The sequence below is a fragment of the Leuciscus leuciscus genome, assembly GCF_965113295.1.
Source record: "Leuciscus leuciscus genome assembly, chromosome: 18".
NCBI lineage: Eukaryota > Metazoa > Chordata > Actinopteri > Cypriniformes > Leuciscidae > Leuciscus > Leuciscus leuciscus.
The window spans coordinates 11,906,718-11,966,163 of NC_138742.1; the positions used below are offsets into that span (position 1 = coordinate 11,906,718).

Here is a 59,446-nt window from a genome sequence, read left to right on the forward strand (position 1 = left end):
CAAACAGGCCTTTAATGGGGTCTCAGAAAGTGAGGACTGGCCAAAATGTCCCTTTACTATCTTTGTCCTCACTCTGATGGTCTAAAACTCAAACCGGTCCTCACAAAGATAGTTGTACAAGTACACACACACACACACAAACAGTATATAAAATAATATTTTTTTAAATGTAAAAATTTGTTATAGTCTCACCCTTTTCAAAGGTCCGTATTTGGTGTCCTGCATTGTCAGTGTGGATTTGAACGGAGTGGGTGTGCGAGGAGAGCACTCCATGATAGAACGCCTCAGGTTGGGGGTCCGGAACCTGAAACAGAACGGCCATATGTACATTATGAATTATTCAGGGTTTTATTAGAATCACATAAATCTCATTAAGTCTCATTCATTTAATTCACCCTGTGATTATGCTTTATATCTTGCATGGGAAACTTCTTTAAGAATCACATAAAGAACCATTACAAATACAAAAAGAACTTACAGCTCGTTTTCCTTCTGAGGCCGAAGAGCAAGGTCTTGCTGCAGTGCTTTCTGGGAGCAGACAGGTGAGGGCGTGACCGGTACATTTTGACTGTCTGAGTCCGGGCTCACTGATGCATTAAAGAACTACAAAAGAGAGGAAGAAAGGAAGGCAACAATCAGATACTAATCTGAAAACCACTTATTTAACATTCAGAGGTGTAGGAGGACCTCTAAAAGGGGTCAAAATCAGCATAAACCTCAAAAGATTCATCATGCACAATAAACAACTGTCACTAGGCTAAAAGAGCAACTCTAGCATGTAATGAAGAACAAATATTTGTAATGAACAAATATGCAAATATTTGCTAAGCATAAAATTGTCAAGTATAAAATAAATCTGTCAGAGGAAATTGAAAGTGATTGCATGCATTGTTCACTAGAATTTCCGTTCAATTTGCCCCTGGCAGTCAAGAAAACAATGCAGCATTTCTTCACGTACAAATTAAAATGTTTAAAGTTGAACTCAAATGATTTCTGGGTAATTTATTTTAATGTGTCACTGTTACACGTTACATGTATTTACTATAGTAATATCTATACATTAGGCAGAATTACATTCAACTAAACCTAAACCAAACCCTAATCCTACCCTAGTAGTTCATTAATATAACTCAGTACTTAAATGTATAATTACACTGTAACAGGGACACATTAAAATAAAGTGTAATCAATTTCTGATATTAAAGTGAAATGCTGTCTTGGTTATGTAGTGGTTGACATCACTTGGAAACTAATTCCCTAAAAACAACCAAGCACTGATTACACAGTCATTCCGAAGATGTAAAAAGTGTAGCACTAAGAGCTGATGTAATACAATCTAATATATTTTCCTCAGCACACACATTATGACACCAAAAAAACCCTCATGGGTGTTATTAATGCATGTTATGTATGGTGACATGACCTTTAGATGAATCCTACGCATATAGACTAATGCAGACTGATATGTGTTAGTGTGAAGAGACTGATTCATGGTGCTCAGATAATAAGTGATACTCATGATTGCGTTATTGGGTGACTGATTGATTTATGCGGAGAGGTTTCAGGCTACCTGAGAGGGAGAAAAGGGCAGGTGTCTGACGGCTGAATGTTTGGGCGTAGAGCAAAGAAATGTGAGGGCACTGCTGTCATCGTTGTGGGTGGGCGAACCCTGATTGGACTTAGCTTCAGTTTTAGGCAACCTCCTATCAGAGTGTAAGTTGGCCCAGATAGATGGGGCCTGAGAAGACGAGATCATGTGAGGACACCGAGGTTGACAGGTAACTAAACGGTGGCTATCAGCTGACCTTTTACAGGGTCACCGTTCCTTTTAGATCTAATATAGGATGCTATTATGGTCTCTTACCGAATCAATAGCATCAATAAACTCTGGTAAACTGGAGCTGGAGTCATTGTTTGGGCTGTTTGTGTTGCCATGGGCGCTTTCTTCTGGAAGGCATCCCTGGTCTAGGGATGGAGCCGGGACTGAAACAAACACGCCAACCGAGCTGTCCGTCAAAGAGCCTCTGTTCCACCCACTGTAGCCGTTCATGGAAATCTGCGAGAGAGGGAGGGGAAAAAGAAGTTGTGTATGGGAGTGAGCGGCAGAAATTAAGCAAAATAAAGAGAGGGATGCATGCAGGAAGAACAGTCAGAGAGAAAGGGAACTTGTTGAGTTGAATGATGTGAAGTGTTGGGAGGGGGTTCGGAGTTGCACAAGGAGTTAAACAGAGCTTGTGGTGTGATAAGGCACAATTGCATAATTTAGCCAAGCAGTTAGAATGTGAAATAGACCCCCAGATGCTTCCTCCAATTAATCACACACACACATAGACACTTACACAAAAACACAGACACACACACTTACTGGTAGTGCCTGCTGTCCCTTCAGCTCATTTTCTGTTGACATCAAGAGCATCTCGATCTCCTTCACCCTCTTTTCTTTCTCGGGGTCCTCTTCGCTGTAGTGTCTCTGTATCACAGGAATCAAAATGGAGCAAAATGAACAAAACTCAATGTTTTAATATGTCCGAGTTGTGAGTTTGAACTGAATGCGATCATATGACAAAAAACTAGGAGCGTCGAAATAATATGAAAACAATAGAGAGAAAACACGTCGGATTGGTCGCACAAAAAACAAATGCACTGTGATGGTAAAGCTGAATTTTTAGCAGCCATTACTCCAGATTTCAGTGTCACGTGATCCTTCAGAAATCATTCAAATATGCTGAAAAATGTCTTATTATTATCAAAGTTGAAACGGTAGTATTGCTTAATTTATTTCAGGATTCTTTGATGAATAGAAAGCTCAAAGAACAGTATTTATTTGAAATAGAAACATTATATTACATTATATTACTGTCACTCTTGATCAGTTTAATGCATCCCTGCTTAATATATAGAACAGTTTAATTGACTCATTGGTTACCTGGATAGGAGCAGTGCCATGTTGAGGAATGTTCAAGATGTTCAATTGAAGAGCAAGTGGAAATGGCACCTGAACACAAGGGGAATAAAAGATCAATTACTAACTGAAGAATTCAGTATCGTAATTTTACTCTATGGCCAACAATACCATTATTTAAACAGGTAAACGTATGAGAGAGAAGTTTTCTCGTACCCGTTGTGAGTCAGGCACGTAGTACGGATACTGGTTGCTCATGGAAGAGGCAGGCATGGATGTGTTGGTCGGTGTGTGATTGTAGTTCAGGAGGTGAGGTTTAGCGTAGCCGTTGCTTAGTGGAGTGGGGCTGACTTTAGCGGCGTGCTGAAGGTAGCCCTCTTGCTCGACCTTCCGCCTCATAGTGGAGTTCCAGTGGTTCTTTATGGCATTATCGGTTCTGATGACAAGAAAATAACATAAGTTTGTCCTTATCACTTACAAATACGTAGAATATAAGCGTTTAAGTAGCATTTCCTTACCTGCCCGGGAGTAGCTTGGCAATCTCAGCCCATCGGTTTCCAAGTTTCTCATGTGCCTGATAGATGATCTGATCTTCTTCCTCAGTCCAGGAAGTCTTCTTCACCTCAGGGTTCAGGTGGTTGTGCCAGCGTTCTCTACATTGCTTACCGATCCGCCCCTTTAAGTGCTTTGCGATCACAGACCAACGTTTGGGGCCGTACTTCTGAACCAACTCAATCACCTGAGACAGAGAAAATAAAATTGTGGTGAGCAAGTGATTGAGGAAAAGGAGGTGTATGCAGAAAGAGGGGGTGTACTGGAGGCCAGCACAAACCCAGAGAGAAAGGGAACTAACATTGCATAAGTGTTTTAAGATTGCACACAGATACAGATAGTGGTATTACGATGAATATCTGCGAAATACACCTGCTAATGACTTCTGCTGGGTCATAAAAATGACGATAAATGGAGAAACACCTGGTCTCGCCAGTTAATCATTACAACACAACACCCGCTCAATGGATCTTTACTTTACTCCTCAACTGCATGTGGATTATTTGGTTGTGTAATTGCAATCCTGTGGCTGTAGTTTGGTTATATGAGGTAACATATTGGTTGTGGTATGGTTATTTTGTGTCAGGTTGTAGATGTCTTACCCGTTGGTCTTCTTCTTTCGTCCACGGCCCTTTAATAAGTTCAGGGTTGAGAACTTTCTGCCAACGATGCTGACACTGAACATCTGTGCGATTCTGTGAAACACACACACACAATACAGTGAGAATGGAAACTAATTTTGGATTGTCAATGTGGTGTGTAACTTGAATTAAAGTAATTTTTGTGTTTAATATGAGTTCAGTGGGCTTGAGATCCCAGGTGTTTCGGAAACCCCACAGAGTGAATCAGAAATGAAACAGCTTTAGTTTCTAATTCTTGTTCATGTGTTGAGATTGACGTGTGGCAATCTCTATCTAGATATAGCCTAGATGCTTTTTTTCCCCTGCATTAAGCTTAGCATCTGTATGTGTGTGCACTGTATGTGTTTGTGCCTGAGAAATTTGTATGTGAACATATGCTTCTACCTGAGTGCACATTTGTGTGTGTGTGTGTGTGTGTGAGTGAGTGTGTGTGTTTGTACATCCGTGTGTGCTTGCAGGTGCACAGTGGATTCTGAAACCTTGCCATATCCCCCCCATTTGACTCTGTTCCAAACTAGGCCAACCAATGAGGAATACCCAATTATGCAAAATCCTCCAAAACGTGCACACACTTCTACAGTACCTGATCCTTTGGCTATTCACATGCAAATGCACATATATAAAACACCACACCTAACATAACCTAACCTAACCCCCTAAAGCTTAAATACACAAGCCACATACATACAAACATTTAAACAATCATAGACACAAACACACAAACTCACAGGTAGAAAGCTGGCAATGACTTTCCAGTCTTCTGAACCATGATGCTCTACCAGCCTCTTCAACTTCTCATCCTGTAAAAACAGTCAACATTATACATTGAATACATAATCAAATAATGCATTGTTAAACAAACAATAAATAAATGATATTCCATTAAATAAACACCTCACAAAAGCTACTTGAAGAATAAAGTTATCAGTTAAACTAAACTAAGTTTTAACGAATACATAGGATACAATATAAAACAAAGCAGCCAAAAACACTACTCTAAAACATTTGAATGTCAAAAGCTGCAAAAATCTAAAACTTAGTGTGTGCAAGACCATAAAACAATGAAAGCTTTTTTTGCTTTGAATTATATATCAGAAGAATATCTGTGTTAAAACTATATAATTAAAAACTGCATAAATACACACACACACTATATATATCTATAGACACACATTTGTACATGTGACTTTATATATATGTATATATAATATTTAAAATATTAATTTAGCATTATTTGTAATTATATTGAAAAAAAATTCAAAACAATAAATATTTTTAAAGCTTATTTCTTTCTTTTTTTAAAGTGTTATACTAAAAAATAACACTCAAACAAAGCCAGACAATAGTTTTGCATACCTCCTCACGGGTCCAGCGTGTCTTGCCGAGGTGGCGTTTTCCTGTCTTGGCATGAGGACCATCGTAGTCATGATCATAAATCTCCACATCATCATCATCTTCGTCGCTACTGTAAACACTGGAGGGAAGGGTAAATGAAAGATTGTGAGATAAGGAGAGAATGGTAATAACCAGAGAAGGGAGGGAGGGAGGAGGGGGGGAATAGTGAAACAGCAGAAGAGCAAACATGAAGGATGAGGAAAAACGAGCAGATCCTCATGAAAATGTTAGACGCGGTTGTTGACATACATAAAAAAATAAAAAACACCCTTTCACCCCCATAAGTCTATCACGCATTCTAGTAAAATTAAGCGCTAACACAGTCAACACAAAACCAGAGTGGATGAACCAGTACAGCCGGCAGGTTAGGGTGCAGGGGGGACACGCTCAGAGAAACCTGTTCTGATGTTTTTGGTTTCCACAGAAACAGTGAACGTGTGTGTGGACTGGCACTGTTTCATGATGGAAGCGTGTTCAGACCTGCACAGGTACTGTCAAAACCATCTCACCTGGCCAGCTCTTGGCCAATCACGATAGAGCACAAGCAGACGTGGAGAACAATGTTCTCCTGCTCTTTGTGCCACAGGTGTATGTGTATACGTACTTTTAAACCTACGTTTATCCTTACTGCCGGTGCTTAAAGCGAAAGATGAAGATGATAGCTCACTTCTTTGACTACAAGTACTTGGAAACTTGGGAACTGGAAATGTAAAACTCAAAACGCAGCTAGCTCACTGAATAAAAAAAATATATATAGTCAAATAGATACGGTTTCATCTTAGTGCGCAATGTTGACTAATTGTACATGTGAGTTTAGATATGTCAAAATAGACTCACTGTGGCTGACACCTTATTCAAAGGAATTTTCAAAAACATCAGTCTGAGTCTTAAGTAGTTTATCGTGATCTTATGTGACAATACAACATCAAATGCCTGTACTCTGAGCTTTTAAAATGTCTCTAATGCAAAAGCACATGCATATGAACTGCATGATGGCTTTGAAATTTTAAACACAAACTGAAAGGGACAGTGCATGCAAAAATGAAAATTCTGTCATCAATTATTCACCCTCATGCTAAACCTGCATTACTTATTTTCTTCTAAAATCCTTGATATTTCTTCAAAAGGAAATATTAGGCAGGATGACAGCCAGTCACCATTCACTTTCATTGTATGGATGGAAAAAAAGATGCAGTCAAAGTGAATAGAGACTGTCAGACCCTCACATTCTGCCTAATATATATCTATCTATATATATAATATATATATATACACACAAATATACATATATATATTTTTTTTTTTTTTAAAGAAATTCAAAGAAAAAGAAATTCAAAAGAAAGAAATTCATGCATGAGGGTGAGTAAATGATGTCAGAATTTCATTTTTTTTTTGGGTGAACTATCCCTTTAAGACTATAATACTAGTTGTTCCAAATCCCGACAATTGTAAGGCGGATTTAGACAATTTAGTGGACATAATCCATCCGGCTCACATATAATCTCAAAATTAATCCAAACGTTATTAAAACGTCATTTTTTAAAAACCACGCGAACATGCCGAGAGGTTTCTGCAATCGCCCGCTATTTTTCTACCACACTACGTTGCCGCTGAAATTGTGCCTCTCGTCAATTGTTTCTGAATCAAAATGAGTGTGTGATTTTTTGGGGAAGTACCGAATCTCGCCGTAACCTGTCCAGCGGATTCACACGCTCTACCTGCGCGCACGGTGGATGAATGAAAATGTAAATGAACACGAGCGCGAGACCACTGCGCGGGCGCGAGCGCGAGCGGGGAGCGCACATGCCATCCACCTGTTCAGCGCGGCGCAGCCCAACCAGAAGATATAACCATTCCGCGGAGAGATGCGTGCGTTTGGAAAAATGCAACCAAATATAAGCGCTACATTTCTGAGCACGCATTTCATAAACGTAATGGTATCAGCACGAACTGTCTATAGCCTTGCGTCTAAATGCCCGCATGTGACTATGGAGCGCAGTCTCATAATATAAGGAAATACATGCGCGAAAGTTCATCAAAATGCATAAAACTTAAATCTCACCTGTGTCTGTGCCGCCTCGCCATCCCGCTGTTTAAGAAGAGGGTAGAGAGGTGATGATGAGTGCGCTCGCCTCAAGTGTGCTGAAGTTGAGTGCTGTCAGCTCCTCTTCGAGGAGGAAGTGCTGATATTAAGCTCTCTAGCGGAGTGTGCGATATTGTAAACAGATCCATCAGACAAAGCTAGGGCTGTCTCTCTCCCTCCCGCTAAATTTGGCGCCTCGGGTCTTGCGCATGCGCACAACCTCTCTACTATTCACTCATCAGAGCGCCTTTCGTTCCGCGCTAATCGTCCACTGTTGTTCTTTTAGAACAATTATATTGTGTTTTTCGAGGTAAAAAGGCAGGGAGGGGTGGCAGTGCGTTTCTTAGAGGACAATGTGGACTCTGAGTGGGAGTGAAAGTTTGGAAAACAGGGGGAAACAGAGCGTGAGGGGTCCGGGCATCATCTCTCAAGCTTAGCGCTGTTTCTGCGGTACTGAGGCTGTACTGTAGTAAGTGACGGAATCGTAAAGGATGGTTCCGATCGCGATTCCTCTTAACGAGTCCGGTTCGAGATTAATTTGTATTTATTTTTTTAATTATGATTATTTTAAAAAGTGTTCTTATTTCATTTGCCAAGTGACGATCGTTTCATATTTTAACATAACATATATTACTAATGCAAATCAGAAATAAATATAATACAATTCTAAAACGTGTTTTCCTGCAAAACCCAGATTTGTGTGACTTCTGACAGATCTTTTAGAGGCAGCATAAATGCACATTTTAAATACAAATACTAAACAAACATGTGGTAACAATTTATTCATTTTTAACTCATAATGTGTATCTTTAATACGTTATATGAACAAACAACCATATGAACAAGTCTCACGAGCCTTACAATTCTAGTAGGACATGGGGAGATTAACTGATTCAGAGTTTTTGATTCACTAAAAAGAACCGGCTCTTAAGAGTCATTTGTTCGAGAATTGAACTGCGCTGGTCTCCGTATGTATCATAACGTGGATTCAACAGTAAGCGCTTAAATTCAGAGCACAAAACACACAGTCAGGGTACTTTAAAAACGTCACAATGAACGAATAGCTTACACGTTTCAGAACCGTTGACATCATTCGATACTTTTTCGAATTCGTACAAAGTTCAGGTGTTCAGTTATGGCACCAATTACCCTGAAATCTACTTAAAATTATATTCGTTCGAAATCTGCTGTTTTGTTATTTCCCAGGAATTCTTTTAAATCAACTACTTTATTTCACTTCTCTCACTTTCATCAGGTTGCCACTTGCCACAGTTTCGCTTTTCCTTTTCCAGAAATGTAGCTGCCACCTCTGGTTTGCTGATATTTTCTCTTTGTTTCAGTACCAAAGTTACACAATGCACTGCACATTTTGTTACTCAAAGTCACGATCAGGTTATTTGTCTGGAACTGAAAAGTAGTGCAGCTTGTTTAAGTTCTCCGACATGTCCAACCTGTTGCCATGTGATAGTCTGCGTAATTGCATAATCATCAAGGATAATCATCTCTCTTTTTCACACACCCTTGAGGGTTTTTGTGGTCTATATGTTTTGTTGTATAGGTTGCCTCTGCGCCTACTTGGTTGGCACATTGTGACCGTCACTTAACATCGATCAGCGCGAGCCATTGTTTCTGACCGCTGACGCTCACGTGCTCAGCAGAGCTAGCAGCTCGTGAACGCGCCTCTGTTGTGTCTGCGCGCCGATGACTGAGAGCGCTCATCCATCCATTGCAGAACAAGGAGGGGTTGATAGGGTGCTTCATTAAAAGATAGAAGAAAAAGAAAAAAACACTTAGTCGCCATTTTATTTCAGTAGTTTACTTCCCTATGAGGGCATGTGATTTATGACCCACTCATAGATTACTCAACATCTCAACTAATTCATATTTGCTGTGGTGCCATTCAACAACAACTTAAAAAGTGTTTGAATTTCATCCCATAAATAACAGAATATCAAACTGAGTAGAATCTAAAAACATATTAGACTGTTTCTCATTGCTAACGTCACAATGTTTTGATTCATATTGGTAAAATGATAGGTCCAGACCAGTTATTTGAATGAAGAATGACACTGACCAATCAAAATGTGGAAGGCCTATTCCAGAAAGTAGTGTAATAAATTCCAACAATTAAAGAATATTAATAATTCTATTGCAGTTATTTAAATAATGCAACATTAATAAAGAGCATTGCTCAACTGAAAAGCCATGACATCACTTATGTTTATAAGTAAAATATAGTAGGCCTAACTCATTTGATGATAAATCAGACTGTACAACTCTCTCCAGCCCTGTTGCCCCCCATTCATGTCTGAAGCTTCTAAAATGCGTCTAACATCAAATGTAGGCTACAAGAAAAATCACTTAACGTGAGCACATGTGTGATGATGTTAAAGTGCAGAGTTTTCCATTGACCTCAAAATATTTGTGAGTCATTCTGGAAACAGACGCCACAAACAGACAGACTTAGTGATGTGAGAGACTAAGACTGAGACTGACCACTGTTCAATGCCTAATTAAAACGTTGAATTTGATCTCTACTCTGTCCCCCCAACCATGATTCCCGGGCCCAGCCACCGAGACAACCTGTGGGTAACACTTTTTAGAAAGTTGCAGTGAATGAAACATCCCCCACCGCACACTCATACCACACCCAAGGTTAATCCAGGGTCAGTCAAATGTTCATCACCTATCTCCTTCATCTCATCTCTCCTCATTACTGTTTGCCATGACATCAAAAGTGACAATTCTTATTTTGTATGGATTATTACAGTATTTATAATAAATTGATCTGTGCACATCATAACATGTTTTTTTTTATTTATTAATGTGCTCTCGTAATCTTTAATAAAAATAACTTCCCCTCCCTCTTGCATCACCATCATATTTTCTCTTCTCTGATGACATGTTTACTAGTGTGAGGGCGGGCCAACCTGTCACTCACATCACATGACATCACAGCAATAGCAAACCACAATGATTCTGTCAATTCTCAATGAAATCAAGTCCCGCACTTCATTTTTCCTTGTTCGAGAATCCGTTTCACTCGGATATACGTCACAATAGCAAAGAAAAGACTATTGCAACTTTCATTTCATGCGGACTATGAAGTAAGACATCTGAAATAAAAGCAAGAAAACACTAATTAATTATGCATATTTGTGCCATTCATTCAAACTCCTTCTCCAATACACTCTCATGGCAATTCATAACTATTTTATGTTTTTGCGAATTGGTGGATAATTCATATGAATTCGCACATTTTTGTATGATCTGCTTACGCCCCACTGATGGTTAGGTTTAGGGGTGGATCTTTCATGCTTGCAGGTTTTTTTTCTTCTTCAAAAATGTTCAATTTTCATACAAATAACATTGTACAAATTCATACAAAATTGCATCGGGATGCTTTCTCTGTACATGGAAAGAACCCCTCCCACCTGTGTCTCTGCAACCTACTCTGTAGACTTGATATAACTGGGTCAGTCTAAGAAAGCATGAAGCAGTGAAGCAACTATATCTGCAGTGCTGAGTGTGTTTTAAGTTAAATTTAGACATGTTCTCAAAGTTTAAATGTCATGCAGATGTGAATGAAACCATATTTAGCACAAACAGTATCAGATTAGTGACTGTGGTAAATCTCTCTTCTTATCTGCCTGCTGTACAGAACAACTTATACTTTACCTCACTATTCTTGACTTATAAGACATTACAATGTAAATGGCAATCAAACTGATTCAACATTCACCCAAAAATCCTATCATATCTCCTAAGTGATTCATCCATCGATTTATTGAAAGTACTGAAACCGAAAGATCAAGATCCTAAAAAATCTGATATAGCAGAGAGTAGGAGAGAGATTGAAGGTGGTTTCCAGGAGTAGGTTTCGCAGCTGCAGAGTCTTGTGTTCCAAGGAGAGATAAACCTTACAGGGGATTTTTTTTATCCACTTGGGCTGCTATAAAGATGTCAAAAGATCAATTAAACACATGACAATGAGTGAAAAATATACACATTATAGATAAGCTAGTTGGAAACCCCATTGTCAGCGGTTCCCCAACTGTCACGCAGCTGTATTAATCTAATTAATCTCATCATTAATAATTTAGTTAGACATAAGCTAAATGTTGTGTCAGTGTCAATTCATGTTTGATTTATATACACTTTGCATTGTAGAATAAAAAGTCTCTATTACACTTGTTAACTAGGCCTATATTATTTTACTGTAGAGTTAACACAGACATAGCTTATTATAACCTAGGCCCAAATGTGTCTAAATATTTTCTGAAAGTGTATGTTTATCCTTTACAAAACTTACCGTGTTACCTATAATCTCCGCACAGATTCCAGTTTAGACTAAAAACATCATTGTTTAATCTGGCTTTTAGAATCTTTATAGTTTTAGAGGCTTTCAGAATCAACTCTGTGTATTTTCTCACTGCGCATGCGCGTCCCTCCTGTTTCTGATGGCCGGCGTCAACATGGCGGCTTTGGAGTGAGACGCATGTCTAAACTTTGCTCTGACAATTGATATTTTGCCTCGCGTACATTGTTTACGTGAAAGAAAGCCGTCGAACAAAAAATGTCCCGCCACAGGAATGTCCGAGGTTATAACTACGACGAAGGTATATACGGGAAATATGATATTTAGCCGCTTTTATCTAAAGAGGCCTGTATGATTGCTAGTTAGCTGGTTTATTTATACAGAGTCCAGTGCTAGAGATGATGACAGACTGCTGTCGTGTCACTGTATCAGATGGTAACAGCTGGACTGTGCACCTGGTAACCAGTTCTGTGCTTTTAAACTCAAATATTTGCATTTAATTGAAATCACATAGGTGATCACAGATCATCCGTCTAGTATACAAATAAGACAAAAGTAACAGCTGGATTCTTTCTCTTGTTAAGACTCATAAATTCACTCTATTTCTACTCAGTATTAGTGACTTTTGACGTTCACTTTTGTTAATAACTGTCCCATCTATGCTTTTCTGTTTGTTGATGCAGTGGAATTGCTTTAACTGTAACTTTCTTTTGTGGTTTGGAGTAAAACAGAATTGTCTCAATTTCTTCCTTTTTTATAGACTTTGATGATGATGACTTGTACGGGCAGTCAGTGGAGGATGACTACTGCATCTCTCCTGCCACTGGTTTGTGTTTTCATTAAAGTTCCATGTGATTTAAAATAATTGTGTAAATTCCTTATTTTTAGTATTTCCGGTCATTTTGATCAGTCATAAATCACAACTGCAAAATGTTCCTAATGTTATTTATGTTTTTTATTTGACGATTGTATATTTATTATCATTTGCATTTAATGTTTTGCCTTATATTGGATCAAATGGAAAAAAAGATTGTGATTTGGTTCTACTCTTATGTGACCCAGTGCAGTGCCATTTATAAAAGTACATCTTTTCCCCACCAGAAAAATTCCCCATACTTGCATGCATTCACATGTTGAATCATGGGATAGTTCACCCAAAAATAAGTATTCTGTCATCAATTACTTGTGTTGTTCAAAACCCACAAGACTTTTGTTCATCTTCAAAATCAAATGAAGATATTTTAATGAAATCTGGGAGATTTAGATCCATTGAAAGTCATTTCACCCAAAAGGTTGAAAACATTAATAAAAAGATCGAAAACAAATCCGTATGGATCAAGCAGTTTAATCCTAGTCTTCTGAAGAGACACGATTGCTTTACGTATATGATGAACAGATTTAATTTAGGATTTTACTCACATATAAACATTGAACATAGCCTACAAAGAGTACTCAAATGTGGTAATTGGAAGCTCAAACTAGTTGTTTGATGCATGAGAACAAATCTCATTTGTTTTTGCGGAAGCTCAAACTCAAAGGTGCTCTACGTGACGCATGAGAATGAACATATAGATGCATCACAGTTTTGGTTGAATGCACAGTTTTGGGTGAATAGACTTGTAACGGAGGAACAGAAATTTCCAAGATTTCACAAAAAATATATTCTATTGTTTTCTAAAGATGAACAAATGTCTTATGGGTTTGGAACGACATGAGGGTGAGTAATTGATGACAGAACTGACCCTTTAACTGTATAATATTGATGTTCATTTTTGTCTGTTATGGAGATGTTTGTGAATTCATGTTTCCATAGCCGCACAGTTTATCTACTCACGTCAAGACTCAAGGCAGGCTCGACATGTAGAGACCGTAGAGGAGGCAGAATATGAGGAGGAGGAAGAGGAGATGCCAACCTCTCCAACCATCACAAGCACACTAGACCCACTAAAGCAAGGTACACACTGACTTTATGGGTTAAGAGAGGGGTTAAGATGGTCACTTATTCTAATGACTATCTGGCTAGTAAGTTTATCTAATTTTATCTTTAATATTTTTAAAGGCAGTGCTTTGAATATAGAGATGTGAATTCTCAAAGGATTTCAGAGGGCTGACAGTCTAAAAGTTAGGCCTATTGGTGTTACAGTTTTGTATCTCTAAGAAATGTCTGATTAGGGTCTGGTGGACTAACTCAGGCTAACCATCTTCCTCAAGCCAGACTAAAAATAGTTATTGGAATTTAAGCACATTTACTCCGCCATTCAAAAGTTTGGGGTTGGTAAAATTTTAAATGTTTATGAAAGTAGTCTCTTATGCTCACCACTTCTGAATTTATTTGATCAAAAATACAGTAATTTTGTGATACAGTATAACTAATAACTGTGAAATTTTATTACAATTTAAAATTACTGTTGTATTCTACTCTAGTATTCATTACTCCAGTCTTCAGCGTCACATGATCCTTCAGAAATCTTTTTAATATGCTGATTTTGTGCTCAAGAAACATTTATTATCATTATCAATGTTAAATGTCTCTGCTTAATTTTTTTGTGGAAACTATGACACATGCATCCTTGCTGAATAAAAGTATAATTTTTTTAAAGAAAAAAAATCTTATTACACTTTGACTTCAGAGTTCAGCTTTTCAATTCATGTCAGAAAAGAGCGAGCGACCAAGGGTTTCATCTTTAAAATTTTATTAAAATACCTTGTGGAATTTACCATCAGAGGTTACCACCCCAAACCTTTGAAAGGTAGTAAAGTTCAAACTTAAACAATGGTGTTTTTGTACTGATGTAATTGTTATTACATCAGTCTAATCCTTGGTGTTTGTCAAAAATGTTGACACATTCCATTAGGAATATGTATTGTATTAGATTTTATTAATATTAATATGTTTGTGTTTGGACAGGTCAGTTGTATTCCTGTTTGGATCACATGAGAGCAGTACTAGGAGACTCAATTCCAGACTCCACACTGACTCAGGCAGCTCTTAAATACGACTGTGACCCTCACCGGGCCCTTGATTTCATTCTAACTGAGGAGAACACCAATACACACGCCCCTCCTGCCAGAACCAACGCACAGCCCGAGCCTACCACCACAGCTGCACCACAGAAAGGTACACACACACACACCCTTCCAACCAAAACCAGAACACACCAACCAACAAAAAAAAAACTACACACCATTAGACAATTTATAGCACATTAACTACCCAGAACACATCTGTGCCACTTCCACTTAAAAATGTGCCCTCTTATGTATTTTAATCCAAAATGAAAATGAAAACCACTCCAGCAAGACCACAGATAGTTAAAACACAAAAAGTTGGCATGAGGTCTCAGGGGAAAATGTTAAACTCCAGGGTTTTTCCAAAACTGAGGAGAACCAAATTTTTTGTTGTTGTGTTTCAGTTTCAGAGGCTATAAATAAATGCAAGTAATAAAACATTACAAATTATTTATAAAAGTAATACGGCTAACTCTGATATTTATTATTATTTGTCATATTTGTTATACATTTAAGACAAACAATTTTCTACTTTACCGTTACAATTTATGTATACAATTTAAAAATCTAAGATACAAATTTTTTCCCAGGCTTCAACTGCTAACTTTGTTTACATCCACCAGACTGAGTTTTTATTTGTTGCTGTTGTTGTTGTTGTTTTTTAGCCTTAATTTTACCATGTATAACGTATTGCCTTTTTCTTGCTTTCTCTGTGGCTAACCATTGATCGCCTTCCTCATCCTCTCGGTTGTACTCTCTGACTACAATTGGCCCTCGTAAGGTAAGGAGCCTTATTTTCTCCATCACACGATAGTATTAAGACTGTATCAAGTGCGCATTCAGGCAAACCCCTGAAACGAGACGGCGGTCAGTCTTACAGCCTCAGTGATCTGTTAGCCATGCCTGAACCAAACAAGATCATGCCTCCTGTTCTAAATCCTCCCCCTGGTCTGGGGAGTTTGACAAAAGGCCATTTAAAAGTGCTTTCAAGTCATAATTTGGGCAGTGATGGAACTTTAGGACAAAGTTCACTCGCCCAAGTAATAGCTCAGCATGAACAGAAGTGTACAAACATTCCTCCTTTAGTTTCTTCCACTGGTGTCTCATTGGATTACACAGCTCCTCTTACTACTAGTCCTTTTGGTTCTTTTCTTGGTTCTACCCCCCCACTTTCTGCAGTTCTATCTCAGGGTCCTAGTGTCCCACCTTTTCCCGGTTTGTCTGTTGGCTCTGGGGCGTCTCTCTCTTCTGGTTTCTCTTTGGGAACCTCTGTCCCAGCTGGTCTGGGTGTGACTTCCTCCTCATCTCTTCTAACCTGCTCTCTCAGTAGTCTGGCGTTGCAGGATTCCCAGCGGCCCGCCCCTCTTCCGGTTTCTTTAGGAAGTTTGAGATCTGTCCTGCAAAGCAGTGGGCCGTTGGGAGTACCTGGGCAAGGGAAGAGCTCTGGAAGCCTTTCATTGGCTGAGCTGATTCAGGAGCACCAGGACAGCAGTCCCAAACTCTATGACAGTTTACCAGGACTCCAAAACACCCAAAATTCATACATTACTGGTACACAAAACAATACGCACATCCAAAAGCTTATCAAAACACCTGCTGCAAATGCTCCTCCGGGGTTTTCAGAGGCACCATCCCTGTCTGAACTCATGTCCCAGAACCAAGCGTCACTCACATGCACTGCATCTCTCAAGAGTGAAAATATGTCTAATCATCAAGCATTGAAAAAATCAACAACAGCATTACCTAAGCCCCGCTCACTAAGCTTAAATCAGAGCGTCGATCTTAGCGCACTTATCTCCCAAACATCTCCTGACAGTCGCTCGCCAACCCTTTTGAGTTTTACCCAAGTCTCCGCTAGTAAGAAAAAACGTGTGTTTGCTAAACCGTCAATTTTTGCGTCCGCGTTTTGCATGTCCGTGAGCAGCGAGAAGAGTCTGCGCAGTAGAGCAACGCATAATGCTTTCTTATACAGCAGACAGATGGAGAGAGTGAAAGAACGAGTGCAGTGTCTACCTCTCCATCACATCACCCCGTTTTCTTTCGACACGCCCTCTCCGGATGACGTGGTCAAGGCAAATCAGAGAAAAGCTTTTACTCGAGACTGACTTTTTTTTATTTTATCTTTCAGGACCATTTAAAAAATCTTCCAAACAATCAAGTTTTGAGACTCAGGTTCATTTTTACACAAGATTATGACATTACAGTTTTGCCCATAATCTAAAGAAGCGATAGATATAGATTAGTGTTAATAATTTTAGGAAAATATGAACTTTCAGATGTTAATCATCGATAAGCACTCAAAGGGCTGTACATTTGAGCCATGAAATTATTATTGAAAGAACTGAGACTTCTATTATATTACATTCCCCATATAATTCTTTATACTTTTGTATTTTTCAGATTTTATTATATTAATTTACAGCTAACCATTACACTGAAAAGTTGTAAAGGACTTTTCGTTCAAAATGTCACAACCTCAGATAGTAATATAGTATTACTTTTAAAGTCGTCTTGTTTTCAATATTTCATGTTGATTTATTTTCATATTTTCACTTTTAAAAAATTAGTCATTAGGCTAAATGTATATTTTTGTACTTGATTGTGTAATTTTATGACATTTTGACAAATTATTGATTCAATTCTAGAGTCTCTCTACATAACGAAAAAGAAAATATAGAGTAGGAGCAGATAGAGTGCAAAAGATAAAAGAAAAAAACAGCAGATTCTCTCTACAGCTGGTTTGCTGCCATTTGAAATGAGGTGCAGCGCTGGTTTACCACAAACACAGAAAGAGGGAAGACATTTGGGTTTGGGGGACACCTGGAGTTTTTCCTATTATGTGTTTTGACACTCAACACTGTAAAAGTGTGTTTTATTTATAATAATTAATGTTTAACAGACATTTTGTTAATTGTTTTTTCAATTTTGATTGTCCGCTGCATTTTTAACTTGTTTTAAAGCACTGATGTGGCCATGGGCCTGACGTTTGTACATATTCTGAAATAAAGATTTTCCAGTTTCATTTCTGCGATTGATGTTGGAGTGTGTGAATATATGGGGGTGGAGGGGAACTTGTTGAGGCTGTGCTTGTTTTGCTCTCCTTAAAGGGTGTGTTAGCTTGTGGTGTTTATCATTTACGTGTGACTGTGTGTGTGTGTGTGTGCGCGCACATATGTACATATAAAACAGAGAGTCTTTGTGGCCACATAAAGGTGTTAACACACCCAGAGCAAATTGGAAGAGATTTTACAAAGGCTTTGCTTTCATAGTGGTAGACCATCCACTATGGGAGATGATACACACATGCACAGATCTAAAGATGGACTGAAAACACACACACACACACACACACACACACGCCCCTGCATGTGCATGTTTAGATTGGCTTTGTTTCCTCATTGCGCACTGACCTAGTGTCTAAAACAGTATTATCCTGATAATCACTTAAAAAGAGTGTGTTCTTTAGGACTGTTGGTGAATAAGACTAGTTAAGCCTACATAAACTATAAGATTTAATTAAGAGACTAAATGTTCTGGCCATTTAATCACTGACTCTTCTTGTTGGGTTTAAATGTTTACTGACTTTCTTCATTGAAATGCATCCAAAATTACTAGTGGTGCTAGTTATTAGTACTATTGTTTATACTTAGAGTTAGATATTTGAACAAACTACTTATCTTAAAGATTCTAAAAATGAAAATGATTTATTGCACCCTCATGTCGCTCCAAAACTATGTGGATTACAAAAGAAGAAAATTTCAACTGTTTTTGTCCATGTATTGAAAGTCAATGAGGTCCAAAACAACATTGGACCCCACTGACTTTCATTGTATGAACAAAATAAAACCTTTTTTCCAAAATATCTTCTTTTGTGTCTTACAGGTTTGGAACAACATGAGGGTGAGTGAATGATGACCGGATTAAATTTTTTTTGAGAACTATACCTTTAAGTAATAAACTTGGATGTGTAACTTTACCTTCACAGTTTGTGCTACACACATGAATGATACTTCAAATCGTACAGTTTGAGGAGAGGTGTGTTTTTGCATTTCTAAGAAATCAGACTTATTATTTTGCATTTGGTGGACAATAAACTGACAAAAATCCCATAGACTTAAATTGAAGGAGGGACCTGTGCCATATCTAAAGAGCAGAATACCCTTAGCAACAGCATAGCAATGCCCTGGCAACCACCTGGATTACCCTAGCACCTTGATGATGAGTTTTGCATAGGCAAACATCCACTATTTTCTTCAGAAAATGTGAAAGCTTTTTTTTTTTTTTTTTTTTTTTACTGTTAGGATGCTTTGACTGCACACACTTTGTAACTTTCCTTCTCGCGCGTGTTCTTGTTAACTCTCTGTTTGCCGAGCAAAGCGTGGGTGAAGGCCTGCTTTTGAAAAGCATGAGGCAGCTCACCTTTAACACTTTCTGTCTTCAACTCCTTTTTGTAAATCTCTTTGCCGTCTGACCACCTCAAGTCATCTATCCCTTTTTCCCCCTCTCTGTTTTCTCTGCCATTTTTTGCCACCCACACAGGAAAGAGTGACTGGTTTACAGCTGGCCCTGTTGCTTCTCTTTGACGTTTTCTCCCTTTTTTGCACTTTGTGGCTTTTGCAGAAATGGTGATATGTCATTGTCTCAGTGCTTTGAGTCGTGCAGCACTACATAGATTGGTCAGAGAGCGAGAGAGGGAGGTGATTGACCCTATTTGAGAATGTGAATAAAGATCATTTGCAGCTTTTCTCCTTCTCTGTCAGACTGTTTCTTGATTTCTCATTCTTTGTTCTCCCCTTAATACTGTCAGTAGAACTAGATGATTTCACTCCTTTAGACTGTGAAGACTTGCACAGACTTCGTACACGATAGTCTACATACCTATTTCATTTAGCTTAAAGAAAGACATAGAATTGATTAAGTTTGTATTAGTGGTGTTTGCTAAGTTAAGCATCGTAATTGGAGTTATAGATTTGAACAGATCCCTAAACCTAAGAATTGAACTTTAGCACGTAACTTGACCTGAATTTTTTGTGCTACAGAGATGAATGATGCCTCAAATCTTGTGGCTTGGTTCTGATAACTGTGCTATTACTTATCCGAATGATTAGGCTTGTGTTTTTTCCCCACCTGGGGACGATAAAATGGACGATGTATATCTATTATCTAGGGTACCGAATATCAAAGTCATGGCTGGTTTTTACTTGGTAAAGTAAAAAACTGTGTAGAAATAGCGTAAAACTGCTTGGATTCCGACCGCCATAGCAACACCCTGGCAACCTCTTAGAATACTCTAGATGCAACATAGCAGCAAGCTAAAAACAACTATCACTGTGTCCGAAATCGAATACTTCCCTTACTATATATAGCATGCGAAAAACAGGTTGCCAAAAGAGTAGTATGTCCGAATGCATACCCTGTGTCCAAATATGCCTACTTCCAAACTATATAGTATGCAAAATCCGTATGTGAGCCGAGTAGTATGTCCTAATTAATAGTTTTCATAAAATAGTAGGCGAAAAGTACCCGGATGACCTACTAATTCCAGCGAGTTTCTGAAGTGTGCATACAATGGACACTTTACTATCCCATGAGGCCACGGGAGAGGATTTATGAAAGGCGGTTAAGTGACATAACTGACCCTGGTAGGTCATATGTAGTGCTAGGTATCGAGTTCGATACTTTTAACCAAATTTCGATACATAAGGGGTTAATCTCGTCAACGTCACTGAGCCAATAAGCATGCAGCATGAATGACTGTTGCGAGGCATCAAGGAAAAACACTAGTTTACGCCAGTTACTCCCAGAGACGTTGCCCACACGTGAGGCTGTAGTGTGTAAGCATCCCAACCCCCATAGATGTAAAGGATGTGGAAAAGATCAAAAGTGTGTCTACATTTCACCAGGCTCGATGCCAACAGTGCGCAATGTAATATTTGCAACAAGATAATTGCTGCCAAGACCGGTAACACAACAAACCTAATGAAGCACTTTTCAGTGCACGGAATAATCTTAAGAGCAGAAATTTGCTTCGTCTTCGACTGCAAGAAGAATTGGAGTGCGTCACAAATGAACCAAAGCTCAGCGTATAGGCTTCTTGCCTCACAGACATGAGAAATAGGCATATAGAAAGTTTAAAATGTCTACTTTTAAATGAACCAATTCAAATCGAAAAGATTTTTAAAAATGAATTAAATTACATTTTTAATTGTTTTGTAATAGCTTACACAGCACAGGAAGGCTTTAAATTAAAGTTACAAAAAAATGTCAGCAAGTGATATCTCTCTTTTCTTTGATTGATGACAGATGACAGCAGGTATATTAGGCTACTGTCACTTTAAGAGCTTATGCACAGATCCAGTATACCGTTACACAACATGTGATTTCTCTCAACTATTTATGTTAAAAAAACTGGCTGTATTTAAATGAATATTCTAAGACAGGCATTTTGACTTTATTTTTTTTTATCCTCGAAGAAGTCGTCAAATTGGTACTCGCGATCTGTTAAAGCGGCTTTATCAGAGCGCAACTTGTTTAGATCAGTGGGGCGCGCTTTTGGTGTGATTGCAAAACCTGCGGGAATCAGTAAAATTATAAATTATTTAGAACCGGAAGCGTTGCACTATGGTTTGCAGAATGTGGAAGTAAGTTGCACAAATACCCTATTCAAGCACTATTGAATCATAGCGAATGAGACGAGTGAGTGAGAGGAGGCGGGTGTGAGACAATTCACCATCGGAAAGAGAAGAGAGGGTGAGAAAGCGCAGCTGGTATCGGTCTATGGATACTGCAGAAAAGGAGCATTGGAACCGTTTCAGATATTTCCGTATCGATACATATCGAAATATTTATATTATTTGACAACACTACATACTACCCATATTCATACTATATAGAACATTCTTTTTTTTAATGGTTGTGAAGTTAATTCAAATGTAGTACCTACTCAGTATGCGATTTCGGATGTATGTTTCAGAAAGAAATATTAGAAAAAACATTATAAACTCAGAAAGTTACTGCCCTAGAACACTCTAGCTATCACCAAAGTCCCTTCAAAGACAAAAACGAATGTGACTAGGTGGCCGCTAGAGGTGTTCTGAATCTGATTGGTTGCTCTGCATGCTTGGGAGTTCTGAGTGTTTACAGGGAGTCGCTAGGATCTCCTAAATCTGAGGGATTTCAGAATGTTGCTATGCAGTTGTTGGGGTGTTCGAAAAGTTGCTTACAATAGTGCTGTTAGGATGTTGCAAGGTTTTCTTAAAATCTAGTTTTAATTAGTATTGTAAAGATGGAGGTGTTGGGAAGACTGTCCCATTCATGCAAACTTGTAGGCCTTTGTCAACCTTTGCCCTTCCCTGTTTATGAAAGAGATTAAATGAGTGCAATGTGTGATGCATCTGAATGCATCTGTCTTGTTCATGTATTGTTTTCAGCAGGTGTGTACTTTAAGGGCAAGGCCGTATGTGAGAAAATCTGTAATAATGTGTGAGATGTCATTGTGAACTGGGCATATCTGAATGGTAGTAGTAAGGTGAGTGTACGGGGATTCCCCATAGTTATTATGGGACATCCGTGCTAGACTCAACCCAATAAAAATAACTGATATGGAAAAGAAGGGGATGAAAGATAAACTGAAGGGATGATAAAGTAGATTGTAAGTGTTTTGGAAAGAAGACCGTTCCTCCTTGGGTTTTTGTATGGGTTTATTTTGTTTCCTGCCAGGATTTGTAACACTAGTGCCCCCTACTGGAGAACAAATGTCCAACACGTTTGACTTTCCAGACCTGTTTAGTTAGACAACGTGTTAAGATGGAAGTAACTTTTATTTTTAGCAAATTCAATTTATTATTTGAGTTTTATTTTATTGCTTTCTGTTAGTGTGATTCTATCACTGTTGCACTATTGAATTTGATTCATACTGTACAGCAAACAAGGGTTAGCGGGTAATACACAGATCTAGAAAGATGGAGTAAGAACTGAGTGAAAGATGTGTGTACAGTCACTGACTGCAAGTAAAGGAGATGGTAGATAATCAGGTAGGATCATGTCTCACTGGTGTTTGAATAGGCCTGGATCCGTTTTGCTAGGAAGAGCACATTTACATATCCTGAAGGGTGTGTGTCTCAGACTTTTTTTGTGCTTCATGTAGACTATTTTTCTACCTGTTTTTATTGTCATCACAGTTGAGTAATACTCTTTTGAACAACAGCCGACACCAAGTCAGAGTCGACAACGCTTTATTGCGTTATAGCTAACACTTATACGATATTGCCAAAGCATAGAAGATATTTAAAGTGCCGAAATAAACAATACTGTATAGATGCTCAGTAAGATGAAGTAAATGTTACAAATATGGAAAAATAGTATATATACTTTTTTTTTTTTAATAGACAAAATAAAATGGAATTAACAGGAGTGAATTTAAATGGTGGTATATGTAAAATATAAATAATAAATGCAGTGTGGTGATGCATATTAACATGTTGACATGCTGTTACTCACTGTCCCTCGTTTCCCTGATCCATAAACTGATTTATTTTTTTGTTTTTTTATTTGGGAAAATGTTTTTGTATTTTATAGTTGTATCAGTTTTTCTTTTTGCTGTTGTAACTTTGCGAATACATAGCATTGGAGCTCTTTGTCAGAAACGAGTTGAATTTGGCAGCGCAGTGTGTTCTGGCGGCTTTGTGTGTAGAGATATGTTGTGTGGGTGTGGTTTGTGTGTGAAGTGTTGCGAAGTGTGTGTGTGTGTTCAGATGGGAGATATTTGTGGGTGTGGCTGAGTGTGTGTGAGCAGGTGAAGTGCTATCTACATTCCCCAGCACTTCCTGTTCCTGTAACAGGTGTGTGTGTGTGTGTGTGTGTGTGTGTGTGTGTGTGTGTGTGTGTGTGTGTGTGTGTGTGTGTGTGTGTGTGTGTGTGTGTGTGTGTGTGTGTGTGTGTGTGTGTGTGTGTGTGTGTGTGTGTTGTCGCCTTGAGCTCTTTGTGTGTAAAGGGTCCTTGTGGTGTGGCCATAACACATCTGGGGGCTCGTACTGTTTATCTTCATATAATTATTAACGTTGGTTTATATAACAATGCAAATACACAAACATTCTCATGTTATGATTCTTTAAAATTGATCAAGATCAAGGTTTTTTTTAATTTATTTTTTACAAGGTGAGTCAGACATCTCACAAATTCTCCCGAAGATCAGAGTGTTTTTTTCCCATTGTGTTATTTCCCTTGAATTTTTTTTTTATATAAATAAGATCTCCCTTATTGAGTCGTCTTCTCATCCTTTTTGTGCAAGGAGGTTAGAAGGTTCATTATTTTTTACACATTAACCCCCTGTGTGCTGGAAGTGCACAGTCAGTGTGGAAGTGCAAGTGACGTGCCGGAGTTAACCCTTTCCTGGCCAGAGCGTTCGCTGCTCAGAGCGAGATGACTGGCTGTGGCCGTTGCCAGCGAAACGGCTCTACTGCTATGACGAGACCGTGCACACGCTGAAGCCATTTACCTTACAGGGACAGAAAAATGCTCTCTCTCATCCTCATTTTCTTTCATCCCTTCCCCCTCTTTGGCTCTGAGAGGCTGTTTTGGTGCAGCACGGAGGAGTTGACTCATGAATTTCAGTAAGATAGCGAGAAAACGAGGCTCAGCGTATGTCGAGTGCACTGACACACACATCTGCACATCTGAAAATGACTAACCCTTTATACTGTACCAAACAGGAAACTTGACTTTCATAAAAGGTACACTGTCATACATTTCTGAACGTAAGGCATGTCAGATTAGTATTGTACAAAAAAGCTTGCTTTGTGCTAAGAAAGAGAAGGTTTCAAAAATGAAAATAAAAAGCAGAATATTTTTAACCTTTGATCAATATTAAAGTTAATTAATTATGAAATATCAATAATATGAATATTATTGTGATATCGGAAATTTAGTGTGTGCGTATTGTTTTCTACATCCTAGCAAAAGTACGGGACGCTCCAGTGAGTCGTGTGGAAGCGGAGGTTGTCCCTAAGGTTGCCCGGATGACTGTGTCAGGCAAGAAGCAGACCATGGGCTTTGATGTGCGAAGGTAAGCCAGTCGAGGTAATGTGGAAGTGGTTAGCCTGTTAACCTAGTAAAGATATGCCCTGGTAACCCGAACATTGTAGGTTTAAACCTTATAAGGGACGCTTTATGAACTATGATCTTTCACCCTTAAGCAAAGCATGTAACCACACAGCTCACTCCACAGGGGACTGTCCCTGTAATAAGTGCACTGCAACATCGTGACCAAATCAGACACGAGTGTCTTTATTATTCTTTTTTTTTTTTTTTGACCAGACTGAACGCTAGCGAGACAGATTAAATGAACTATTTTAAAAATAGATGATCTTTACAACAGAACTGAACCAAAACTGAACTGACTTCAGCTGAACAACAGTCGAAATACATCATTATCCTGTTATCACTGCAAAGCTGCTTTGGAACAGTATAAAGGTGACTTGACTTGACAGTCACAGTTGCTCACAAGATATTTGATAATATGTGATACGTCGTTTTAGCTCAATATACATTTCTTTTCACGATGGAACCTTTGGATATACGTGCATTTCATGAAGGATACCTTTGAAAATCTTTATTTTAAATGTACAGAAAATTGACCTCGTCTTGATCATCCTCCTGTCCACTCATTGCTGAACTGCTGGAGTGAGCTTTCCTCTCTTATCGGTTCTTGCAGTTACAGTCCTTAATATTACATAATTAATTCTCAGAACCAGGCCAAGTCTTGTCTACCTGCATTGCATTCTGGGATAGCAGAAAACCACAGAGATGGCTGGTGCCTGTAGATTAATCTCACACTCACTAACATTAACCCACAGCCTATCACTCCCTCTCCTTCAGCCACAGACCACACCCGTCAAGCTCAAGAAGAAGGGTGTCGGGGTTTCTGCAGGTGGAGCAGCCAATGTACTTTCATTTAATAGGTTAAGTTTGTTCAGAACAGTCTTTAAGTGACTAAAAGAGGACCTGTGCTAAATTTTTCCACACAATCTTTTTTTCAAAAGATATCTGTAGGTTTCCACTACCAATATGTTGGTATTTTGAGTTTAAAAGGTTGCATATAGATTGTACAGTAGTACTCTACTGTTCAAAAGGGGGTCAGAGAGATTTGTTTATTCTGAAAGAAATAGTTACTTTTATTCGATGCAGTAAAGATATTTATAATGTTATAAAAGATTTCTGTTTCAAATAGATGCTGTTCTTTTGAACATTCTATTCATCAAAGATTCCTGAAAACAATTCCACAAAAATATTAAGCACCACAACTGTTTTAAACTGATGATAAGATAAATGATAAGAAGTCACAGAAAAATCAGCATGTTAGAATGATTTCTGAAGGATCATGTGACACTGAATTAGGAGTAAATGCGCACAACATTAATGTAAATACAATGAAAATTCAGCTTTGATGTCACAGAAATAAATTACATATCTAAATATTTTCAAATGTAAATTCGTTTTTAAATTGTAATATTTCATAATAATATTAGGTTTTTTTTACCATTTACCAAATGTACCATTTTTGATCAAATAAATGCAGCCGTTCTTGAACAAAGCTGTTTAAAAAAAAAAAAAATTTAAAATAAAACCCTGACCCCAAACTTTTCGACAGCGTTGTACCTTTCTACAAATTTCCAATAGACAAAAATACAAAAACATGGGTTGTGGAAATACTGATTGGATTGAATGTCTATCTCAGCCTTGTTTTTGATTGCCTCAAATAAACAGAATGAGGTTTAATTGACTTTAAGATCAAGAAAAATGCTCAACAAACCATCCTAGAAATTCTGAGATGACGTTTGCTTTTGTGTCCCTTTATAGTGCGGAAGAAAATGGCGTTGTTGCCTCATCGGTTCGCAGAGGGCAGAGTCCAGAGGTCACCGCTGCACCAACCACAGAAACCCCATCCAAACCGGGGGTTATGAGTGAAGACTCTACCGCTACGACTCCATCTCGACCAGCTGGAAAGAGCAAACAGCAGCTCAACATCCGTGCCGAACTGGAGAAAAGACAAGGAGGAAAACCCTTACTCAATCTGGTGGTCATAGGCACGATATCCTCTCTATCACTATCCATCCAGTCACATTATCATCCAGTTCATTTTTTGGTCACATTTGAATTAATGAATGTGTGAATGTGGTTAGATAAACAACCACATGTATGAATATAATTAAATAAACCATTTTATATTAAGTAAATATGAATCTTGAACTTTGTTTGTGTGTGTAGGTCATGTAGATGCTGGTAAGAGCACTCTCATGGGTCATCTGTTATATCTTCTGGGGAACGTTAATAAGAGAACCATGCATAAATATGAGCAGGAGGCCAAGAAAGCTGGCAAGGCCTCGTTCGCCTATGCGTGGGTACTGGATGAGACCGGAGAGGAAAGAGACAGGTTGGTCACAAACACTCAGGTGTCATTTCTGTCTTGAAAAATGTTACCCAAACCAAGCTTCATTTGTTCATCATCTGCTCTCTTTCACAGAGGAGTGACCATGGATGTGGGCATGACAAAGTTTGAGACGGACTCGAAGGTTGTTACTCTGATGGACGCACCAGGACACAAAGACTTCATTCCGAACATGATCACAGGGGCGGCACAGGTACTTGCATGTGCTCCTTTAGGCTCAGTTGAATGCAACCAAAAATTAAAATGGTCATTTCCTTACCTTGACCACCATGTCGTCTCAAACTTCCCTGCATCACTCAAGGAGAAATTTTGAATATTTGAAGCAGCAAATAAAGCTTTCAGACATTAAAAAGGACACCAAAAAGTTCCAGACACTATATTTCAAGTCTTATGAAGCCATATGATAGCTTTGTGTGTGAATCAGGCAGATATTTCAAACTAAAAAAGTGGTTCTCTGAAAATCTTGTTAATGAGTGATGGGCAGTAGCATTTATGATTTAATCATTGGATCTTTAATGAGGCAGTTGATCTGGGTAATAAAAAGGCCTGAATGAATCATTCACAGTCAGACTGATTCAGTTCCCAGGTTCAGCTCAAGGGGTTTGGCCACAGTGATAGTGGTTTATAGCTCACTACAGGGGAGAATTACCATTGAATAATGATGTAATTTTGGTCTGTTTCTTACATAAAGCTATTGTATGACTTTGAAAGACAAGTCATATGGACAACTTGTATGATGCTCCAAAAATCATGAAAGCTTCTGTTCCCATTGTAACTGCATGAAACAACAGGGTCCTTTCTTAAGAATTTCTCCACATAAGAAAGGCATATAGGTTTAGAGTGACTGGAAAGTGAGTAAATGACTGAATTTGATCTTTTGTTTGAACAAATACTTTAATAGAGTCCTCTTTCAGGTTGTCCTTCTATTGCCTATTCATGGATTTCATCAGGTCCCTTTCCACAGGTGTATTAATCAAGCACAATGCAGTCTGCATTCATAATCTAGGTGCTTGATTTTATACACCTGTGGAAAGGGACCTGATGAAACCCATGAATTCGTTTTTTTTTTTGCATGTACACCAGTTGACGAGAGGACATCCGATGTCTGTGCTTAATTTCTTGTGCACAGTAAAGTCTCAATGAAACTTGTTCTTTGTGGATTTGGGTGCCACCACCACTAGTAACTCCGTATATGAGTGTGTATGTTTGGATTTGGCTGATACTTACAAATGCAGTGAATGAAATTAGTCACATTGTGCAGGTCGGATTTACTCATTTCCTTTAGTCAGTCTGCTGAGAAAGGGTTTTTGGGGGCAAGTGGGTGTGTGTGTATTGCGGGTGGGTGTGTTTTGGGTCTAGACTATTTCTGTATGATGACGGAAGTTGAAATTGACATGACAAAGCAATATTGATTAGGGGATCTTTAATGTTTTGTGACCCCTGAAAGCTATTACTTAAACACTCTCTCTCTCTCTCTCTCTCTCTCTCTCTCTCTCTCTCTCTCTCTCTCTCTCTCTCTCTCTCTCTCTCTCTCTCTCTCTCTCTCTCTCTCTCTCTCTCTCTCTCTTATTTATATATATATATATATATATATATATATAGACACACACAGTATGTATGTGCGTGTAGGATAATGTACGTCTAGCCGGTTGTTATCACAGAATAAACTCTGACAGATTTTGTATCACCCTGAAGGGGTTTATTTTGCTGTTTATTATCTTATAATCCATTTACGGTGTACAAAACAATCGTCCTGCCAAGATGAACACAGCAGTGATATTACAGTACTATTAATACTGAAGTCCTCCTATTTCATTTTCAATGCAATCGATAAATGTAACAGAGACGCAAGATGGCAGCAGCTGTGTTTTTATGAATCAAGCGAGAGCGAGTCTGCGGTGTGATACGAGAGACATGAAAGACACACAGGCTTCATATACCCAGATGGCCGTTATGTTATTTAGCATTGCTATTTATTACTGTTGTTATCGGGGAATAACACACTTCGAAAGTTGTGACTGACCTATCAGAATCAAGTATTCCAGAGAGCCGTGTAATTGTTTGAGTGGCATTTCGTTTTGACTTTAAAGTATAAGAAGTGTTTGTGTGCGTTTCTGTAATGTTTGGGTGTCTTAGCAGGTGTTATTAGTGATGGATGCTGGTCGCAGAGCGTTTGAGGTGGAGTATGTGTGTGTGTTTTGCAGGCAGATGTGGCTGTGTTAGTCGTAGATGCCAGCCGTGGGGAGTTTGAGGCCGGGTTTGAGGCAGGGGGGCAGACCCGCGAGCACGGCCTGCTGGTTCGATCCCTCGGAGTCACGCAGCTTGCTGTTGCTGTCAACAAGATGGACCAGGTGGGTAACCATGGGGACCACAACAGCGTACAGTAACCACGGCAATGTCAATCATGATTTTATTTATGTCTGAGAACCATTCTTCAATCCCACTCCCACCACTTGTGCTCATCACGTCATGTTCTGTGTGTGTGTGTGTGTGTGTCTGCAGGTTAACTGGCAGCAGGAGAGGTTCCGGGAAATCATCTCTAAGCTCGGTCACTTTCTAAAGCAGGCTGGTTTTAAGGTAATGCAGTCTGTGCACATGGAGGATGTTTATATATTTTTCCCCTGTACATTTTGTACTTTGGTAATCCCCAAAGTGTCTGATCAATGACACATCCAGAAACTGCAATTCAAACCTAAAAAATATAGCTTGCATGTTTTGATTGAATCTGACACAATATCAGCTTACATGCTGATACTTTCAGTCTTTTCTGACTGAAAAAAAAGTTATTTAAATGCTTTTGTGGAACTCAAATTAATATATTTTGTAAAATGTCCAGTGTGCAGTTTTTTTAGCTTGTGATATGATATAGCTTTGTGTGTGAAGCAGATTTAAATTTAAACTATCATTTGTTAAAAATCTTCAAATATTATCATAAAAACACATCAGACCTGTTTGCAGTATATTTTGACATGCCATGTCAAGCAAAAATACAGTATATATTAATATATAATCAATAATAATATATAATTGAGCACAAATGAGATATCACTAAGCACTAAGGTGGATGAGAAAGCAATTTTGGTTTATTCCTTACACAACACTATCGAATAACTTTTGCGCAAGTCATGTAAATTATAAATGACTTCTATTTAAAAATGCTTTTGTCATATTTAGTAAGTTTTAGTAAAAAATTGCTATTTTAATATGTTGGAAAATACAAAATATCTCAGTTTGGGATATATAGCTGATATGTATATATAAAATTGAGAATTCTGTCATTTTTATACTTAACCTCATTCCAAAGCCACCCGCGTTTAATATACATATTTTATATGTGAGAATGAGTTAAAAATGACAGAATTTTCCATTTTGTATAAAATACTCTTCAAAAAATTAAGAGAAAAGAAGATTCTTTCATTGTAATAATGAAATATGGGCTACGGAAGAGAAACTGACTGCAGGCCTCAACTTTTTTTACTAGTTTCAGCTTTGCTCAACTTTTTTCTACTATGTCTAGTTTCTAAAATAATATGAGTGCGATGTGCTTTTTTTTTTTTTTTTTGCAGACATGAGTTTCAAGAAATTTTTAAATGTAAATTCAGTTCTCAGTTGCGGTCCTGGTGCGCTAGGCCAAATATGACATGTCACCCACACCCAAAATTTATAGTTTTATTGTAGAACTATATACACAAATACAAATGCACTAAATAAAATAATTTAATAAATAGCTATTTACAATAAGCACTTAACTCGAATAGCTAATAAATAATAAAATTAACAACTAGAGAACAGGCTGACTAAACTTAGCTTGAAATTTGTACATGGAATTATTCGACATACTAAGATGGATCCTAAATTTCTTTACAATTTAAAGGTACACTGTGTTATTTTATCAGTCAATCGTGGAAGTCTGATGGTTGATGGCTTCTGGCAACATTAAATCCAAGAGAGAAGAGAGTTCTAGAGAAAGAGCACAGAGATTTTCAAGTGCACAGGGCAAAGTTTGAGCGCACATGCAATATCTGAGCGATAGAGCCACGAGACCACTGTGTATTTGAGAGCGCACTTCCAGTTTTGTGCAAGACTGAAGGAAATCCGCCTGCGAGGGGAGAGATCCGTGCTAGTGCATTACATGGATACGCTCTCACGTTACAATAATGCACTCCTGACATTTTTCATGTTGTTTTTTGCCATTTTCTAGTATTTTAGCTTACACATTATCTTTGTTACATTTTATGGATCAACAGAACAATAGATGTTTTTGCAGTGAACTGTAATGATACGTGTTGTACTGTACGTGTCACCTCTGATGTGCTAGCAAGAGGTGTAATTGTGGCCAGTGAAACATTCTGTGGCCTGTAAAATGTGGGTTATAAATGGTTTGGGAATGTAAAGCAACATTTCATGGCCCATTTCCACCTGCAAGTTGATTTGATCAGTCAACAGCACATGCCGCTATGGAAATGATCTGTGCTGGCCATGTGTTACAAATGTGCTTGTCTTTTGCAGGATTCTGATGTGTATTACATCCCTACCAGTGGCTTATCAGGAGAGAATCTGACCACTAGGAGCAAAGTAGCAGACCTTACAGCCTGGTACACTGGGCCATGCCTACTGGAACAGATAGGTGGGTGTGTTTATGTGGACACATTTGTGCAATTCTATTTGCATGCACATATACTATGTATACAGTATAATATATTTGAATATAATGCAAAATATTACAAAATACAATATAATGTAATAGTTGCTTTATTTTTTTTGATAAACAAGGCACATTATTAATAGAGAAGCTTTTTTTTTTGTGGGCAAAATGTTTTGTGTTACATGAGGGTGAGTAGATAATGATCGAACGGTCTGTAGGAGGTGTAACTGTGTCTAAATTGACCAAATCATTTCGGCACAAGTGTTTTTCCCTGTTCAATAATCATACTAAATAATGATCAAAGATTTAAAAAAAAATTCAAAGTGCAAAAATGTCTAATATTCTGCATCATGTTTATACGTTGGAACGGGCACTTCTGTGTTCACGCACATGGATGAGTGTGTAAGTGTAGAGTGTTTTCACAGAAGCTCTTGTCATGATTCTGATCTGATTGGTGGCTGAGCTGTGAGAATTCTCAGCAGTTTTACTTTGACTCATGAAAACCTGATGAGGCAAACAGAAAACCTTCAGGCCACTGCATCTTTCCTCATCTCTCTCCTCCTCTCTGTTTGCAGATGCATTTAAACCTCCCCAGAGGTCAGTGGAGAAGCCGTTCAGGCTTTGTGTCTCGGACGTCTTCAAAGGTCAGCATGGGAACCCACATAAAAGCAAAGTTTACAAAATCTAAATGCACAAATACTGGATTTTATTAGATTCTGTGCAAATACTCCCATGTTTTTTAAAAGAAAATGAATCAAACCCTTATTCTATTAGTGGCAGTTCAGAGATGTTTTATTTCATGATCACCTAAACTCACTGTTTTCAGACCAGGGCTCTGGATTCTGTGTGACGGGGAAGGTGGAGGCTGGCTTCATTCAAACAGGAGATAAAGCGCTGGTCATGCCTCCTAATGAGACCTGCACTGTTAAAGGTAAACTCACAGCAGCTTTATCAATTTATGGAGACATGCATTGCTCTAGCTGGATATGCAACAGCACCCTCTTCTGGTGTTTTCATAAAGCACTGTGATTACTGGTTAATACTGCTTTAGACTTGTTTTAGAGCTTTTTTCCAGTCCTGTGACTGAAATGGATGCTGAATGCAGTAGACATGCACAATTTTGGCATTTGCCAGTGTGTGTGTGTATGTATATATATATATATATATATATATATATATATATATTTGTTTCATTCAAGCAGTAAAATGCAGAAAGAAATCTAGTTTTAAATAGGCATGTTTTCCACATTGATTTTTTTATAACTGAAAACATAGGATAATTATATTTAATCGTTTCCTTGCACCAATATAACAAATAGGGTTGTCGATTTAACACGTTAATTTATTTAATTAGTTATGGATAAAAAATAATGTGTTAAAATCAACACATAACACCGCCCCGCCCCGCCCCGCCCCAGACCTATGTAGGTCATCTGACGGTCATTTCATACAGTTAATGGGGACGTAGTCTCGACACACGTCTCACGGACATCCTGTAGTATTCAACCAATCAAATTGCGACTTCGAAACTCCTGAAGTGTTTCCAGAAAAGTGTACCATATGCATCATGCGTGGGCGTGACTCACGTCTGAGGCTGAGACTAATGGTGACAAGCATGATGCAGGACAACAACTCAATGTGTGATGGAGCCAATAGAATGCATTAATATACCCCTAAAATTCAATATTCAAAATTCAATAGCCCCTGAATGACTTTTTGTCTCATATTTATATCAAATGATATAGTATATAGTAAAGCAATATCATTCAAGCTATGAGCGCAATATCACACGAGTGCTGTTTTTATCCTGAATAGCACGAGTGCAAATGTGATACTGATTTTATACAACAGTTCAATAAATAAGTTACTATTGTTATATTAGACACAATATTGTCTGTTATTGTCAAACGAAAACATTACATATAAAGCCACAGCAGAACGATTGTGTGTCTCTAAAGCTACACAGTGGTGTTTCTGAATGAATTCGCGTTTTCGGGTGAATCAATGATTCAATGGCACATTCATAAAGAGAGCCATTTACTTAATTCCTGAATGAATCAGCCGTTTGAACAAATCAAATGAATGAATGACTCAATAACTTACTCATTTAGATATTTAGTGCCACCTACTGGCAGTTTGTTTCTTATTTAGAATATTATTTCAGTAATAGAATAATAATATCATATTCCATATTAATAAAAAAAAACTATTAAAGGTATAGTTAACCCAAAAATGAAAATTCTGTCATTTACTCACCCTCATGGCTGTTGTAGCCTAAAAATGTATATTTAATGAATTCTATGTTGAATCAAATATAATATTTCTTTCTAAAGCTACTTTTTGTAATGTCTATTTAATGCTTTTCTCATTTAACACAGTAATGACTTTAAATTAACTTTTGGCGGTAATTTCCAAATTTGATGTGTGATTAATTTGCCATTAATAGAATTAATTAATCGCCACATTGTGTAATTATTAGATTAAAAAAATTTAAATCGCTTGACAGCCACAGTAACAAATACATGGTAATAAACAATAATAATGTAAAATGCAATATATAAATATGCAGCGTGCAATAATATGAAATAATATGCAATAAACATGTCTGTTTTTACTAAAACTTTTTAATTTATAAAGCATTTTTGAGTAATGACACAAACAGATCATTGCATAAGAGCTTATCAGATGATTCAATGAAAGGATTTAAAGGTACACTATACATTTATTTATTTTTTTAAATATAAAAAAATTCAAAACATCATCAATCCCTCTGTCTTACCCTAATTCACTATGTAACATATGGTAATGTTACAAGTGTTTATATTTTAGACCTGACGGGATGGTTTTCACAGGAAATTGCATACATGCGTCACTTGCCCGTGCGTGTCTTGTCATATCTGTATAGAGAAAAGTTGCTCCTGCTTCTTTGACGCATGTATGGTGTGAGAGTGGCATATATTATTGGTCATAATGAACAAGCAGCTAAATCTCGAACCTCCGGGAATCACTCATAAAAAAAAAATAAAAAAAACAGTCTCCTGGCAAAAAGAGAAAACAAACAGAGCTTGTAATAAAACAAGAATCAACAACTGAGGGATTTGAAATGTTGTAAATGCGACGCAGAGAGCTTTTAGACCGCAAACTTTTGAATGGTAATGTATTGCCAAGCCCTAATTATTTAAAACATTTATTAATTAATTAAAGGGATAGTTCACTTTGAAATTAATTTTTGGTATGTTTTAGCTTACCTCAAGGGCATCCAAGATGTAGGTGTCTTTTTTTTCCGCAGTAGTTTCAATTTTGATATTTTTAGGTCAAACCGTTCTTGTCTGTCAGTCATATAATGCAGGTCTATGGTCACTGTCTCAAAGAGCATGCACAGAGTCCAAATTAATACAATTCCCCGTCGTCCAAATTAAACAATTCCCCATCGTAAGTACACATTGATGGCCTAAGACACGAAACGAGCGGTTTGTGTGAGAAAACGAACAGTATTTATATAGTTTTTACCTCTTATACACAGCCATGTCCAAGCCACACAAACCGCTCGTTTCGTGTCTTAGGCCATCAATGTGTACTTACGATGGGGAATTGTTTAATTTGGACGATGGGGAATTGTTTTAATTTGGACTCTGTGCATGCTCTTTGAGACAGTGACCATCGACCTACATTATATGACTGACAGACAAGAACGGTTTGACCTAAAAATATCAAAATTGAAACTACTGCAGAAAAAAAGACACCTACATCTTGGATGCCCTTGAGGTAAGCTAAAACATACCAAAAATTAATTTCAAAGTGAACTATCCCTTTAAGTGATGCATCCTTAAAATACAGTCGTCTCTCTCTAGGGATCACTCTCCATGATGAAGCATTAGACTGGGCAGCTGCCGGGGATCATGTCAGTCTAACTGTAACAGGCATGGACATCATCAAAATAAAGTGAGTGTGGAATGAATCACTGGTGTTGAAAGCATTCCTTTCCTTAGAGTATACTGTAATATTGTGGTTGTATAATGTTTTGATTATATTACATAATACTTGATTAGGAAACTTTCTTTGGGCGCTTATGATTCTGTATGATCATGTTTTTCTCTCTAGCATTGGATGTATTTTCTGTGATCCCAAAGAGCCCATCAGAGCCTGCACAAGATTCCGAGCAAGAATTCTTCTCTTTAATATAGAACTTCCCATCACGCAAGGCTTCCCTGTGAGAAAACACTCTCTCTGCGTTCAAACTTCTAGTATATAAACATCTCTGCATGTTTTTATGTAATTCCTTGTATTTTGTGTTTGATTGTCAGGTGCTGTTGCATTATCAGACTGTAAGCGAACCGGCCACTATTAGGAAGTTAGTCAGTATATTACACAAGAGCAGTGGAGAAGTTCTCAAGAAGAAACCAAAGTAAGTGGATGAATGATATGGAATCATATAGTACGTTACACAAATTATAATTTTTTCTTATGTTGTTCCAAACCTATATGACTTTCTTCAGTGAAACAAAAGCTTTGAAGAATGTGCTCTTTTCCATATAACAAATTGCATAAAGTGAACACCAACTGTAAAAGTAGTCCTTGTGTGCTATAGTACAAGTCCTCTGAATCACATATTACACTATTTGTATGATGAACACAAAATACACTAAATCTTTCTTCTGCAGTAGCTCTGACATCTCCTTCACACTTCTGCATCAGTAGCTGTTTCCATCCAAAGTTGTGACTTTACCTCATGTGCAAAATTCAAATATTGCACATAATATTTGCGAAAAAAGCACCGTTTCCATCTCAGATGTTCAAGTGACTAATCGTCACTTCCTGGGAAATTGGCGCAAAATACCTGTAATAAAAATGGAAGTTGCTACAATCGGGGAAGCTACAATGGCTCTTTTTTTCCTACATTATAAATGACGTAATGTTATCTTGCCTTTGGATGCCTGGTGTTTGGGAACACAATCATGTGAGAAGCTTCTGGGAGGGAATTAAAGGAAATTCCAATGACAGACTTTGGCTCATGCATTTCAGAATGATCAAACCAACATTTGAGATGCTGTGCAATGAAATTCGTCAGCTGGTTAGTCGGGTTATCCAAATCACATCCTCTGTTGAGGCAAAGTAACATGACTTTTTTTTGTGCATCAAGTGATTTATGTGGTAAATGTGTTTACATCATAGTTTATGTGCATGTCTCAACTCAATTGAGTGCATACATTTTTTTTAATATACGCATTTTTAGAATTGATGCACATCTTGGCGTATCCATTCAGAATTTTTTTATGGGACATCACAAAATCTGCATACAAATAGGTGGGTGGAAACATAGCTACTGTTGTTATTGTTAACTAAAACTGAAACTTTAAAAAAATACATTTCAGTAATTGAAATAAAGCTAAAATAAAATATAAATGGTAGATGTAAAACTTAAGAAACTTAAATGTGGAATTTTGCTTTGGCAAATAACTGAAATAAGTTAAAGTTGAAGTATTAAAATGATTTAAGCTAAAGCTGAAATAAAACTAAAACTACATGGAAATATAAAAAAATAAAAAAAATAATAAAAATGACAAAAGCACTTAAAATTATTATATTAGTATTTATTAATATTTTATGTATCAAGTAATATTAAAATGAGACCCGTTTACCAAGTTGGTGATTAGCATTGACACAAATAAGGACCAATGGTGTTTGTTGTCATTTGCCACTTTTTAATATCATTTTCGGATGAACCATTCCTTTAACGATGGTTCAGAATGGTGTTTTCACTGAAGATTCATTATCAGTGTAATATTGATACCAGTGCTTTAAGTGGCCCAAAAGAGGTGCCGGTACTCTATTATTATTATTATTATTATTTTTATTTATTTTTTGCTGACTCCCCTCCTCCCCAGGGGTAACAACAACTATATTGAAGGGGTTTTATATACAGCAGTCAACAGACGACCTTATAAAAAATAATAAATCATTTTATTAGTTTGTGGATTTGCTTGAGCTAGAAAGAGCTACTGAACATAAATAAAATGTGCAAAAGGGTATTGAAAAAATACCCGTAGAAAGAGCTACTGAACATAAATAAAATGTGCAAAAGGGTATTGAAAAAATTTTGAACAAAATGTACATGAAATAAATTATAAAACATAATAACATAATAACCATAGAAGAGTAGAACATAAACATGAGTCTTGAAGATGGTTCATTTCTTTACCCTTGAAAAATATACAAAAGCAGATTCAGCAAAATACACAGTAGCCTACACCAAATGAAAAATGAGAAATGCTGTACAAATCATTTTCTTTTACTACTCAGACTCAGAGTCTGAAGCCAGGAGAGCATATTAAGTGTTCATTGTATTTGTATTTTAACCGAGCAGCTATGGTTGCGCGTTTCACACACCCTCTCCGAACCACGTTGAGTTGTTGACACTGACAGCGGCAAAAGCGACGTATGCGCTTTTCACTTGTAAAACTCAAGGGTGTATGGGTAATAGTCTCTGCTCTCGGTGGGACGAATTAGGAAGCGTGCATTGTGAAGGGCGCTCTGAAAAGCGTCAGCGCAGCCAAAGGATTAAAACAGATGTGCAAATGAGCGTACCGGTACGCTAAAAGCACGTTCTGGGCGCACGGAGAGGTGGCGGTACGCTCAAGAGCTATATTTGGAAGTGGCGGTACTGAGTACCGGCGCGTACCGGCCCACTTAAAGCACTGATTGATACTGTATAAATGTTGTGCAGGTGTTTGAGTAAAGGACAGAACGCAGTGGTGGAGATTCAGACGCAGAGGCCTGTGGCTCTAGAGCTCTATAAGGACTATAAAGAACTGGGGCGGTTCATGCTGAGATATGTGGGCTCCACCATCGCTGCTGGAGTTGTCACAGAGGTAAAACACACTACATGTCCACCTTTTCTCACTAAACACATTCCTGTTGCAAAAAGCATACGTCTTGTATTCATCAGCGTTTTTTGATATTGCATCATAAGAATGTGACGCTTGTTAATGCTGATGTTTATACCGTTTTAGATCAAAGAGTAAGGACCAGTTGGAACTGGAAGAGCGGAGAGAAGTGCAATTTCCCCTTTGGAGCGAACACACAAATTGAATGCGCACAGATGGCAACCTGACAGTGATTCTAGCTACAGTTCATTTCATCTGTCTAAAAAGCCCTAGAGTGAGCGTGAATGTGTGTGTGTAAAAGAGAGAATGCCTTTTGTCCCACTCTTCAGCATGCAAAATACAACTGAACTGTAATTCATCCCAAGTTTCAGCTCGAACCCTCCTAATAACACGCAGGAACAGACAGAAAGTCTGTCATTTGCTTCCATTCATTAATTGCGTCGCAACAAACTGAACTCATATTATTTTATTTAATATTTTATTTAGATTATTGTAAATGGCATTGTTTTTGACTAAAATGGCAGCATATAATGGACATTTAGGCTTGGTTCAAATCGAAGGATTTTAAGGTTAGTTATTCTGATTAGTTAAGGATGTGTACATTTGTAAAAGGGGAAATAGAAGTCAATAAACACCACATCTGGCTGCTCTCATCTCCTCCATCAGTTTCCTCATACGAGCGGGACAGTGTGTGAATGAAACCTGCCCTTCCATTGCTGCTACTCAAGTCTTTTCCTGATCTTTAATGGGTCAGTGACACGAAAACAGGAGGATTGAGAACCAGTGGACAAAGGGATATTTCGTGAGTTAGGAGAAACTCATCCGGTGTCGGAAATCTAACAGTAATCGCTTTAAGGACCTAACAGACATGACTCTTACTCATCTGTTTTTGACTTGTTTATTAAGGGGTTTTAATTTAAAGGACATTTGTTTGGGTGTATCGAAGCTGAAGTTGTTTGATCCAAGGAAAGCTTCTTCATCAGAAAAATAAAAAATATGAATCACTGTGGAAAACTTGTCTGTGTATTTTTGGGCCTGTAAATAAATACATAGTGTAAGCTAATTGGCTTTATGACCCTGCTTAAAATTCACTAAAGTATTTTCTCTAGACGGGAATGTGTTTTTCCTGCATGCAAGCTTTGCTTTTCATTTTATTAATTCTTGATTGAGCTTTTTGCACTTGTTGGCCTGATGCTGAATGACATGACGCCCAACGCGTTCATGTTTTATTAACTCTCTTTACTATTGCAGTATTATCTGATTTATGCGAATCAAGTAATTTCCCACTTATTCCAGAAAGTGTTCACTTCTACAATTGCTCATTATGTGCTCAAATGCTTATAGCTAAACGGTTGTTTTCTTCTGTGAGAATGTGGCGCTGTAATTTTCCACTTCACAATCAGAAGACTTTATGAATGCAGCGTGTTCAGAATAGATAAAGACCCGAAGACTGTGACACGTTGGTTAAGAAAAGCTTGGTTTTTAATCAGTTTGTCTCTGCTTCTTGTTTGTAGAGTAATATCCTGAAGAAGTAATAGCATGTTTCCACTGTGCTGTGGAATATGCTGCTTCGACCTTATCCACCACACAAGATTGTAGTTTAAGACTACCATCAAAAGTGAAAAAATTAGGGAACTTTGTTTGGCCTTTACCTCTGGGGTTATAGCTTTGGGGTTGCTGGTTCAAACAAAATACTTTCTCAATTTGAGCTTTTGGGATATAAAGTATATGTGCTGCAGATGTTGGCCTGTTAAAAGTGTATAGTCTCAAGGGATTCTGACATTAGTTCTGCTTTAAAATATTTTTTTGAAATACCTAAAAGAACATTCTTGACACTTGGTCTACTTTCAACTCATTGTTCTCTTTGATCCTCTGTTTGAATCATCCCAAATGATTGTCTAATGATCTTTTCCTTCCTCAAATTTTCTGCATCACTGCCTATTGTGGTATTTTCGGCATAATAAGGGTTGTCTTTTTTCCTGCTTGTTAATTCTCCTTATAGACGTTATTTTTCTTGGCTTGGTGGTTTATATCTTTATCTTGAGGAATCAAATTCGAACATCCACCCACTTTACTCTAGGGTTTGTCTTTTGATTTAGAATGAGCAAAGTCTCTCACTCTTGAGTCTTTCTTCTCCATAAAAAAATTATTATGATTTGTTCTAATGCTGCTTCATTAAAAAATAAGTAATATAAAATTATAAAATCGCTTTGCTAAAAATGGTTTAAATTAGCTTTTAATTCACCTACACTGTATATACGTATATGGGTGTGTTTGTGTGTGTTTATAACATCGACAAGTTTTTGCCTTTTACTCTGTTTTAGTCATCTGATTTTATATTTACTCTTCTGATTTTATATTTTATAATTCTCATCCTTTCGTTATTTCCATTTACTATCATGTTCAGTGTTGGGGAAAGTTGCTTTTAAAAGTAATGCATTATAATATTGCGTTACTCTCTAAAGAAATAATTGCATTACTTAGTTACAATTTATGGAAAGGAATGTGTTCCGTTACTTTTGCATTACTTTTTTGGGTTTGCCTGTTTGTTTCGAAATAACAAACAAACAAAAAAGTTTTAATTTTGGCAAATGTAAAGCCTTTTCATATCAAAAGTGAAATATGTAAGCCTCAGGCTGAAGGAAATGCAAATTCACGCCTGTACAGTGGAGGGCGCAGCTCATTCTGGATTGCAGAAGTTTAACTCTTTTACTTCAAAAAAGTCATTGGTTAATAAAAGTATATTGTGTTATGTGTTAACATTTAATTATTGCTGGTTTGTGTAATATTCATTTTAAGCAATATTGAATCTGTTTTTGTGCAAGTGAGATTAGTAAATGCACGCTCGCATTATAAAGTAATGTTACTTTATTAGTTACTTGTAAAGGGTAATCTCATTACGCAACTCATGTTACTGGTAATGCATTACCCCCAACTGATCATGTGGCCAAAATTCTAGAAGGTTTCTAAGATCCCTGTTCGGGATTGGTATAATATCTCTTTCAAAACTTGAAATGGACTCTTTTATTGGTCTCCCAGAATATGAAGTGGGGTTATCTCAGCAAATTGCAGCCTAGTGTTGCATTGAGAACCTGCGGCCAAATAAATTGAGGGTGAAATTAAGTGTGATTGGATTTCCCGCCATCATCTTCAGTAAAGAAAGGAGATGGCAGACTTTCACCAGCCATCTTTGTCTAAATGTGGCCTGTCTCTCTTCCATGTGTTTAAGAAAATAAAATGTTTCCCACAAGTCCACAGTCTCTGTCGGAGGCCTCGCCACTTTTACCCTAAAATAGGCCACTTTATATGATTTTCAAAGAATCTTGAAGTATGTCAATTTAAAGGTGTTAAATTTCTATCATAAAGTAGCTAAATGCTTTGTTGTTGCTATATCCTTTTAATATAAAATATCCACTTATATAATTTACGCTAAATTCTAACAAAAGAAACTTAATTGAACATCATTTAACTCAATATTTTTAGGGCCTTTTAAGGGTTTCTGTCTTAGAGTTCAGTCTCTTTTATTTCTTAAAATGACCATATCATGTTCATATCTCGTTTTTTAAAGGATATTGCAGCATTGTGTACATGTGCACACAAACGAAGCAGATAAAAACGTGTCAGTTTCAGATGATTCCTGCCACATATTTATTTTATTTATTTAGTACATATTTTGTGTGTTTATAATGTTGTGTGTGTGTGTATATATATAAAGGCTATATATCTATATATATATATATATATACACACACACACACACACACACACACACACACACACACACACACACACACACACACACACACACACACATATACTGTGTATGTAAAATGTTATATATAACAATAAATGTTTTATATATCCAAAATGTAATATACATTATATTGGCATATTCCCTTTTCATGGAAATGTGAATAATATCTCAGAATTCTTTCTTATTTCAGAAAGAAGAAATAAGTTAAGGTATTTTAATGTCCAACTCATGCTCAAATTAATCAGTGTTGACACATGTCTGCTGGTGAAGCCCTTTAGTTTCCTATACAACCTCTCATTTACTTGAGTAAACAGATTGCAAAAGAGTCCGGTGAAAGCTCATATGTGACAGCACGCTGACTGGTGCGCAAACATCTCGGATCATTTTGTTTGCAAAGCTGATTTTTCTGCAATGTCTAAAGATATGAAATATCTAGTGCTGGAAAACTATATCGGTGGGAAGTTTGTACCATGTTCCAAGCTAATGGACTCTTTTGACCCATCGACGGGAGAGATTTATTGCAAAGTTCCAGACAGTGGACCTGAGGAGGTGAGGCTTTTCTCATTATTTCTCTTTTTTTTTCTCAGGTTTTGTTGAATATTTGAAGATGTCACTTCTGTGCATGATCAATTATGCACTGTGTTACTAAAAAAGTGCAGTTTTGCCTTTAAAAAATATTTAACTACTCACACCATTATTTGGCCGAAGACACAAATTCTAAGAAAGTTCAGAGTAATAATTGCTTGCTAAGTCAGGGTGACGTACCTTTGGTCTCATATATTTCTTGCTGTAAACACTTTGGTCATAAAAGATTGGGCAACGCTCAAGGTCCAGTGTCTAATGATTTAGCCGAATAAGCTGGAGCTCACACCATAAGAACTCGTGTGGAACAAAAAAGAGGTCATTTTTATTTTTTAATATTATGTTTTCTGATAATGCACTTAATAAAGCCTTTAAATACCAAAAAAGGAGGTCTTGCATTACTTTTTTTTCTTTCACCACACCATACTGGCCAATACAAAGCAAGACACCCCCCTTCTCAGTTGTGAAATACCGGTATATTGGTTGGTTAACCCTTTTCTCAATGGTCATAGGTGGATGCTGCAGTGAGGGCAGCCAACGAGGCCTTTCCTGATTGGTCAGCTAAGAGCCCAGAAGAGAGAGCCAAAGTACTGAATAAACTGGCAGACCTGATAGAGGCTCGACTGGAGGAGTTTGCCCAGGCTGAGTCTAAAGACCAGGGTAAAACACTAGAAACACTACAGCATCATAGTATAGGGGCCGGATGCACAAACTGCTAAGACTAGTCTTAAAAGTAGGTCATCACATAACTGTTTTAAGTCAGTTACATATAATCATAGTTTGGTCTAATTTGATACCAAAAAGTAAGACTGGTCGCCCCTTTAACCGATAGTTTGTCATACTAGTGCATAAGACACAGTCTTAACATAATGGCTATGCTTATGCAACCGGCCCCAGGACACACTTAACAGGTTAGACTGAAGAAGTTCAAAGGACTTACTACTGCACAATAGACCAAAGGTAGACAGAATTGAAGTGACTCAGCAATGTACTTTTTTCAGTCGTCAACAGATTTTTTTTTTCAGTAGCTGATAGAATATATAGAGAGCTGAGTGGCTGATATCTGTATAGATAATTATATATAATATGCTGTATACTGAATGTGTGTATACTACTGTTCAAAAGTTTGGGGTTGGTAAGATCATCCATCCATCCATCCATCCGGTTTCCTGTCGTTCTATCGATCCATCCATCCATCCATCTGTCAATCCATCCATCCGTCCATCTGTCCATCCATCCATCCATCCATCCATCCGTCCGTCCGTCCGTCCATTCATCCATCCATCCGTCCATCCATCCATCCGTCCGTCCATCCATCCATCCATCCATCCATCCATCAATCCATCCATCCATCCATCCATCCATCCATCCATCCATCCATCCATCCATCCATCCATCCATCCATCCATCCATCCATCCAATATTTTTAACATAGTATTTAAGACTATATTTGCAAAAATTATAAATAAAAAAAAAGAAATATATATTGGACTATATATCTAATATATCTTGTTACTTTTTTGTCACTGAACAATTTAATTTGGTTTTATTCAGTTCTTTTTAGGGCTCTTAAATCATGAAATGGACTCATTTCCTCTTCTCTTTTTTTCCAGGTAAGACTATAACTTTTGCCCGAAATGTGGACATTCCACGATCAGCGTACAACTTCCGTTTTTTTGCTTCATCTGTCCTGCATCACACTACTGACTGCAGTCAGATGGATCACATGGGCTGCCTCAACTACACAGTACGCTGTCCCGTAGGAGTGGGTATGTGTCAGTCTCTACATACAGTACTATTACTCTCTAATGTAAATCACTCTCTTTCAGATGGTTTATGTCTGTTAAATTCCCTGTCTATAGCTGGTCTTATAAGCCCATGGAATCTGCCACTGTATCTCCTGACCTGGAAGATTGCTCCGGCTGTTGCTACAGGCAACACTGTGGTTGCGAAACCTAGTGAAATGACCTCAGTCACTGCCTGGATGATGTGTCAGCTATTGGAGGAAGCTGGTGAGGGATTTGTGTGTGTATCTGGGACAGATTTGTTAATTAGCTCATCTCAGGGTACATTGGTAGCTTTATTTTTCTCTTATTACCAGGATGCATCTAAATTGAGTGAATGTGTCTATATAATGTGTGTGTGTTTGTCTTCTAGGCTTTCCACCTGGTGTGGTCAACATTGTCTTTGGTACGGGCCCACGAGCTGGGGATGCATTGGTTTCTCACCCTGACGTGCCGTTGATCTCATTTACGGGGAGCACGGCTACAGCAAGACTGATAACAGAACGCAGTGCGCCGCATTGTAAGAAGCTTTCACTGGAGCTTGGCGGGAAAAACCCGGCTATTATATTTGCTGATGCTGACATGGATCAATCCATCAGCACTACTGTACGATCCAGCTTCTCCAATCAGGTGAGCTCATGCACAGCTTGACCAATCAGGTTATATTTTCAGATACACTAATGCTTTCTGTTGTAAAGAATGTGATGCCATTACTGAGCTCATCCAATCAGACTCCTGCTAATAATACAAAATGTTTTTCATCTAATATTTGTCATATTTTATTTCAGCTTTATTTCGTTTAGCGAAAAACATTTTTTAAATAGTTTTAGGTTTAGTTGATGATGATAACCTGACTCCATTTGCTGAGTTAAACATGCAACATATTGGAGTAACTGGGAAATTTGTCTCAAATCTTTTTTTTACTGGGATAACACCATGTAGTTCCGTTTTCTGCCACACTGTGGTGCTCAGAATACAGCATTGTACATTGTGTTCTCTCACACTCTTTCTCTCTCTTTCTCTTTTTCTCTCGCTCAGGCCTTCACATCGCACACACACAAACACATCATCGCTGTGCTAATATTTAAAGTGTCCATATATAATTAGTTTACACAGCCAAGTGATAACTGTGAGAATTACTGAAGAACTTATTTGCATCTTTTTCTGTTCTCTCTCAGGGAGAGATCTGCCTGTGTACCAGCAGAATCTTCGTTGAGCGGAGCGTTTACCCAGAATTCCTCACTCGTTTCGTGGAGGCGGTTCGTCGGTGGAAAACTGGAGTGCCCTCTGACCCCTCCAACGATAATGGAGCGCTCATCAGCAAAGAGCATCTACAGAAGGTCAGATGATAATCACAGATATGTTTCTATTGATATAATGTGGCGTTTTCAATGTTAAGTATGTATTTGTGGGATTAGAATGTAGATATTTAAAAAATACAGTCTTTATTTCTCCCTCTCTGTTCATATAAAATCATATTTCTAGGTTTACAAACAGATACATGCTAAATTGCCTGCTAACTCCTACAGGTTAAAGGTTATGTTGCTTTGGCGCTGGCAGAAGGTGCACAGGTGCATTGTGGGGAGGGTGTGGACAACCTTACCCTTCCTCAGCATAATGCAGATGGCTATTTCATGTTGCCCACCGTCATCTCTGGAGTAAAAGACTCCTCCGCATTGATGCAGGAAGAGATTTTCGGTCCCGTAACCTGTGTGACACCCTTCGACGAAGAAGAGGAAGTGATATCACGGGCCAACGGCGTACGCTACGGCTTATCCGCCACGGTGTGGTCCCGAGATGTGGGGCGCGTACACAGGGTTGCTAGGAAACTGCAGGCTGGGTTGGTGTGGACCAACTGCTGGCTGGTCAGAGATTTAAATCTTCCATTCGGTGGCATGAAAAACTCTGGCATTGGTCGAGAGGGGGGGAAAGACTCATACCACTTCTTCACAGAGGTTAAAGTCATCGCCATCAAACACTGACACGGGATGAAGCAATGCATGCAGGGATAGTGAATCACACATGTGTCGTTTCAAATCTGTGTGTAAATTATGTAAAGGAAGGAAGCAATCAGACTTAATATGATTGGGAATAAATTTCATTTAAAAAGTGCATCAGTATTTTTGCTGATCGAATGTGGGTGAATCATTTTAATAGTCTTAAACTCATGTCATATTCCTTAGCATCATTTTAAGACAGACCAGTGTTCAATTTTATTGCTTGGAAGTTGCTGTTTCATAGCTTAGAGACTCAATGGAGTTTTCAGTTCTGATTAAAAATCTGAGAAGCTGGAGAGCTCCATTTGCTCTCCATTTCATCTCATTATAGTCTTGGAGAAACAATTGAGATATCAAAGAGATCTCATAGAGTTCTGATATCCTATTGGAACACCATATGTGGGAAGAGATTGTGATTAGGTTGGTAGACTCTTGTGTGATACCTTCCCACAGCTGGGAGCATGTATTAATGTGCCGTTTCCAAGAATTAGAAGATGAGGTTTACCGAGTGTGGGAAGTGACTATCTGACACATAGCACAATACACACATACACATTTCTGCACAATTTCTGCAAAATCCCACAACTGTTCTGTGCTTCAGAATGTTTCATGTAAATCAGAGCACCAGCTAAAGTGATGGACACAAGCCAGGTCTTTGAGTTTTTCATCTCTATTCAAGCCTCTCTGGTCTTCAGGGTGAATCTCAAATGCCTTAAAAATGGACATTAACAAGCAGAAGGCTTCCCACAGTCATGGAAAACCACTGGGGGATTTTAAAAATGTGATGTCTAGGTCAGGGGAAATCATGGGAATTAATACAATCTTGAAAAGACATGGAATTTCATTTTAAATGCATTTAAATAGTTCTGGTGAATATTCTCTGATATTTTCTTGCATGTTCAGCTCTAAAGTATTGAATTGGCTATTAAAGTAAAGCCTCGACTCTTGTTTGAAAAAGACACAGAAATGCCATGCAGGAACAGTCTACGTGTCTGTGTGGTGCAGGAAAGCACAACAGAAGCAAGTGGAAAGCTCCAGCAGTGATATCTTACATCTGTATTGAAAGGTTTTCTCAGTTAATGAGGGGTGTGTGCACGTTTGTGTGAAAAAACTGAGGGAAACTTGTGAATGTGTTCAGTCACGTCTCTGCATGCTCACATAGCATCCGTGCTCAAAGGGCAGAGCCCTCACTGGCAGCTTTATTTTGACTTGACCACAGGCAATGCCCTGTACCACCCTTTGTGTAGACACACACACACACACACACACACACACACACACACACACACACACACACACACACACACACACACACACACACACACACACACACACACACACACACACACACACACACACACACACACACACACACACACACACACTGGTGCACCTATCATTATGAGGACATCCTCTAACATTAAACCTACCTATCACAGAAAACGTTCTGCCATTTTTAAGCCATTTTAATTACGAGGACTCAGGAAATGTCCTCATAAACCATGTTTACATTGCAATACCAGTGTAATACCCATGTCACTAGACAAATTTGTGTCCTCATAAATCATGCAAACACACATACACATGCGGATACAACAATATCCATTGGCCAACCATTGGTCTGATATCTTTACTATATGAATTGAAAGAAGACTCTTATGCTCACAAAGTCTGCATTTATATAATAAAAAATACAGTAATGTAGTTTCCAAACTTTTGACAGGTATATATATATATATATATATATATATATATAGTACCAGTCAAAAGTTTGGAAACGTTACTATTTTTAATGTTTTTGAAAGAAGTCTCTTATGCTCATCAAGCCTGCAGTTAAAAAAAAAAAAAAAAACCAAAAACAGTAATATTATGAAATATTATTACAATTTAAAATAATGGTTCTCTTTTTTAATATACAGTATATATATATATATATTCATTTATATATGTATAGTTGTTACGTTTAGGTATAGGGTAGGATTAGGAATGTAAAATAAGGTCATGCAGAATAAGGCATTAATATGTGCTTTATACGTACTAATAAACAGCCAATATCATAATATGCTGAGAATCATTAATACTGAGAATTGGACCCTAAACTAAAGTGTTACCAGAAGTTTTTTTATAGTGTTAGAATTATGGTTATAGTATGTAAAAAAAAAAAAAAATAGACACCTGTGGCATGTTTCCATTAAATATCAAGATAAACGTGTGTAAAAGTGTTGTGTGAACAGAACAGCAGGTCATATCAGGGCAATTTTCCGTTGAGGCCCTCGGTGGGTGGAACTATTGAATATTGCCGAGTTGTGAGAAATATCTCAAGTGTAATCAGGTTAAATAAACTCCCCTCTCTCTCTGTCTCTCCCCATTCATTAATTTGTCTCTGGTGTGCGTGAGTGACCCAGGAAGAAAATGTCGGAAGATCACGTAGCTTGTAAAACTTCCTGCAAAAGAAAAAAAGTATGTTTGTGTGTACAACCCACCCAGTCCACCCTTCTTGCCAACCGAGGGCGTGGAGAGCGGTGCGAGAGAGAAAGAGACTGCACACTGATTGCTAATGATGAAAATGTGTGACTTTATTTCTCACAATGTCTTTATATATCACAATTGCGACTGTATCTCAAAATTGTGAATTTGTATCTAAAAAATTTGCTACCTCCCATAATTTTTGCCTTTTGTTTCTCTCTTTTTTTTTTATATATCTTAAAATAATTATCTTACTGATTTTTACTCAGAGGTGGAAACAGGCTTTCATACAGTATACATAATAGTCACTATATATTTATCTTGAAAGCACTCAAGTCATCAGTTATGCTGCCTTTGAAGCCTGTCTAACATTAGTTTCCATATATTGATGGATATAGATATGCACTTACTGTCCAGATATCTGAAAGCAGCTGTTCTATAGTTCCACTTTAGCACAATTAAATATACTTAAGTATATATTTAAGTTGAACTTCAGCACTATTTCCAGATAATTAAAGGAACACGCCGACTTTTTGGGACTTTAGCTTATTCACCGTATCCCCCAGAGTTAGATAAGTCCATACATTATTGATGAAAAAGGTATGTATCATACATACCCTTTTCATCTCCGTGCGTGCCGTAACTCTGTCTGACGCATCAACCGCTAGCCTAGCTTAGCACAAAGACTGGAGGTAAACGGCTCCAGCTAGCATACTGCTCCCAATAAGTGACAAAATAACGCCAACATTTTCCTATTTACATGTTGTGATTTGTATAGTCACAGCGTGTACAAATAACAAGGTCACATGAGACACAGCCATCTTCTAACCGTATACATACTGGGAACTATATTCTCAGAAGGCGAAGCACTGCTACTTAGGCGGAGTGATTCTTCGCCTTCTAACTCTGGGGGATACGGTGAATAAGCTAAAGTCCCAAAAAACCTGCATGTTCCTTTAAAGTGCATTAAATTAGTCGTTCCAATTTAGTAGAGTTTAAGTATACCAATTTAGTATACCAAAAGTACAATTGCAGGGTATTTATGTACATAAATATGTAAATGTAATTGTAGTATACTTAGCATAAAATAAATGTAGCCTATATCAAATGCATTTTTGTATATTTCTTTTATAGGGTGCCCACAGAAAAGCTGCACATTTCTAAATGCGTCCCTCGCCAGCTGGTTGATTAGATATTGTGTCTAGTTTGATCATGCTAATGATAACTGGTTGTGGTGCAAAGATTCGTTTAACATGTTTTACCATAATTAAATCCATCCCGCCGATATTTCCCACCACAATTAGCACAGAAATTGTGAATAAAGTGTGCTGATTCCATGCTGGCCTACACATGACTCGGGACTTACGTAATTGTCTGCCTGTATTACTAAAATTTAAGCCCCATGTGACACAAATGAAATGCCAAAAAATAGACAGATTTGGGTCAAACAAGTCAAACATTAATAAGGGAATATTTCAACATGTGTTTGTGAACATATGTGGATTTAGCCCGGGCAAACATGAGCTTTAAAAATGCGGTTTTTAATAATGTTGCATCAGGACACATTGTGCTTATATAAGAGCGAGGTCGACCTCTCGGTTCTGACATCCTCCTTCATTTATCAGTCATATGAGGCCATAGTTCCCAGTCTTCCTCAGCATGACCACGGGTCTTGTGACATGCTCTGTGGCATCGATGATCAAATGAATCCAAGTGTTGGATAACTTTCTGCTGACTAGTGTTTTACCATTTAACCAGATGGTCTCGCTCCATGGAAACAACACACACACACACACACACACACACACACACACACACACACACAGCAACAGAAATGACAATACACAAATAGACACATGGTGATGATGAAATCATGCTAAGCATTCTTCTGTTATGATTCGAATTTCTAAGATGAGAGATAGCCTACTGAATGTGAGGACACAAGGATCAAGTGAGGTTTAAATAAAGCTAACAGAAATACCAAAATAAATGTTTTATTTGCCCTCATAACAGAGGATTTTTTTTATGTTCAAAGGTTTATAGTTTGGAAGACTCAGTGGAGTTCTCGGTTATGCTTAATTCTGTCTCGGATATTTCTCCTAAAAAATAAGATATAATTGTAGACATAATTACTTGTACATTGAGGGAATAAAAAGTAATGAAATTAGGAGTTTAATGTTGAATTGAAATTTTGAGATCACTTTGTGACTTTTGATCTCAGACATTCGTGTACTGGCAATTTTGAGCACATTTTGAGATGTTTTTGCAGATGTCCAGAGGAAGACGCATGCGAGATCAGGGCCTTTTTCTCAGGAGACAAATCTGAGAAGCAGATTTAATAAAATTTCCATAATCTCACTATTATAGTTGAGATCTTCACCATTGTGGTCTCATTAAACCACTGAGCTTTTACTGATTTTTTTAGAATGGTCTTAATATAATCACAATAATGGTCAATTTCGTCATAATAGTTTGATTGCATCTGTCATCCTTTGATGTTTTCTCTGATGAATTGAAAAAAGATAATCGTTGACATACAGTAAGAGCGTAAACCTCTAAAATGAATTTGTATGCTTTAGCTAAGATCATTTGGCTTTGAATTAATGACAAATGTTGAAGTTTGAACAGACTTTTGAAAAATAATATTCATTTTGTTCTCCATTTAATCTCACTGATGTCTAGGAAAAACCTTTTAGATATTAAAAAGATATTTTTTTCTTCTTTACAATGGGGTTTTCTTTCTCAAGGCCTACTCATTACCGGTGAATTCATTTTACTACCATCAGTTTAGTGTAAAATATGAGATGAGATTCAGATGACAGTTCCCATCACATGTTACTGACCTCCATCTGACCCAAGCCATGATGACATGATACACAATGGTTAGAATTATCATTTAGATTATACTTTGATAGCGATCTGTCATCAAATGTTTCAGCCAGAACTTAGTGTCCCACGCAATTTAAGAGCACCATTACACACAAAGATTTAGTCATGTGACGTGACACTCGCAAACAGTTGATTATATGAAATTACATCTAAATCCATCTATCACTGTCCTGCGTCTCAGTGAATCAGCACAGCACTGATTCCAAACTCACTTATACACTTGTGATGAATGGATATTTGTGTAAACAATACAGGCAGTTATGATGAAATGATAACGGCTTGTGCGTAATTCCCATTGTTGATGGAGGAAGTTATTGCGGCAATTTAAAGAGTTTGTGATCCTTCAAAGAATGTTCACAGAATGGGATGATGAGCTATGGACTAAATATATCATTTTCTAGGTCTCGCTAATAAATGCTCATGCAGAAATACAGGCAGACAGCTAGAACTCTCTGAATTGGTGGACGGTGACACACCTCCCTTAACATTCCCTTCACACACACAGACACAAACCCACCCACTGCAAACACAAAGGTGACTGGCTGACCTTGTCCTAGATACTGAGTGCGTCATTGCTTTTATTTACATTTCACAATGGAGGGGAGCACGTTTCCCCAATATTCAGAATAATGGTCGATCAATATGGGGTTTCCATTGGCGCATTCTTAAATTATTACATTAGACCTTCCCAATTTTAAATGTTGACTGTTCTCATTACATTTTTCTGCCTCTCCAATGCATCACAACACAATTTTCACTGGTTTGAAGATTACAGATGATCAAATGATAGGAATATGATTATCAGGTGACTAGAAATAAGAAGATTCAATTGTGTAAGCACACTGAACCAAGTCCAAATGTTAGAAATAATCAGTGGAGATCACATTCCCTGTATAGGGAAAAGTGCTAAAATGATGGATCCTTTCTTTTTTTAACCATCCAAAAGTGAAGTTTTATTACTCAGAGGTTGTTCTTTTATAATTCATAAGAGTTCTAGTTACAGTTTATGCCTTTTTCATTTCATTATACAAAAATAGAAATGAATAAGATAATTGTAGACATACAGTAAGAATATTGTGGATTGTATAACTCGGACCATTTGGCTTTAAATTAGATGACAAATGTTTGAGTTATATTGAATTTTGAAAACATTATGTTTATTTTGCTTACATTTTAAGATATTAAAAAGATCTCATGTATAATATTTCTTTATTATTTTTTCTTAAGGCTTTTCTTACACAGTTTAGAGTAATAGCCACAGAACTGAAATACATGTTTAGATATTTTTGTGCTGGATGACATTTCTAAAAATGTCTTAGAAGCATTGTGCTTGCTTTTGCATCACATGTAGGCCTACCAATATTTAATCTGCACAGAGAAGATTAGTATGGCCCAGGGACAGGATGACACACAAATCACTTGGAGATATCAGATGTTCTGCTGCTAGATGTGTTTGTGATTTGGCTGCCAACACAAAGGTTAAAAGTTCAATCTCCAGGATGTCTGTACCTGCAGTTGATGTACGGATTTTGCTTGTAAAAAAAAAAAAATAATTCTGCTCTTCTTTTGGTCTGGCTAATTGATTGAAAGCATGTTCGTTTTGCAGATGTGTCTGATAAAGGACCCTGAGAGAGGCAGACATCTTGACTCCATAGCTGGAAGGGTGTGTTTAGGTGTGTTCATAAGACGCAAAGGAGACGTCTTGATGCGGAAGACATCACTACAACTTCGTTTCCCCTTTGCGTGTGCATATGTTGTGTTACTGTCTCTTTCAGTCTATTATAGGCTACTCCTTCCGCCTCAGACAGGCGTCTCTGTCAGCCATTCAGGGAGTGTATCAAGAGTGTGTGCGAGTCCATATGTCTGTGTATCTGTATTATTACTGTATTCAATCTCAATGAGCGCGCAACAGCTGATTTCCTGACCTGAACAAAGCATGTAGAGAAAGCAGCATTTCCTTGGATTCTTCTCAGCCCTCATTGTTCCTTCAACACACACTGTTAGCAGGTAAAAGAATATGACGTAGAAGACACTGCAGGGAAGATTTTTTTTTTTTAAAGCATCCTGAAACCCCACATACAAAGGAGAGAAAATATACTTTTAAGTATTTTGCTGAAACATCATAGCCAATTAGACTGACATTTTATACAACGATTTTTCTATTATTCTTATAGCGTGATGAAAAAGGACAAATCAAAGGATGAATTTACACAATGCATTCCAACCTAGAAAGAAAGAAGCTACAAAGTAGTGAGCTGATTTTAATTTTTGAAACTTATTGTAAACTATTTTCAATCAAGTTACGTCACACTGTAAACCATAAAATTCAATTAATATACGTTTTAATAAGTCGTTGGAACTATAACTTGTTTTTTCCGAGCATGTCATGTACGAGGCTCCGTATTTTCCGCCTGTCAATCATATTGCGCTTCACAGCAGGAGGTCCATATATGGTCAGCCGGTAGCTGAGCGCGTGAGATTTCTCATCCGTCAAAAACGGCCTACACGGTGAAACGTCCGTAAAGGAATAGAAAGACGGTAAAGAAAAGAACATAATAATATAAAGAGACCAAAATGGGGCGTGAAAACAGATGCCGAACTTACTTTGCTTTTGCTTGACAGGTAAAAAAAATCCCATAAGCCAAAGCGACCGAGCGTGTCTAGATCAGTATAGATAGCATCTACAACGACTGACATGGCTTGTAAACTTAATTAGAAAGTAGCCCACACTATGGAGAATTATTAGTGAGGCTGACACAGAGTCCATTCATAATTTCCCTGTAATACCATACACTTTAGTATGATGATGAATATGATTATTATGATTTTTTTTAAATAAATAAATAATTACGAGCTAATTCTGTTTGACAAAACAATATTTTAACCATCGATGTGAGTTAAGTCTGCCTGTTAACTTTACTTGTTCTTTCTAGAATTAGTTTCAATGAGTTTCCCTGTCCAAGTATAGGCCTATGTGTTACTTTTTGTAAGGCAATCATTTTGCACGCTTTTAAGTAAGGCAAACCAGTCCAATTTTACAGTGAAGACCAAAAGAAAGAAAGTTTGCCCCCAGAACTCTTTCTCCGGAAACTACCGAGAGTACAGAGTGTACCCATCACCAACATAGCCTTTTGTCATTAGTTTCCTCTGCAAACGGAGGTGGTTCTAGTGGACAAAAGATACCAGTGAACAAAAAGGCACTCTGTTCCACCCTAGTCAGCTGACCCATGAGCATGAGTGGGCATCTCAGTGCAAACGTCAATTTAGACTGGCACAAGCTCTTAAAAAGCTCCCAAAACGCTGACCAATGACGCCCATCTGATGTGTGCTTTGCAAGCCTGTGATGGTTTTATTCTTTAAATGTATGGTCTATATGCTTTAATGTTTCCTGGTCTCTAGCAAGCCATATCAGCATGACACAGGGATTTTTACCTTTGTTTTGAAACTAACCTTCACAGTCCTCGTATCTTAGTTTACACTATCCACTTCCAAAATTCTTCATCGATCCTCTACTAATCATTAATTCAGTCTTTGTGTTTGTGTTGATTTTCAGTGCTTGGGTGTATTGTGAATGCTGTGCGTCACTGGACCTCACAGAAATGTCATCTCCATCCAGGTGTTGTTTTGGTTTCTGTGTTTGGATTTTACGTTATCATGTGAGCAAATGCACATACTCACCACTACACAAATTTTACAGGCAAGCATGTGCTTGTCAGGTGTTTTCAAGGTTATTAGAGGTTAGAAATATAGGAAATATAGGTAACCAATCACATATGATGGGCAGAGACAGATGTGTTGTTGGTTAGAAGAAAACAAGATTCTGCCGGTTGCTTTATTTGCCAATGAGGTTCATTATTACCCGGTTATAAAAACATATTTATCCCCAACATCAAAACAAAAATGGTAAAATATGAAATTATAGTTTGTATGCCAAACAATACCTAATTTAAGATTGCATTTTTTTGCATTGTGGCACTATTTTTATGACCACCTTTCTCCTCAAAATTGTCTGTTCATTAAATATATCTTATTTTCATTATGCAAATAATCAATAAATGCAAAAAAGTAAATATAATTAATGCTTTTTTAAGTCAATGTAAATTATGGATATTATTTGTAAAAAAATGTATGATCGTTTTAATTAAAAAGGAATAATTCATTGTGCCTAGATAGGGTGGTTTTCATTACTGTATTAAATATTTTTTCAACTTTAATGTAATGAGAATTTTAGGGGTAAGTGTGCTTAATTGTCTTGACTATAATGCCATAATGAAAAAAGCTTAACGGTCCTAAAATAGACTTCATTGTCTTTGTGCAAAATATATATATATTTTGATTTTGAGGTGAGTCATGACCTTTCAGGACATTTCTTTGTAAAATTCACCCCACCACCTAATGACCCATGAAGGTCTTTAACTCAAACATAGAAGCCTGACCTTGCATTTATGGGGTCATCAGAGCTCTCATAAATTTGCTAACAGACATTGAGCTGCCAGAGGCTGTTTTCCGGGATAATTCCCAGCATATTCCCTACAAAAAAGATACCAGGATAGTACATTGTACTGTCAATCTCTCTTTGCCTCAATAAATAATAACAATCTGTAAGTGAAAAAGACAGGAAAGAGAGATGGCTATGTTTGTGTTTTATGCTTACTATTGGAGACATTCTGCTTGATGAAGTCTGCATTTGAGCTATTGTGTTTGCCATTTACATACAAATGTTGTGTGCATACACTTGTGTATCTGCATACAATGGGGTTGAAATTTGCTGAGCACACTGGGATTGAAAATGTAAGTAAAACCTGCAAATAAACAAAGAATTTATAGGATTTGAAAAAAAATTACCAAATAAATGTTATCATATAAAATTATAAAGTTATGATGTGAAACTAGTAAAAAAAATTCTGATTTGTAATAAAAAAAAAAAAAGTGATACATTTAAAAAGTGGAAAAGAGAAGAGAAGTCTCTTTCCTGTGAAGCTGTGCATTGTGAGTAGAGTTGTGTGTGACTCTTGCCCTGAGCCGTGCTGTGCAGACGACCGTCTCCAGCGCTTCTCAGCTACTTCCTGTCCACACACACCCCTCTTCCTGTACATAGAGGGGGAGCTATTTTAAAGCCAGTGAAGGCCTGGGATGGCCAAGAGTGGAGACACACTGACTGCTGACTGTGTGTGTGTGTGTGTGTGTGTGTGTGTGTGTGTGTGTGTGTGTGTGTGTGTGTGTGTGTGTGTGTGTGTGTGTGTGTGTGTGTGTGTGTGTGTGTGTGTGTGTGTGTGTGTGTGTGTGTGTGTGTGTGTGTGTGTGTGTGAGGAAGGATTCCATCAGCTTTATGGCTTTGATGATTGAGGAAATCAGGAGAGGACTAGAACAATGATCTCACTGTTCTTCCTCAATCCTCTTCTAATAAGGAAATATCAATTTGATATTTGAAGGAAATTACAAATTTATTGTAGACATAAATAAAAATGACTAATTATGAAACTTCTAGCTAGTTTTTATGCTTCAAAATATTAATGAATGAAGTTAATAAAAATACAATGAAGCATCAGAGACAACAAACATTGTGGACACAATAAAACCACACTGGCTTACAATAAAGTAAGTGTCAACTACATAATGAATGTACCTTTTGATCAAAATATTAAACTGTACTTAGGAAAGGGCATTTTTAATGTCTGGTTGGGGTGTGTGTTGTAATTTGTGCTTTACCAATTTTACTGATTAGTTACAGTAGTTGTTGGGCAAAGCACTGATTTAATATTTTTACACTTTTAAGTATTTTGTGTTTACATGCCCCAATATTGTCACAAAATGTTTGTAAAATCAACTTTATCTTTTTTCCTTGGCAATAATGTTGTTGAACTGTTTGTAGAGACTTTAAGGTCAGTTTTCATACAGTTCGTACAGATTTTCTTCTCTTCCTAATAGTTTGAAGTAAAGTGGGTATATTTACTAAAGTTGTGTAGAAGACCAGGAGCATGTGCTTCACATTCATCATGCTTTGCACACTTACAGAACAAACACTTTCATACATCACATGATCTTTTTGGAAAGTTCAGTCAGAAAGGAATGTACAGAATGGAGAAATGATGATCTAGTGTGATAAACAACACAGTGTCACTGTGCAAACTGGTGATTTCACAATGAAATACAAAGGGAAGTGCAGTGCATTGTGTAGATCTGATTCTGAACAGGAAACAATGCAAGAGTTTTGTAACTGCTCTCTTAACGTGGGAATAAGACTAAATGTCAGGGTATAAAGTTACTTTATGTTTCAGGAGTATGACTGAAGTGAAATATGCAACATGATGGATAATTCATCTGAACATTTCTGGCACCCATATTACATTTAGACAGAAGAAAATGTATCTTAATTTTTTGAGAGAAAACTACATTTAACTTGGAGCTTTTCACAATAAAGTGCAGTTTTACAGAGAATATAATGGTGACCTACAAACCCTCATTGAGACGGCCAAAATACCACTTGTCCGCAGTAAAGAAAAATCTCCCTACAGTTAAAACAGACTTTTTCCACAGAAAAAATAAGCAGAAGCATAGCAAAATATATATACAAATAAGAACTGTAACCCTAAAGCAAACACACAGGGACAATAGACCTATCATTACAATGTAGGATGAAATGTTTCATCATGTCCAACGCTTTCTACATCAATGTTGACACACACAAATATTTTGACAAGAGAGAGGCATTGACCTCGCTGTTGTGTAATATGGTTATGGAGAGAGGATTGCTTTTCTAGTGGTTCCATTGGCCGTCAATGCAGACTAAATGCAACAAAAAGTCATGGGCACTACTAGAGTGCATAAAAATGATGATAGAATCAGACATTTCAAGGGTAAGTTGAAGGGAAAACTAAGTAAAAGAATAGCACAAAGCTTAATTTTGGGAAGATTAATTAGAGCAGAATCTCCAAGATTGAATTGAGATACTCGTACATATGCCACATTCTACTAGCATCAGATAAAGGAGATGCTGATTGTCAGTCTTACATAAGCCAGGCCGAGAGATAAAGAGGACAGCCTGTCTCCTCCTGCCTCACAGGCCTCAGGGCGGAGGGAACCGGCTGACTTACCGTCTC

The 59,446-nt window shown here is 37.6% G+C and overlaps 3 protein-coding genes and 1 long non-coding RNA gene across 8 annotated transcripts in view; 3 read left to right on the forward strand and 1 right to left on the reverse strand.

The window, feature by feature from the left end:
- Nucleotides 1-7,735, reverse strand: part of myb (v-myb avian myeloblastosis viral oncogene homolog) — a 10,631-nt gene extending 2,896 nt beyond the window's left edge. Inside the window, exons 1-12 of one of the 4 annotated variants that reach the window (XM_082144597.1) lie at nucleotides 7,553-7,735; nucleotides 5,452-5,569; nucleotides 4,824-4,895; nucleotides 4,057-4,149; nucleotides 3,421-3,641; nucleotides 3,119-3,338; nucleotides 2,927-2,995; nucleotides 2,366-2,470; nucleotides 1,865-2,056; nucleotides 1,571-1,738; nucleotides 479-603; nucleotides 193-304 (exon numbers count right to left, since the gene is read on the reverse strand). In XM_082144597.1, the coding sequence (XP_082000723.1) occupies nucleotides 193-304; nucleotides 479-603; nucleotides 1,571-1,738; nucleotides 1,865-2,056; nucleotides 2,366-2,470; nucleotides 2,927-2,995; nucleotides 3,119-3,338; nucleotides 3,421-3,641; nucleotides 4,057-4,149; nucleotides 4,824-4,895; nucleotides 5,452-5,569; nucleotides 7,553-7,575 (1,518 nt within the window). In that variant the 5' untranslated portion in view covers nucleotides 7,576-7,735. The remainder of the gene's footprint in view (nucleotides 1-192; nucleotides 305-478; nucleotides 604-1,570; nucleotides 1,739-1,864; nucleotides 2,057-2,365; nucleotides 2,471-2,926; nucleotides 2,996-3,118; nucleotides 3,339-3,420; nucleotides 3,642-4,056; nucleotides 4,150-4,823; nucleotides 4,896-5,451; nucleotides 5,570-7,552) is intronic. The other 3 variants (XM_082144596.1, XM_082144599.1, XM_082144598.1) reach the window with 3 other exon arrangements.
- Nucleotides 7,736-12,011: 4,276 nt separating this feature from the next.
- On the forward strand, nucleotides 12,012-39,888 carry hbs1l (HBS1-like translational GTPase). 2 transcript variants are annotated; one of them, XM_082144594.1, is made up of 19 exons: nucleotides 12,012-12,192; nucleotides 12,652-12,717; nucleotides 13,705-13,845; nucleotides 14,800-15,009; nucleotides 15,687-15,767; nucleotides 24,855-24,963; nucleotides 26,757-26,983; nucleotides 27,165-27,330; nucleotides 27,421-27,538; nucleotides 29,550-29,696; nucleotides 29,848-29,922; nucleotides 31,855-31,972; nucleotides 32,566-32,634; nucleotides 32,817-32,921; nucleotides 35,842-35,932; nucleotides 36,092-36,200; nucleotides 36,295-36,395; nucleotides 38,715-38,859; nucleotides 39,001-39,888. In XM_082144594.1, exons 1-19 carry the CDS (start codon nucleotides 12,150-12,152, stop codon nucleotides 39,010-39,012), a joined length of 2,133 nt encoding a protein of 710 aa, XP_082000720.1. In that variant the 5' UTR covers nucleotides 12,012-12,149; the 3' UTR covers nucleotides 39,013-39,888. The 2 variants fall into 2 exon arrangements, with proteins under 2 accessions (XP_082000720.1, XP_082000721.1); XM_082144595.1 differs by lacking the exon at nucleotides 15,687-15,767.
- On the forward strand, nucleotides 27,545-28,932 carry LOC309480203. The gene is made up of 2 exons (XR_014199569.1): nucleotides 27,545-28,295; nucleotides 28,429-28,932. It is a non-coding gene; the product is annotated as an uncharacterized lncRNA (long non-coding RNA).
- Nucleotides 39,889-42,905: 3,017 nt separating the features above from the next.
- Nucleotides 42,906-47,114, forward strand: aldh8a1 (aldehyde dehydrogenase 8 family, member A1). Its single transcript, XM_082144602.1, has 7 exons — nucleotides 42,906-43,177; nucleotides 43,723-43,870; nucleotides 44,824-44,979; nucleotides 45,073-45,222; nucleotides 45,368-45,624; nucleotides 46,173-46,334; nucleotides 46,524-47,114. Exons 1-7 carry the CDS (start codon nucleotides 43,040-43,042, stop codon nucleotides 46,974-46,976), a joined length of 1,464 nt encoding a protein of 487 aa, XP_082000728.1. The 5' UTR covers nucleotides 42,906-43,039; the 3' UTR covers nucleotides 46,977-47,114.
- Nucleotides 47,115-59,446: the final 12,332 nt, after the last annotated feature.

What these genes read in the sequence shown, in the direction of transcription:
- hbs1l (XM_082144594.1), top strand. Translation starts at nt 12,150, where the DNA reads ATGTCCCGCCACAGGAATGTCCGAGGTTATAACTACGACGAAG. An exon ending in TGAGACCTGCACTGTTAAAG is followed by an intron (nt 32,922 to 35,841) that starts GTAAACTCACAG and finishes GTCTCTCTCTAG; the next exon opens with GGATCACTCTCCATGATGAA. An exon ending in GTTCTCAAGAAGAAACCAAA is followed by an intron (nt 36,396 to 38,714) that starts GTAAGTGGATGA and finishes AATGTTGTGCAG; the next exon opens with GTGTTTGAGTAAAGGACAGA.
- aldh8a1 (XM_082144602.1), top strand. Translation starts at nt 43,040, where the DNA reads ATGTCTAAAGATATGAAATATCTAGTGCTGGAAAACTATATCGGTGGG. An exon ending in GGCTGAGTCTAAAGACCAGG is followed by an intron (nt 43,871 to 44,823) that starts GTAAAACACTAG and finishes CTTTTTTTCCAG; the next exon opens with GTAAGACTATAACTTTTGCC. An exon ending in GCAAAGAGCATCTACAGAAG is followed by an intron (nt 46,335 to 46,523) that starts GTCAGATGATAA and finishes TAACTCCTACAG; the next exon opens with GTTAAAGGTTATGTTGCTTT.